Source organism: Gobio gobio, assembly GCF_949357685.1.
Source record: "Gobio gobio genome assembly, chromosome: 4".
NCBI lineage: Eukaryota > Metazoa > Chordata > Actinopteri > Cypriniformes > Gobionidae > Gobio > Gobio gobio.
Window position 1 is genome coordinate 37,100,369 of NC_137100.1, and position 61,872 is coordinate 37,162,240.

At 38.2% G+C, this 61,872-nt stretch overlaps 2 protein-coding genes across 2 annotated transcripts in view; one reads left to right on the top strand and one right to left on the bottom strand.

Annotated features, from left to right (window-relative positions):
• Positions 1-4,809: 4,809 nt before the first annotated feature.
• eda2r (ectodysplasin A2 receptor) lies at positions 4,810-27,862 on the top strand. Its single transcript, XM_079814896.1, has 7 exons — positions 4,810-5,218; positions 6,916-7,006; positions 7,599-7,777; positions 7,906-7,994; positions 23,946-24,113; positions 24,220-24,324; positions 26,361-27,862. Exons 2-7 carry the CDS (start codon positions 6,923-6,925, stop codon positions 26,831-26,833), a joined length of 1,098 nt encoding a protein of 365 aa, XP_079671022.1. The 5' UTR covers positions 4,810-5,218; positions 6,916-6,922; the 3' UTR covers positions 26,834-27,862.
• Positions 27,863-61,574: 33,712 nt separating this feature from the next.
• The window catches only part of ch25hl3 (cholesterol 25-hydroxylase like 3), a gene marked incomplete at its 5' end in the record, with an annotated part of 2,849 nt that continues 2,551 nt past the window's right edge, over positions 61,575-61,872 (bottom strand). The window contains 1 exon segment of the mRNA XM_079815260.1: positions 61,575-61,872. This exon segment is cut by the window's right edge and continues 567 nt beyond it.

The following is a 61,872-nucleotide window of genomic DNA, read 5'->3' on the forward strand; positions in this document are numbered from 1 at the left end:
GGACTCAGTCGCTTGTTGTAATGCTTCCTAAAAAGGGCAATCTTCAGCAATGTCAAAATTATCGTACTATTAGTCTCATTAGCCAGCCCAGTAAAGTCCTACTGAAGATAATACTGAATAGGATGAAATCTCAAGCTGAACATATAATCGCAGAAGAACAGGTTGGATTCAGAACAGGACGTGGTACCACCGAACAGATTTTTAAGAATCGTCTGCGAGGTACTTGCAACATCAGCAACATCTTTATCATGTGTTCGTGGACTTTAAGAAAGCCTTTGACTGGGTATGGCACACAGCTTTGTGGGGAACCATGAGGAAGTATAACATCATCCCCAACCTTATTAGAGTCATCAAGCACCTGTATGAAAGGGCCACCAGTGCAGTCCTCCATAATGTGGCCATTGGTAGTTGGTTCAAGGCGACAGTCGGTGTACGTCAAGGATGCCTACTTACTCTCTTCAACATTATAGCGCATTATAGCGGACGCCCTGGAAAACCATGAGGGAACCGGTAGCATAGGTGGTAGAACAGCACAAACCTCCGTTTGGCATTGACGGGCTAGCTGGAGAAGAAAAAGAACTGGCCACCTTGGTAGACAGACCTGACACAACCACCCATGCCTATGGAATGGAAATCAGTGTAGAGAAAACGAAAATGATGACCAACAACATTAATTGCATCAATATACACATTAAAGTCAATGGGCAAGTACTTGAGTTACAGAGTTTGAGACTGTACAGAGTTTCAAGTACCTAGGAGCGATAGCCTCTGACAAAGGGTCCAGGCAAGAAGTTCTTGCCAGGATAGCTCAAACAACTGCTGCATTGATGCACTGTAAGCCCATCTGGAGAGACAAAAGCATCAGTTTTGGATTAAAGTGAGATTACTGCGTTCACTGGTCATCTCAATTTTTCTCTATGCTTGTGAATCATGGACACTTACGGTAGAATTACAGCAAATAATTCAAAGCATGGAAGCATAAGGGTGCTACAGAAGACTCCTGGGCATATCCTATACGCAGCAAGTCACAAACAACGAAATCCGGCAAATGATCAATCAATATGATGATATATGATGGACCATATGATGATTTACTCATAAACTGTCAAGAAGAGAAAGCTGAGATGGTATGGTCATATCACCAGATCGTCAGGCCTATCAAATACCATCCTTCAAAGTAGTAGGGAGAGGGAGACAGAAAAACAGATGGGAAGATAGTATCCGAGAGTGGACTGAATTGAAGCTAAGCCAAGCTATGAGAACCGCAGAAGACAGAGAGAAGTGGAGAGAGCTGGTCAATAGAATGTCTGTGGTGTCCCAACGACCTCTTATGGGGGGTTATGGGACATGATGATGATGATGATGATGATGATAATCGCTGCGTCCAAAATCGAATACTTCCCTACTATATAGTTTGCCAACAGAGTAGTATGTCCGAATTCATATTCAAAAAATACAAGGCGAAAGGTACCCAGATGACCTACTACTTCCAGCAAGATTCTGAAGTTCGCATTCAATGGACACTTTACTTTCCCATGAGGCCATGGGAGAGGACTTATGAATGAAGGTGAAGGGACGCAACTGGCACTGGTAGGTCACATAATAACGACAACATGATGGATGTAGTATGTCCAGATTACCTTCATACTATAGAACATACTTTTTTAACGGTCACAAAGTAAGTTCAAATTCAAATGTAGTACTTACTCACATAGTACGCGATTTCGGACGCAGCTAATGTGTTTTGATCAGAAGATACTCTTTCACAAGATGTGTCATAGTGTCCTCTGACGTATAACAGTGAAAACACGGAAAGCCGGGAAAATTCCGTCAATGAACAGAATTTGAAATCTGGGACTTTGTAACAAAGCACAACGCTTATTGTGATATATTGGATAGGAGGTGTGCTACAATGTTCTATTCATTCATCAACTATTGAATTTCTTCATAAAATAAGAATCGATTAAAAATTAGAAATATATATTTTTTACCTAGCCCTAGTTTAAATCATTTACATTTACATTTATGCACTTGGCAGACGCTTTTATCCAAAGCGACTTACAGTAACCTTATTACAGTGGCCTTATTACAGGGACAATCCCCCTGGAGCAACATGGAGTAAAGTGCCTTGCTCTAGGACACACTGGTGGTGACCGCTGGGATCGAACCAGCAACCTTCTGCGTATCAGTTCCATGGTTTAACCCACTGGACCACCATCTCACAGACAAATCTCACCATCTCACAAACGAAAATCAATACTGGATTGCACAAAACGAAAACACGGAATGGATCAATTAGGCCTGTTTACTATACACTCTAAAAAAAAAAAAAGGTTCTATATGGCACCAAAAATGGTTCTTGGCTCATAAGCATAGGGGAACCTTTTTTAGTGCTATATAGCACCAATTTTGGTGCATCAGTGGTTCTTCAGAGGTTCTTCACCGGTTCTTTGACTAAGGTGCTATATAGCACCTCTGAAGAACCGCTGAAGAACCACTGAAGCACCAAAATTGGTGCTATATAGCACTAAAAAAGGTTCCCCTATGATTACGAGCCAAGAACCATTTTTGGTGCCATATAGAACCTTTTTTTTTGAGAGTAGTCAACAGAGATTTTATTCATTTTATCAATGATGCTTTATCTGCGGTAGGAGAACAAGTACAAGAAAGAAAAAAACAAGTAGAATGACATGGCAAAATAGGCAAGCCCTTAATTGATTATTAAGACCACAAGCCAGGCGTCTTTGCAAGGTTGAGTTGAAGGTGGTGGTGCTTCATCAGCAAGAAATGTCTGTCAGGTAGGCCGTGATGCAAGTAGCTACCGTCGGATCATCTAGCTGGAATGTACTGTATATCCTCGGACAGGCATACATGACTTCATTTAGGCATGGTCTTAAAATTCAAGCACTTCAGTGTGATATTTAAAGAATTAAAAGATTCTTTATGTTAATCAGTCAACTTGTACTTTTTGCTATCCTGTTGTCTGAAGTTTGTCATTTTGGCACCTTCATAGAACAACATCTGTCTTAGACTTAAATATCGGGTTAGACGTCAATGCGCATTTTAGAGGTCAGAGCAAATCTACGCTTCTGATAAGAATGTGTGTGAAGTTGAAGAGGACAGGAACAGGATGAGATAAGATTCAGGGATGAGGTGATCACACATCTTTGTCCACGACAGCATCCACGACAACAATGACCAAACTACTAGTCTCCTTTTGACCAGTGAGACGCTTCTGTTAATATAACATCCTGTTGTTCTATTTGAGTTGCTTAAGATCGGTTAAGGGACAAAACAACCCATGCAAAACACTGTCTCTGACCTGATACAGTTCAGACACAATAACCCTGACAAAATTTAAAACTACTCTGTCATGCACTCTCTCCCACTTTCTCTATCTGCTTTTTTCTTCTTCCTTTGCCAAAACCACTACAACTACTAGTATGCAAGGCTAAGGTGCCCTCCTACTCCCTCACTCCCTCACACACACCAGTTTCTGCAGTTATTTCATTATCACATACCACACAAAATACACACACACCAAACAACTTTTCATTTGGCTTAGCAATTTTTTTTAATGGTTTGTGTACTATAATTGTAGAGAAAATTGATACTTTATATCAGGGGGCTCGAGCACACACACACACACACACACACACACACACACACACACACGGGAAACCACAAGATATTCTCCATTAATTTTATCCAATCAAAAAAATCGATTGAGATTCGGTACTTCTCTGATTGGTGGATCTCACATCTGGTCCTGGCCGGTCGTAATACTTACAAATCTACCGTTATATTTCGCATTACAACATAACTTTCTGTTTTTTTGCACAATGATTGCATTTTACATAATTAACTCCAAAATCGTACCTCAGCGAGAGAGCAACTCACAACAACACTCAAGGAAAGAATATGTTTTTGTTTGGTTGGTATGTCCATGTCCATGCATTTCTATTCGCGAGACACAACTAACTTTTGTGCAATTAATTCATCAAGCGCACCATCACACAGAGAGAAAGACAGTAGGCAAAGCCTACTCTTGAAAAACTAACACCAATTATAATTAATTGTTGAGTTATGAGAATGTTAAAATGTTTTAATGGACATTTGCTGCATATATGTGTGTCATCTTGCATGTCCCATTTTTTATTTTCTCATGAATAAATAGGAGCCTATGCCTTGTATCTTCAATACAAATAAGGCAGGATAAACGTGGCCTGCTGTGGTACTTGCCAAAATGATCACAGAGTAGCTATTATCAATTTAAGGAAATTACAGCAATCTAATAATCGAATGCAATATATTACAATGTAATGTAATGTAACTTACTGCAATGTAATATAATGTGATGAGCTACAACTGAATATGATGTAGGCTACTGTCATATTCTAAAACGAAATTAATTGTTATGCAATGTAAAGTCTTTTCTTCCCTATTGTAACCTGTGAAACGACTTTTTGAACAAGAAACAAAAAGGTAGTCTAAGGTATGACTTGATTTTGCCCATGGGGAATTTATTGGATTGTTGTGGTTTGCTGCGTGATCTCATGTGAATGACAGGTTGTTCCAATGAATGTTGTTGCAAGAGGGAGGGGAAGTTATTTTAATTACGCGGGCACAATGCTAATGTAAAGAATAAAATAAATAAATGTGCACGGGTAAATCATTTATAATAAATAGCCTACTGCAATATTCCATCAAATAAAATGTTGTTTTTATGTAAGGTCATTTGACTCCACATCCACAAAGGTCAATATATAAATTCATTATCGCCACCTTGTGTTCATAAAGGGTTGCTGCACCGAGAGAATCATGAAATTGTGACTTAAACTGAGTTAAGGCTCTTAGACCATAACGACTGTGCCTCGTTACAATTAAACAAGCTATCGTTCAGGTATCATGTTTTGTTTGAGATCCAGTCATTTGTGAGAAATCATTTTGAATCGAAAATTCCATTCAAGAGCATTTCTCACGCGTATCCCAAGCCGCTTCTTCTGCAGAGGATTTCAGTCACAGCAGTTCGAACATGTCGGGACATGCCTGTGTGTCCCCGCGCGCAGCGCACTGTAAGGGCACCAGCCAAATGTGCCAGTCAACAACTTCAACCACAAGCTAAACTGGACCGAATTTACCCAAAGCCGAAGAAGACGGTAACTTTAATGGGACAGAGAATTAAGTGACTGCTGCGCGTTGTTGCCCCTGCTGCAATGTAAGTGTGGATGAAACTGTCCCTAATACGTGACTTTACAGGAGATTCATGATGTAGTAGCTGGTGCGCTGCTCTCTACTTTTGCGCCCTACTTAGTTTGACCACCTTTCTTGTATTTTATGCCTCGGGAAAATTATTCCCAACAGATCATTTAAAGGAGGTATTTTTGTTTTAGATGGCACCTAAATGTGCTCTCTCTCTTGATCTGTTTCTCTGTGTTCTCAGTTTCAGAATGGATGAACGTCAATGGACATAAATCTTTATTATTGAAATGAACGTAAATAGCTTACTATAGTATATTGCATGAAACCAAAGAAACGTTTTACCCTTCAAGTTTTACTCTAAAAATTAGCCTACCCAAATAATAGCCTATGCGTAAAATAAACAATGGACCATAAATTCTAAGCACAATCATTTACAATTTAAATATTTTAAACAGAGTCTGATCTAAAATGCTGTTAGAATGTTTCCCCACTTGTAAATAAGGACTGTGAAATGATCACTCCTAATTAGTGTTGGCAGATTCTGATCAAGCAATTATTTACGTTTACAATGTTCTTTAAAAAAATATATATAATAATCTAATTGTGAATTAGAAATATTAAACAATTTAATTTTCTAGTTAAACCGTAATCCTAGATTTAATATGTAGCCTAGATTTAAATAATAATAATATAAATTAATTCATAGATGGGCCTATGAGATTTAATTCATGGATTAAATGTAACATTGAGCTTGTGGATTTAAATAACATTTTATTCAGGGACTTCATCCTCCAAGGAAAAAAGTTGGAATTAAGTTGGAATTAACTGCCAATCACATTTGTTTTAAAGCAATTCAAAACATGTTACAAAATTGGCAGCTATGGTTGCCAGAAACTGCATTGACAATGCTTCAGGCATTATGGGATGGCATACTATATTGTTGCCTGTATATTTTACAACATATGACCGTATTCTATTAAGTGGGTAATATACCAATCTATTTGATATCAAAATCTGCTTTTACTTTAAAATATACTGAGAACCACCATGATAAATACAGGTGGTCCAATAGAAAACCACATAATGAGTTCATCGTCCAGAAGCCTGTACATAAAATATGGTCAAAATTTGTGAATAGACGGTGCACAGGGTGATGCACACAAAGACATAACGTTAACACACGACATTCATATAAAATGTAATACAAAACACTAAATATACTATTAATTACACTACATTGCATATAAATTACACTAATGTGCATTACTGATAACAAAACAAATTCTTTAAAATATAATCATATGTGATGTGTCAAGCAGGGACTTCTGGGAATGTCCTTTTACTGTTTTTCACTATAAAGGATATGGTCATTTTTACTTCCAAAAACCATTCATTTATTTTGATAGTATTATTATTGACAGTAAAATTATATTTTAATGTTAATATGCTAAACCATTTATAGTTTTTCACTGTATATGTCAAGATAGCATTTTTTGTTTTGTTTTTTTGTCTTATTCTGTAAAAAAAAAAAAAAAAAAAAAAAAAAAGAGAGAGAGAGAGTGAGTGAGTGAGAGAGAGATAAATTAACTGGCAGGATGTAGTATTTTACATTCAGGCCTCAAAGTTTTGAAATTAAAATTGATGAGTACTGTAAGCCCATGTTTGCAACTTTGCATGCTATATAATTTAACTCTTTCTCCCTCCTTCTCTTAGATATGGAATGGATTGCTCAATAGATGAGTATTATCACAGCGGACAATGTCACAAGTGCCCACAGTGTCCACCTGGCCAAGAACTGAAAGAGGTATCTGAAAATTTTTGGATTATTGTAAAGCAAATGTTTGAAGTAATTAATTAAAAAAAATATATAATAATTGAGAAGCCCAGAGGCACTATGAAGAAAGTAACACCCATAATTAACTGTCACTTATTTTTAAACGCTTGAAGATTAACTGACATGTTTAAACCTCTGCAGTCAACATCACCAATCCCCTTTGATTGACTTTGTGAACTTGTAGATAAGCAGATGTTTTTATATTTAGAAACGTTTGATTATGCAGTTGATTTATTTCCTGTGTTAGGGGTGTGTGTTAGGGATTGGCATTTATAATGTTACATATCAAATTAATATGAATTGCAAAAAGTTTGAAGGTGTCTTTTTGGTATATTGGACATTTAGGTATATGTATAAAGATAAAATGTATAAAAAAGGTGCTCCAATTTGTGGAGTAAATATGCTGTAATGACACATCCCTGCCACCAGAGGCTTACACATGACCTTAAATGACTTACAAACAGGGCTAGGTTACAAACGTTGTGTCCTCAGAAAATGTTTGACATATCTAATGCACTTATCATGTTACTAAGTACGTTTGTGTGCGTGTGTGGGCTGTTAGGACTGTGGTTATGGTGTAGGTGTGTCGGCAGTATGTGGCGTGTGTGACGTTCGATGGTTTAAGGAAGACTCGGGATCTCACCCTTGTGCACTGTGCCAGAACTGCCGCAGACTCAACAGACACCAAATCAAGCACTGCACATACACAGGCAACACGGTCTGTGGAAACTGCCTCCCTGGGTGAGACGCACACACAAAACACAAAAAAATCGTAATGAAATGACACGCAACTTCACACCAAAATCTGTATAGACACACGCACACTTGTACCTTGGTTTCATACAAATTCCTTTTTTTTTCTATTTAAGTTTCTACAGCAAAATGCGACTGGATGGATTAGAAGATTTGGAATGCCTTCCATGTGGCCCCACCCCTTTCAGAAACATACAGTGTAGCCGTGAGTACCATACTGAAAAGTACAACTTACACCAGCATGACTTTTCAGACTGAGCTCTGTGTCAAGTTAAAGCATGTCTCTGGACCCCTGCGTTCTGTTCAGTTCTGTTACGCTTCATCCAACGTTTTTGAACAAAATGCATTGCCCCACAAGCAGCACTTCAGAATTGGACTGTGCTGGATATGACACTAATTCAAATGAATTGCCTTAAAGCAATAGGTTACTGACAATGGAAATTCTGTCATCATTTATTCACCCTCATGATGTTCCAAACCACATGAGTTCTTCACATCACAAAAGTTGATCATTATATTGTAGGCCTATATCCTTTTGGGTGAATTCAATAAAATGGCATCGCAGTACCTAAGAGTGTCAGTAAAGAAAGCAAATGTGGTTTGAGGATAATTTTCTATGTGCACTGATCAGTTTAAGTGATACACAACCGGAAATGTAAGCGATCCACCTTATTTTTAACACAATAGTAGGTGTGGTCGTTTGTAACTTAAATGTGCTTCCATTTATTTTGGCTGTACAACAAAAGTCTGTTAAGCTGCTTGATAATGCAATCTGGTATTTGTTATCATATTGTTTTATTTATTATCGTAATCATGAACATACTGATGTTTGATAGCACAAATTGATTCACTGTTTACTGCACTTTGGTACTGTGATATCCGAAGGCTATCATTAGCTTTTACTAATGTTTGTTTAGCTTTTACTGAAACATGGCACAGGAACAATTGGAGAAAAAAAAAAACGTTTTATTACAGAACGGCAACCGGCAACACACCTTTACTCAAAGACATTGATTGCATCAGCTCCCGTTGACATGGTTAACATAGTATTCTTGTAATCTAAACAGCAAAAACACTTTCTTGATAAATAAACACCAGTTACTCTGCTAGTTATTTACCTATAGTGGTTAATGACTCGGAAGTGTCGCACATTCACAGGAAATAGCTTATTTCTGCAATGAAAAATAAGGTTGATCGTAATTTTGTTTTCCTTCTTTACACTCTTCCTGTATTTTGGCAAATCAACGTATAAGGTACATTTCTGCCACCTACTGGACTGGAGTGTGTGGTGATGGCTTAAAGCTGATTTATACTTCTGCGTCGGGTTTCATTTAAACAGATCTGCCATTCGTGGGTCTTTCATGCAGAGACTCTCCTCATGTGTTTGCCATTTAAATATAATGATGCATTTAAAAGTTAATGGCCAAACATATCATTACAAAAGTTCACAATGCTGTTGCAGATTAAATATAATCTGGATAATATTGAATAAATATATTTTTGTCAAGTTAGATACTGATAATTATTCACTCAAACCCCTTCTAAACCCTATCTAAACCTCTCTACTTAACCGTTGTCTTTGTAGTTTTTTAACACGTTTTATCCGAGTTTGTCGTTCGAATCCTCGTCCAATACGCAATGGGTTGTGGGCAATATTAGCCGTTAGAGTGCGCATCAATCAGCACTTCGAATTCTGACCAGGAATAGTAGACCATCCGGGTATCTTGGAATACTCTTTTCAACATACTACGATTTGAGACGTACTAATTCTATTTTCGAATACTATTTAGGACATTTACCCCCGGTTTCACAGACAATGCTTAAGCTAATCCTAGACTAAAATGCATGTTTGAGCTGTTTCAACTGAAAGAATCTTGCACTGACAAATCTTAAAATATGTCAGTGGCATTGTTTTATCTCAAGATGCACACCAGTAATGTTTTTTTCTTGGGCACGTTTATAAAAGTTACTTAAATGTCCTAATTGAACTAAGGCCTAATCCTGGCTTAGTCTAAGCCCTGTCTGTGAAACCGGGCCATAGTATGCAAATTGGGACGCACCAAAAGCTTTTCAAAACTTTAAATCAATTAAACCAGTTGCTTTGCAAAATTATTTATTGAATTGGAGTGCTCAAAACACCACATGCTGGTCAAAACATGTAAATGCAATGTTAAAGGTGAACTATGTAAGATTTTTGCAGTAAAATATCCAAAAACCACTAGGACAGTGTTATATATTTTGTTCATTTGAGTACTTAGAATATCCCAAATGTTTCCAACTATTTGTAAATTGTGAGAAATTGTGATGTGATGATGTTCGTCTGTTATAGGACAACTCAGTTTGAATAAACGAGCAGACACTGATTAGCTACTTGCTATAAGTTTATTTATATACACAAAGTAAACAAATCCTTAACAAAAAAAAACTTAAATAGTACTACTTAAAATTCTACTTAAATTCCATAAGAGCTGCATAAAAATGAATGAGTAGCCTAGGCCTAAATTACTAATGATAAAATCTACATACCTTTATCAAAGAAAAAGAAAAAAGTCGAACAACGACTGTTGTGATAATACCTTTAATTAAACTAACTAAATACAGGAAACAAAAAAAGTGCAATGACATTTTAAATTCCTAATCTTTTTCGACTTCCAAGTTCCGTGACAGGAACACCAACATGTTCGCCAATTTTGCTAAGAGCGGATAGCGTGTTTCATTGTCTAATCCACCATGCTAGTGGATTAGCCGTAGAGTCAATTGGTTGTTCTTGGAGATAGCGGGTTAACTCCGTGTCAGCGCGCGCTCTGATCGGTAAAGGGGCAGAGATTTCAGACCTCCGTTTATTAAGGAGATCGCCAAGATTTCTCTTCTTGGTAGGGGGTGGTGCACAGACCTAGGGCTGTGCAATTAATCGAATTTCGATTTCGATTTTGCCTCCCAACGATCACCAAAACAGTACAATCGAGAAAAAAACGATTATTTTGCCATGTTCAGTTTTGCAAGAACACTCTTATTTTGTCTTGCGTTCTGAATGAAACGCGCACGCGCACATCCGCCCCTCCCGAAGCCACAATCTCTCTCAGGTTGTGAGTCTCGTGACTCGTGCGCATATCATCCGCTGGAATTTAAAAACTTGGCGCGAGTAAAGATGGCAGAAGGAGGGCAGTTAGAGCAGCGTTTGGTGAGCAAAAAAGGCAAAACCAACTCCGTTGTCTGGGAACAGTTTGGCTTTGAGGAATCAGATGACGAGCAGAAACATGCTACGTGCAAGATTTGCTACATGGTAGTGGCTGCAAGGCAAGGGAACACCACAAATTTGTTTAACCACTTGAAAATTAAACACAGAGTGACCTATGACAATCTAATAAAGAAACAAAAACTGACGAGAGCAGGGATGCCGTATAAACGTCCTTTTTTTCCTACATATTTTTCAAATAATTCTCTCTTTGTAAACTTTGTTCAATGCATGCGAGTGCTGCCGTATGTTTGAATATGACCAGTCATTTTCGCCGTCATCACCCGGGTTTAGTGCCAGAAGACGCGAATGAGAAGTAGCGCGCGCTGTGAGAAAATGTGCGTCTCACACGTCTCACAGCGCGCAAATATTGAGTTCTCTTTCAAGTCTTGCTCTTGAACGGACAAACTCACACAAAACGTATGTCAACATGTCCATCTTGATGAGTATCCTAGCAGACATAGTCTGTATATGCCTTAAGTGAACTTTATACAGTCGAGAAAGACGACGCATATCCGAGCTTTAGGTCTTAAAGGGGCAGTATCATTAGGTCTTAAAGGGGCAGTAGCCTTTACTGCCGTCTGTTTAATGTCAAACAACAAAAGACAAGGACATCACTCACCGCTCTTGATTGAATAGCTTTTGTAAGTTTAATAGGATTAATCTTTAATTTATGCACTTAAATATGCAATGTTATTTTACATTTGATACATTTCTGTACCTGAAAACTAATGTTAGACATACCTGAAAAGCATATCTAGCCGAACCATATTGTTGATCTTATTTATTTGTGGTTATCATTTTTACGTGAATACTTTTATACTTTGATTTGAATATATGTTATATTATTTATTTTAATAGTTCAAAAAGTACAACAAATGTTACAATTTCAATTGAATTGTTGAAAGGTGTATTTTTAATAAATGCAACACATTCCCAAAGTCATGTGAAATAATCGTGTTACATAACCGTGATTTCAATATTGACTAAAATAATCGTGATTATGATTTTTTCCATAATCGAGCAGCCCTACACAGACCTCTCCCGAATCATCTCCAGCAGTAGCAGCCTCCGAAGCACCACTAACTCCGCCTCCGTTTCCCTCGTCAGCTGAGGGAACCTATCTAAAAAAAAAAAAAAAATTTTTTTCATGTTTGTAAAAAATATTTTAATAACACGGTTTTGGCGGTTATAGAGTTCTAATGACGGTGTTTAACTATAACCGTCGGTCTCACGGTTATATACTAACCGTCACACCCCTAAATGTGGCGTCATCAAACTACGCATTTGTTTTGAACAGGCGACCTCTAGTGGACGGAAAAGTTACATAGTGTAGCTTTAACAGCCAAAAAAGCAGAAAGTCACCTTTTATTAGGGTTCGATACCGAACTCCGTACTTTTAAGGGCACCGACCGAATTACGTCGGTACTACCTAGTACCGATTCACATTAAATCAGTCGGTACCAAATTTCGGTTCCTGAGATCACATCTGGTGATATAGACTAGTGTCTGTGAATATTAAACCGCAAAAAGACTACTTAAATACGAATCCTGCGTGTCTCTGTGCAAATGAATGCCGTAGAAGCGCTGTTTACCACACACACACACACACACACTCACTCACTATCGCGCTCACTATCACTATGACGGTCGCATGTTTCCATCTCTGTCGTCTCATCGTCTCATGAGGACATGAACGCACGAACGTCATCTCCAGAGCCACTGTGAGTCACTTTATGAGCATTTTACCGTTTCATTTGAGAAAAACTACCGTCATATCATAAACACAGAAACTCAAAGGAACAGCAACCCGTCAAAATAAAAGTCCGCTTTATCTTGACAAATACATCACTGTTGTACAGTAGAATTTACTTAGATACGTCTCAATGTAATAATAATACTAACACTAATGTAATAATAATAATAATCAAAACTTTATTTTACCTCTTAACCTGCGCCCCATTTTTTGACAATTCTTTGAAAACGACATACCCAAATGAAAATGTCTGCAGCTCTTAAACCCTATGGTCTATATTCATAAATCTGGTCTTATTTTAAACTAGACACTTGAAATGTTGCTACCCAAGAGTCATAATAACTCAAAGTAATATGGGAACAGAGTAATATACATGTAAATATACATGTAAGTGACTCACGTTTTTTTTTTTTTTTTTACTTAGGGAAAAAAATATTATAATTTAATGTTAAGAGCCTGAAAATAACTTAAATATAAAACTGAATGTCTAATCATGTCATGATTCACATATGAGGATGATTCTCTCAGTAATGTAGCTTCTGTGAGCTTTTATGTCAAGAAAAGTCTAGGCGAATTTCAAAAAGGCCATTTATTTCAGAACATTTGCTATTGTAAAGAGTAGTTTTTCATTCAAATAAATCTGCAATAAACTGCTAATTATAATGGATAAACAGTTACTGAAAAACTAAAGCAACTATTTACAGAGATTACAAAGTGTAAAAAACTCATTTATCTGATAAAAAGTGTCAGTCAGAGTCTGCGCGCTCCACTGCAGTTGCGCCATGGAGAACGCGCAGCCAGCGCACAAACAGTATTCACCAAAGCCTACTTACGTAAACTGCGCAAGATAATGCCTTTTGATTTGTTACTAAGTCCATCAATCAAACCTTTGTTGGAAAGGCATTGGCTGGGCACCGAGTGCCTTTATCCAACGAAAACCATGGGCGCAATGATTGACAGCTCACCAAGCCTGTAAGGCGCTTCCTCTATATGATGCATCCCAGGAGAGTCTCTGATTGAAGGAGAGAGACTAGAGGTGTGCGATACCGCTAGATTTGGTATCGATCCGATACCAAGTAAATACAGGGCCAGTATCGCCGATACCGATACCAATATCGATACTTTTTAATAATTAAGGTGGATGCGTCTTCAACCTAAATCTAAATGAATTTTCATGATTTTTAATTTGTTTTTGTGATTTGCATTTTGGGTTATTAATCAGTACTACAAAAGCTTTTGTTCAGAAACAACTTTTGGTTACTTCTGTTTTATTTAAATAAACAAAGTTACAAAATGATTACTTCACAAATAAAAAAATGTAAAAACAAATTCTCTTTTCAAGTAGCATGTTAACAGTGCACTTCAAGAAGTTAGTGCACTTCTTTTCAGGATTTTTTTCTTAAATAAACAAAGTCACAAAGTTTTACATACAACGCTCCTCTTTCTCTCTGCTGCCATTCTCCGCCTCTGACTGACTGCTGTTAGAAATGCGTGGCTGAGCGGCGCGCGCGCCTGACTGCTGGTGGTAGCGCTAGTGGTGAGTCACGTGACGGTACAACACAGGAGAGGGGGAGGAGAGCAGTGTCGAGCACGAGCAGCACTCTTGAGAGCTTGCTCTGCTCTGTGACAGCAGCAGCATTTTGACAAACACGGCCAGGTCGCAAAACGAGAGAAACTGAAACTTAAGTATCGATATTTTCACGTTGGTATCAATCAATACCGATACCAACGTTGGATATTAGTATCGATCTGCCCACCTCTAAGAGAGACGAGGGTTGAACCATTTCATGTGGGAGAGACTATTCTAGCATGGGGAGTTTGCCAGAAAAGGATTAGAATCGATATTTCATTGAAAATGGACATGATTGATTACGCTAACTCAAAACTCCCTTGCAAACAACGAAGGATTTAGTTTTTTCCCTATTTTTTCGTTGTTTTGGATTAAAAAGTGGGATGCATTTTGAAGAGTGGACTCTTACACAGAGATGTATGCGGGTGTTTATTGGATTCGTCCGATCTGATCTGAACGACAGGAGATGAAAGATGAGTATCGCTAATATTATGCTAATGTTTACATGGCCGATCCTTTAGCGTTTCATTTAAGCCTTTCCTCTCTGGTGTATTTATTGCAAAAACAAGTTCAGAACATAAATCTTGAGTGTTTTAGCTTTCAAATGATGCATAGTTTGTGATAGTTGATTGAATATTTTGTATAAAACAACAGTAAATAAAAGTACACACACGCCCACTCACGTCAACCGCCCACGATACGATGCGGGTTAACAAGTTTAAGTAATAAATAATTTTTTTTTCTGTTTTAATGTTTTAATTTTAACCGTATAAAAGCTCAGTTGTGCAGCACTTTGTCTGACAAAAAGGTTTAATTAAATTAAAAGATAAATTAAATTAATGTCTTATGTCTTCATTTAATTACCAGAAAATACACAGCACATAATTTGTGGGAAATCTTTTCATAGAAATGAAATTAAAAAAATAATAATAATATAGTTGTTTTTATTAATTAAATTTAAGTATCCAGTAGCCTACTATCTAGTAAATATTACAGTATACAAACATCACAAACAATGGCAGAGAGAGACCAGGGCAGCTCTGGCATAATGTCAATAACACTTCTATAAATGACTTACAGTTATTTATAGTTATTGATGTAAATCCCTAAAGTACCGAAAAAAGGTACCGTTGGGTACCGGTACCGAATTTCGGGTACCGGTACCGGTTAAAATGTGAACGGTACCCAACCCTACCTTTTATACAAACCAATTACAACGTTTTTTTAATGTAATCTATTAAATGCAATCTAATAACCATTAAATACCCTTAAATGTGACGTTTCTGTATAATTTGTGTTCTTTTAATAATTTATAGTGTTTGTTTTATGTGTTTTAGGCAGGACTTGGCTAAATAAATTAAAAACAATCACTCTCCCTTTTTTATTATAAATTAACTAAAACTCAACCTACATTATAAAACTGACCCGAGACCAGCTAAAACCATATTAGACACTGGTTCATGAGTTCACCAGATCAATGTGAAAAATCTAAATTTCAAAACCAAAGTTCAAAGCAGTATGATGAAGTAACAAAGTCTCATTTGCTGAAAGCATGTATCTTGGCAAGTTTAATACGCAATCCTTACCCTGATTAAAAACAAAAGATTCACAGAGGTTTAGAATTTGACTGATTGGAAGCAATCAGGTTATTTTTCTCCAAAACCGATCAGAACACTTTAAAATTATTAGTAGTGCACTGGTGCTAAAGAGTTACAAATTCACTGTCATTATATATAACTGAATTCATCCCCCTATATATTTATAAAATTGTCTATGTTCTACAGAAGAAAGAAAGAATGTCATACAGGTTTTGAATGACATGAGAGTAAATGATGACAATTTTAATTTACTGTTTATTACGAAAGATTTCCACATGCTGAAACACAAACCCATGATGTACAGTTAAGATGTACATACACATTTACCTTTTAATTTGAAATCAGCCTGCCTGTTGAAATCAGCGTTTTTTAATGCTCGCTCTGTCAACAACAAAGCTGTGACTTTATCTGACATCATTGTGGAAGAAAATCTTGACCTCTTACGTCTAGTCGAAACATGGCACAAACAGTCGGATGGTCTTCTTTTTAATGAACTCACTCCTTCTGTCTTCGGGTTATTTGATCTCCCACAACCCTCTGGTAGAGGTGGGGACATCATTGTATTATACAATCAAAAATACAGTTTAAGTCCCGTAGCTGTTCCTCTGTTCAGTTCATTTGAATTTCTCGTCCTGACTGTCTCTGAGCCCCATTCTACTGCCGTAGTTACAGTCTACCGGCCTCCTAAGGCGAATAAAGACTTTCTATATGAATTTGCAGATCTGTTGTCTCATCATACCTGTCAAGTTTTGCATTTGAAAATAAGGGAAATTTGTCGGCGCCCACCGCAAGCAGTCCCACCACCCCAACCAAGCTCCATATCCCTTACATTTTAAGACAGGTGTTATAGCCCAAATGAAAACACAAAAGGGTATATATGATGAGCATTTATTTAAAAGGCTTATTTGCATATTTTCTGTTCATTTAACATTGCTTGTCTTTACATTTTATTTTCATTCCACACATTCTTTTCATTTCATATTGCTTTTCTTTTACAGTTTTTCTTTTAATTTCACATAACTTTTCTTTACTCTTTTAGTGAGCTATTGTACAAATCTGTTGCAGACTTTGCATTCTTTAAGACTGTTTTGGAAGGAGTGTATTTGTGGGCTGGGCCAGAGTGGTTCATTTTACATGAGAGTAGAGCACAAACAGTTCTGTTGTCTAATGTCATCCTATTCTCTGTAACAATCTTTTGTACCATGCTAAATACCCTTTCTGAACTTGCATTGCTATGGGCAGGGCTCGACATGAACGCTTGTTGAGTGAAAAATAATTTTATTTGCCCAACGGACAAGTATCCTGAGTAAAATGTCAAAACAAAAAATAACTAGGGAATCACCAAAGTGCAATAATGATTCTGCATTCAGTTAGTGTAAGTGGCGATCGATAGTTGATAATAATATAAAACGAACTGATGTTAACAATGTTCAGGGGCCCGTTCTTCGTACGTCGCTAACTCAGTTAGCTGGATTTGATTGTTGACGATTTAACATGATCTTGGATTATTTGGTTCTTCGACGCTCATCCTGGACTTGCTGTCATAGCAACAGGTCCGTAAGCTTAAACCTGCTCATGAGCAGGCTTATTTCATGTAAACAGGATTAGATTGCATCTTGAGGTAATACTTAAAATCTGTCCCAGCCACTGCTACTTTATTACAAGAGTTCATTACTGAACCAGGGGCAGTAATAATAATCATTTTAAATAATAATAATATACAAATTTTAAATTGTATATGTATATGAGAATGTATATAATATTATAATGTTGTGTATAATACTATAGACACAGCCACTTGATTAAGCGATTAATTTGTGATGGAATAATTACTTTATAATTTTATTGGAAGTTTGCACACATGTTGTACAGTTAATCTGAGCCGTACATTAATTTAAGTGACGGATATTATGGGATGGCTTGATGCAGCGCAGGAGATGCAGAGAATTTGATCTTGACCCTTAAGAAACTTTAATACTGTCACGTTACAAATCTGCTTCAAATTGAATTAAAAATTGAATTACAACATTGAAATAAAAATGTAAAGGGTGTACAAATACTGTATAAAATCGAAAATATAAATAATTGGTAATCATGTAAAAAAAACATTTATCATTATTATAACTTTTATGTTGGTTTGGTCGTTTAGCTGTTTCCTTATAAAGGTCCAGATATTCGTGGTTTTTTTTGTGTAATTTGCCAAGTTTTTTGCCAGGTGGCTTTTTTAATTATATGATGTCATTACGTTGCTGTCTTGACGCCAGCCAATCGCTGCATTGCTGATCATGGTTTCGAGTATCGATGCATCTGCCCTCTTCAGGGAACACAAGAACGCGCAGTGATCTTAGATCATTTAATCCAGATATTTTAATCCAATCCGCAAATTCGTTTGAAGAACCAAATTAGCCAGAGATCAGTTATCACGATTAAAAGATCTGGGATCTGTCAAATCATCTCAGATGTAATAAGCGAGGTACGAAGAACGGGCCCCTGCTGTTGAGGCTTGCGCAGCCTCTCGAGGAGAAAATCGAAAACAAATGAGCGCCGACAGAAACTCAGTTAACATACATGGTTAAAATGGTGTAGTTATTATATTTATAACATATGATACAGTTAAGCAACATTACACTAACAAGAGTGTTGTTTTCCTGAATACCATCACGACTGGAAATGACACTGATTTCATACGCCAGTTCCATAAACAATTAATTAACATTAAGTCACTTACATTTTATAATTAAATTCGCTGTCCCATTGATCACGGTGTTTACACAAGGTTTTTTTTTTTTTTTGGCAGGAGTGCCTCGTACTCGGCGTCTCTATCGTTACGTCCATCATCCGTCTCTGTTTTGTTTTTTTCCCACGTCACTCGTCATCTGACCTCACACACTAACCTCGCGACAACTGACACCTATACTGTAGGCTACTGCAGATGCCAGTTATCGCGAGGCTAGTTACAGAGCTCAGATCGGAAATGTTTTTGTTTTTTTACTCCGGTATTATTGTTTTTTAATAACGCAGGTTAAAATACGGGAGATTTACAGGAAAATACTAATACGGGAGGACGGCGGGAAAGAAGGGTAAAATACGGGACTTTCCCGGCCAAAACGGGATACTTGACAGGTATGTGTCTCATCTATGCCTCAAATTTGAAAAAAAAAAAAAAATGTAACATCCATATGGACAAAAAAGATTCTGCTTTAACAAAATACTTTTTGTCTTTATTGGAGTGCTTTGATTTAATTCAGTTTGTTGACAGTTCCACTCATAACAAAGGACATATTTTAGATCTTGTGATATCAAATGGATCGCTTGTGTCTCAGTTGACTACTATTGGCTTAGGGTTATCTGATCATCTGGCAATTTTCTTTGATATGCATATACCTGCTGCCAACATTGCCTCTTCACATACTTTGACATACCGGAAATGGAGATAAGTTGAACCTTCTAATTTTTCTGTTTTTATTGATTCTTCATTAAGTAATTTCTCCTCATCCAATCCTCTGGAGACAAAGGTGTCCATGTTAAACTCTGTTCTCCTGTCTGGCCTGGACTTATTTGCTCCTCAGAAGTCACGCACCGCTTCATTTGTACTTCCTGCTCCTTGGTAAAGTGATGATCTGCGTGCGATGAAGACCTTTTGCCGGAAAAAAGGAGCGCAAGTGGCGTTTTTCATGTCTGACTGTGCACCATCAAACATGGAAAGATCGCTTACAAGAATATAGGGCTAAAATGTTTCTGTTAGGTCTGAGTATTTTTATAAGATGATTAATGACAACCAAAGTAATACGAGGCAACTATTTAAATCCATTAACAAATTGCTGAATTGTGATAGTTCCTCGCATGTTATTGCTTCAACTCATCTTTGTAATACATTTCTTGATTTTTTTGTTGTTCGTGGAGGTATTTGTACTTTTACTACAGTCTTCTTCTTCAGTAAATATTCCTTTTTCATCAGTTATTACTTTTTCAAAATTTTGCACTCTTGATTTTTCTCTCTGCAAGAGGAGGTTTCTCTAATGAAGTCAGCCACTTCTTTACTTGATCCCATACCTACCAGTCTGTTTCAGTCATGTTTTGCTTCCCTGAGTCCTGTTGTCTTGAGCATTATAAATTACTCTTTGTGTACGGAGTTGTGCCAACAGCTTTTAAAACCGCTGCGGTTACCCCGGTACCTAAAAAGACTAATGTTGACTATGATAATCTTTCAGATTTTCGCCCCATATCCAATCTCCCTTTTCTTGCTAAAATTCTGGAGCGGGTTGTTGCTTCTCAGTTAATTTCTCATTTAACTGAAAACAATCTGTTTGAAACGCTGCAATCTGGCTTCCGCAAATTCCATAGTACTGAAACAGCTCTGGTTAAGGTCACTAATGATTTGTTAATTGCTTCAGATTCTGGCTGTCTTTCAATTTTGATCCTTCTAGATCTCTGTGCCGCCTTTGACACTGTAGATAATTCGGTTTTAATTACTCGTCTAGAAACTGTCTTTGGGGTTTGGATACTGCACTTAAGTGGTTTACGTCCTACCTTGTTGATCGTAAACAGTTTGTTTCCATGGGTGGATTTAGGTCTGAGTTCGCTGTTGTGCAATCTGGAGTTCCTCGGGGATCAATTTTGGGCCCTTTGCTTTTTTAATATTTATAATGTTCCACTTGGTCAGCTTTTGAGATCTCTTGGTCTAAAATTTGACTTTTATGCAGATGATACTCAGATCTACATACACTTAAAACCTATAATGAAATTGTGCCTGTTGATTTTCTTTCTAAATGTATTTCTAAGATAAACGAATGGATGTCTCAAAATTTCCTATGTCTTAACCGAGAGAAGACTGAGATTATGCTCATTGGTTCACCCCACCAACTACGTAATGCTGGGTCGGTTACCCTAGCTGCTGATGGTTCAATTATGGAGTCCCAATCAAAATGGAAGAATTTGGGGGTGATCTTTGATGCATCTTCTGAGCCACATGTAAAAAAAAAATACAGTTAAAACATCTTTTTTCATCTTAGAAATATTCTCTCTCTCTCCAAGAGGAGATTTCTCTAATGAAATCAGCCACTTCATTACTTGATCCCATACCTACTAGTCTGTTTCAGTCATGTTTTGCTTCCTTGAGTCCTGTTGTCTTGAGCATTATAAATTACTCTTTGTGTATTTCCAGATTATGTCCTATGCTTTCTTTTTCTGTTGCTGAGAGGTTGATTAACACTTTTGTTTTTACCCGTATTGATTATTGTAATGCCTTGTTGGCTGGGGTGTCAAAAGCTACCCTAAACAAATTGCAGCTAGTTTAAAATTCAGCTGCTAGAAGCCTTACTAGAACTAGGATGAGAGATCACATCACTCCTATTTTCGAGTCTTCGCATTGGCTCCCGGTTAAGTTTAAGGTTGATTTTAAAATCTTGATGCTTACTTACAAGGCTTTACATGGGTTGGCACCGCAAAATTTGTCTGAGCTTTTAATCCCCTATACTCCGACGGGTAATCTGCATTCATCTGAAACTGGTCTTTTAGTTGTTCCAAAAACTCGTCTAAGACTGATGGGTGATAGGGCTTTTTCCTCATTAGCTCCAAAATTATGGAATTCTTTACCGAATGAGATAAGGCAAGCTCAATCTCTTTGCATTTTTAAATCTTGCCTTAAAACTATTTTTTAGGGTTGCTTTTAATTGAACGTTTGTATCAATTTTATATAGTTTTTGAACTGTTTTTGATTTTACAATCTTTTTCTTTTTTATTAATTTTTATTTTATGTTTATGGTTTATTTTTATTTTTGTGTACTCTCTTTTATTTGTTTCTGTAAAGCGCTTTGAGATGTACATTTAAAGGCGCTATAGAAAATAAAGATTTATTATTATTATTATTAATTGAATGCTCAAAGACACACTTCTTTGATGTTTTCATCCTCTTAATGCTTGTGGTACTCTCTTTAACCCTGCATGCTCTCACTCTTTCCATGCTGTCTCTCCTGATCTTATCTGTGCTTCAGTATCTTTACTCTCTCTTTTCTCACTGTATTATCTCTATTCTCTTTATTCTCTCAATGTGATTACGGGTGAAGTAAGAGGGGAGATTTTTATCCAACGCGGATCAGTCAATGCCCTGTGAAAGTCTTCAGCATGGACTGAGGGTCGATCCTCTATGAACCCACTCCATCATGCATTGACAGAGGTCTTTTAGCATTCTGCTGATCAGATACACTGCCAGCAACAGGAAGAGGGATATGTTAAGAAAGAGGAAAGGGAAGGCAAGAGAATAAAGCAGCTGCGGTTGTTGAGTGTGTGTGTGTGTGTGTGTGTGTGTGTGTGTGTGTGTGTGTGTGTGTGTGTGTGTGTGTGTGTGTGTGTGTGTGTGTGTGTGTGTGTGTGTGTGTGTGTGTGTGTGTGTGTGTGTGTGTTTTTAATGTGAGAATCATTGAGCTATTTACTGAGCTATTGATTCAAGACCATTTACTTGTTGATGTTTGCAGGTTCTAAAATCTCTGGAATCTGTTAATTGTGTTTTAAAAGAATAGTTTACATGCAGTACAATCTTAAAAATAAAAACTCTTGGATGGCTCCATGAAGAACATTTGACATCCATGGAATCTTTTTATTGCATAAAAAGGTTCTTCATTGTAGAAAAAAGATCTTTAGATAATTAAAATGTTCTTCACACTAAGAAAAAAAGGTTCTTTTAAGAACTGTTCAGTGAAAGGTTCTTTGGAGAACCATTCGATGGCATTGCTGCCAAAAAAACCCCTTTCAGAACCTTTATTTTTAAGAGTGTAGACAAGAAAATATATAATTTATTCATTCTCATGTCGTTGCAAACCTGTATGCTGTTGATGTTTTGTAGAACACAAAGTATTTTTTGAAGAATCAAAATAAATTGTGACAATGTTTGGTAAGGACCGGGTATGCTCACCGTCTGCACGGTCACGAAAATTACATCATGCGGCCGGTCCATGGTAAACCCTCATTTGGCGTTAAAAAACTACTGTCACGATCTACTAAAGACACACAGTGATAAATCAGCGCTGAAAAGGTGTGGACAGGGTTATTTTTGCGGCTGAGTTTCCCTTTCAGGCACAAAATTGGTGATTTACAAAGGTTTATGCTTGTCAATTTACTGGTTTTTGCGCCATGATTTACCGCCCAAAAAAAGTGTGTCTTAAACCAGACGCTAACGGGTAGATTGTGTTGGTCATTATGGAAATGTTTCGGCTGCATCTGTGTTCATTAATTTGCGCGTCGTCTGTAGATCACGCGCAGAACTGTCCACTTCCATCTGCGCTTTTATGGAATAAAATTTGGCCACGCTAATTTGGCCTGTTTAGTAGGCTTGCTGCGATAGTCCGTTTGCCGGTGTTACCGGATTTTAGGCGAATTTAGTTCAGTTAGAGAACAGACACTACAATTAAAAACTGAACGTGTCTGCTTAATACAGTGTGAGTCGAACGAGAGTCGCGGCACAAACACAGCAGTCAGATTTCATGTTGATTGACAAGAGGACGGTGGAAGATTTGGTTTCAAAGCGAAATGTAAAAGCACCTATTTAAGTGAGTTTGTCATTGTACTGTTTTGTTGTCGTGTTTTTCATTAAAAATAATAGACTAATGGACCCACCGAAAGTAAAATGCACACAGCCGCACTGTCATTCACGGTGCGTGTCCACTAGCTTGTTTTCAATTTACTTCCATAGGAATTCATTGAAAACATTCACTTTGCTCTGCTGCACTCCGTTATGAATGAATAAAATGAATTTTACTTTTGGTTTAGAATTAGTGATTTAAAAGCACCCCGCCGGTGATACCGGTATTACCGGTGTTGTCAGATGTTGTTTAACCGGTGGGAAATTTTCCTCACTGTCACATCCCTACTGTTTAGTAAATCTGGCCCACAACCTCCAAAATATTGAATTGGCTGTTCCACACAAAAAAAAGAATACATAAATGAATGAAGTTTGGTAGTCTTGGTAGTTTGTGTTCTCTAACTGATTCTTCTGTTTTTAGGAGGAGAAAGGATTAATGAGGCAAAAGTCCAGATCTCAGCGCCTCCTATCCAAAATGCTTCTAGCATAGTGACCGCTTGTGCAGCAACAGCTGTATTAACAACCGTCCTGTTTGCCATTGTGTGTGTCACCTATCAAACACGGTCTTCACTCAGGAAAACATGCAAACGTATGAATATACATACTCAATGAGAATAAAAGAATCTGAAAAGAATCTGCTAATCCATGTCTTAAAACATAAATGTAACTACCATTTCATTCAACTCTATTTTCAGGTTGTTTATCACCGGCCAGCAACGGTCACCACAACAGTGATGCAGCCTCGGTTCCCATGCCAATCCTACACACGGTGATGCAGAACACAGAAGTGGACAGATCAAGTGAGTGTGTATGACAGGCTGTGAAGAACAGCTTTTTACAGACACAATATGATGTGCTGTCTGCAACTTATTATTATACACCACATGGCAAAACATCACCTTCAGAAAAAGATCCAGGGTCTATTTAAAACAATCCTCTCAGCATGACAATATGGTGTTTCTAATAGGGGCCCAATGCAGACTGATTAGCAGTTTTATCCCATTATCTGTTACCGTAGATATAAAAAAGAAACTATAGCCTCCGTGTTTTTGTGCATTGAAATTACCCTTAATATGGAATGAATAATAGGGTCAAAATCAGTTTACAATAGAAGGTCATTTCCTAAATAAATAAAAAGGAAACTTGTTTGTTGCAAGTGTGACTTCACAAATGCAATTTTAGTTTTCAAGTGTGACTTTAAATCTCAAAATGGCAGCTTTTTTCTTTATAATTGCACATGTATTTCTCACAATTGTGACTTTATTTCTTGTAATTGTGGTTTCATATTTGCGGGGTGGAGACCATTTTTTTTCATGACAACTTTTAACATAAACAACCCTAAATTTAGATTTATTTAAATAATTTACTAGGGCTGCCCCAGACTAAAGATTTTTCTAGTCTACTAGTAGTCATTCATTTAATCCATTAGTCGACTAGTCACATGCTTATGATGTTAATTTAATTACTTAAATATATACTAGGGTTGAGACGGTATTGAAAAATGGTTTCAGTTTCAGAGCTGAGAAAGAAATAAGTTTTATTTTTTCACAAATTCCGTTTAAAAAAATCCACATTATGTTTTTTTTCCATAATTAATTTTTTCTGGATTCTGTTTTTTTAAAGGTTAAATCACATTTTTGTGATCAAAAATCATGTCTAATTAATCGAAATCATGAAACATTATACAATTTAAAAGTTTTATTTATTTATTATTATTACATGTTTAGGGCCCTATGAAGTTCTTTTTTCCCCTCAAATTCTATTAATTTTTTCTTACCAAATTCTGTGTTTTCTGTTTTAAGTTTGGATTCCGTTTAAATGGTTTAATTACATTTTAATAATCAATGATTTAACAATCAATTCTATGAAAAAAAAAAATCTTCAGAAATTCTGTGTTCTGTATTTGAACATTTCTGACAATCAAATGAAGGCAAAGAGATTCATTTAATTTGTATTTTAAAAATAGGAAATTAAACTCTTTGTCAAGCAAAGTACTGCACAACAGAGCTTTACTGTTAAAATTAAAAATTTTGATTATTCCTTAAAAAATAAAGGTTTAATAAAAATAATAATTTGTATTATTAGTGCTAGTATTTTTATTACATTGAGATGTAGCTAAATTCTACTGTACAACAGTAATATATTTCTGTCATAATTTCTTCACAAACTTTTATTTTGGTGGGTTGCTGTGAAGACATTTGGGTTTCTGTGCGTGTATGATATGATATGATAGTTTTTCTCAAGTGAAACAGTAAAATGCTCTTGAAATGGCTCTGGAGATGAAGTACTCATATGCGAGGCTGAAAACACTGCGAGCATCACGCATGCTTCAATGTGTGTGTGGTAAATGAATCCGCGCGTCTTCACGCTGCACCATTCATTTACACAGAGACATGTAGTACATGCAGGATTCGACACTAGTCTATATCGCAATTTGATTTAAGTGCACTGACCAACTCTTCATATATTCTTCCAAGAATTCCTGTTATACAGTAAATTGCTCCCCCATTCATTTTCAATTACCAATATAAACTCAAAAAAACTGAGATCATTCAGTCAGTTTCAAAAATAAATACAAAACCTGTCATAATTGAAAGAAGTTGACAAAAAAGATTGAATCCAATATTTGGTGACATACAGCATGACGAGAGATTTAAAAGCTTTTTTTGTAGGCTGGTCAAAAAGTAAAAAAATTATCCCCAAAATTTTGGGAAGTAGTTATAGGGGGTGTGAGCTAAGTTAGTAAGTCTCTCTGGGTCAAAAGATAGAAATATAAGATGGAAAGATAGCGATTCAATGATTATGTGCCTGACTTGTGTGGTCTGTATCCTGTAAGATCCTTGCCTGCCATTGAAGGACCCCTGCATGCTTGAAGACATCACCATCACGATGACCTCTGATCTTGGGCTGCGTGGGTGTGAGGTTTTTCCTCTGGTGCAAAGCTCGGCCTGCACTGATCCTGCAACGGGAGTCATCACGCAAGCGACAGAAACACCTGATGTTTCTTCTTCAGACTCTGCCCTCTCCAGCCAGCATGTCATTCTCACTCTGGCAGGAGGACAGTCTACAGTAAGGTCCTGCTGTGCCGTAGAGCAGCGGACAGCCTGGGGGCTTCATGCTCCAGTAGAGTGTACTGAACTGGACCTTCAGCACCTCTTCATCGCCCCAGAGATCCAGACATTTAGAACTTCAGACATCATAGCCAGAAATATCCCACAATGTATGGGCTCAGACTCCACTCTGCCCTCAGGCCTGATGCTGCGAGACCTGGAGAGAGAAAGAAGAGCAGGGGGAAAAGGAGACTGTTAATGTGAAGAGAGATCACTGCTGAAAATGTATGATCACGGTAATGCAACACTTAAAGACGCAACATACACACTCAATACAAACGTATGTAAAAAAAAAAAAACCTATATGACTCAACTAATGACAGTAATTTAGATATCTGATGTTTCTGTGATGTGAGAAACAGATGCTTAGGCAATAGGCACAAAAAAGCATTAGCAGGAGACAAAAAAACGTGTCTTCATTTATTTACCTATTGTTTTTCTTCAGTTATCGTAAGTCACACATTTGATGGAGTACATTGATTCAGTATATTCTGTAAGTCAAAGGTTGAAGATGCAGTGTAACGGAAATATTATAACATACATTTGAGTGAAATTCAGTATCGGGGCAAAATGTAGAACGAGGCTTGGTTTTATCCAATGAAAATTTAATAGATGGAACAACTTAAGGGCGAGTAAAAAAAAATTGAATATCTGGGTGAATTACACTACCGTTTGGGGTCAGTAAGATTTTACTTTTATTAAGCTAGGACATTAAAGACTTTTTATTGTTACAAAAATTCTATTCATCAAAGAATCCCGGAAAAAATTATTCCACGTTGATAATAATAATAAATGTTTCTTGAGCACCAAATCAGCATATTAGAATGTTTCTGAAGGATCATGTGACACTGAGGACTGAATGCAGTAATGGCTGCTCAAAATTCAGCTTTGCCATCACAGGAATAAGTTACATTTTGAAATATATTAAAATAGAAACAGTTATTTTAAATTGTAATATTTTCACACAATATTACTGCGTTGACTATATTTTCCAATTCAGTCTTGGTGAGAATAAGATACTTCTTTTTTTTTTTAAAAAGATTTTACCTTTAAAAATAACTCTGTTCAATATGAGCAAACTCCTGCTGTCTTTGGTAAAAGTCCAGGAAATGGATCACTGGCAGCTGTCAGTAGTTTTCAGCTTCAGAAAGCAATGCACCTCAATGATGCGGATCATGTTCTGCATTGGTCTTAACATGTTTACTGCTATAAAAGTCTTTATAAACGCAAGAGACTGGACTTTTTGCTAATCACTGGATTTATAACACTACAATATTACTGATGACAGCCTCATAATACCTGGTTTACTGTTTATTTGCTAAAACGTTTTCCAGTTTTGGACTAAAGGGTGCGCTGCCAAAGCAAACCAACTGACTTATGCCTAAACAGTGCCACAGTATGCCTTGGCGCTGCATAACTACTAAAAACCAGCGAAACCTTCATTTTTTAAAAATGTATTATACATTACAGTTCATTGACAAGCCTGTGCAAAAACTATGCATGGCAGAGGCATCCTGGTCATCACAAGTTGTTGCGTGACCCTTCCTTGAGCTCTATGCCTCAAAGCTTCAGGTTTTAAATATGGCTGAATGGATTAGCAAAATGAACTAGCAAATTAAATGGATCATGTCACAACATGCAAAGATATGGCTTGAAATAAAGCTTGACCTCAACGTTTGCGCCCCTCGCATTCGGTAATGTGTTTCAGCTTGATCAGCAAGTTGTTTTCAGTAGTATTGAATTAAGAATAACGTTATTTTTAAATCACTTTGTTCAGACTGTCAAATGGATCTCTTCAGCACTGTCATACCATCTCTAACCTGGTATCGCTGCAGGGAAAGTCAGCACACGTCAATCAATTTCCCACTTGTATTTTATTTTACAGCGGTGCAAAAGTGCAGCTAAATTCTTTTGTCGGTGTGATACACACAGAGAAAATTCCAAGATTCAGTATTTAGACAGTTTAACAATAGTTATCCAATAACTCAGTTACAGAAATTCGTCCCTAACAAGTACACAACAACCAACATAGAAGAGATCTTTTTGATACTCCTTAAAACATAATTTGGTCACACTTTAGAATACTGTTCCTTCATTAATGAGTAACTACACAGGAATAAATGAGTAACGCAATATTAACATTAAAATAACTACTATAAACTAACAAGAAACTGATTAACGAACTAGTAAGTAATAGCACTTAGGTAGTTCACTATTAGCTAATCATGAACTACTATTTTTCATACTTCCCAGAGGATACAGATTCATAATTAATGAGAGTAATGCACAATGAGTAATTCATTATAAAGTAAAGATCATGGCAACCAACTAGTAATTACACAAGTATTACCAAATCCTTCAGAAAGATTGACTAATTATTTGAAACCATATTCTAAAGTGAAAAGCACAATAACTCCATAGTAACGACTGAAGTCATTGTAAGCTTTTGAAAGGTTCTGGATAGTAATGACTCAAGTGTTACTACATCCTTCTGAAGGAAATACTGGCCATTTGGAACAGTATTCTAAAGTAAACATCATTGTAACCCACTAGTAATGACTCAAGTGTCACCAAATCCATCGGAAGGAATGACTAATTATTTGGATCTATTCTAAAGTGAAGATCATTGTAACCCACTAGTAATGACTCAAGTATTACCAAATCCGTCAGAAGCAATTAATATCTAAAACCTTGCAAAAATCTCAAAAGCTTACAGTGACTTTATCACTAATTACTAGAGAGTTATCATGCGTTTCACTTTAGAATATTATTCTAAATAATTAGTCATTACTAGTGGGTTACCATGATCTTCACTTTAGAATGAATTATACATTATGCATTATTCATATTAATAATGAACTTGAAGCTCCTAGTCCTCTGGGATGTATGAAAAAATAGTAGTTATTGATTAGCTAATAGTGAACTACCTCATTCAACTGAGCATTATTACTTAGTAATTACTAGTTAATCAGAGTTTCTTGATAGTAAATAGCAGTTACTGGAGTGTTAATATTGCGTTACTCATTTGTTCCTGTGTAGTTACTCATTAATGACGGAACAGTAACATAACAACCAGCTTGTGCAAACCTGTCTTAAAACACATGTATTACAGTTCTTTGAAGAAGAAGACTGCGTTTAGTCACCTGAGGACTGAGATGTATTGAGAAACAAATGGGAATTAACACATCATGTGTTGTCGTGTGGGCTGACGCCAGCATAAATGTCAACAGGTGTGCCGATGAATGCACAAAGATGTGTTTGAAGTGGTGTGGTGGACAAATGCAGGTGAGATGCCACAAAAGTATTATATTGCAATGAATATTTGAAGCTAAATGGGTTTTTTTTTTTACACCATATGCACAACCCTCTGATTGGCAATGGCATCAAGCATCATTAGTAGGTGTTAGGTTCATTACATTGAGAGCTCACACCAGATCATTCCGAACTGACTTCCAGAAAGACTATTAAAAAGTGCACATGCACAACACTTTCCAGAAGACATTCCCATTATTCACTTCATAGGCTTTGAGCACAAAAGTAAAATAAAATCAATTCTATTAAATAATGTAACAAAAAATATAATCTCCGAAATTAACATTGTGATACATTCTTCTCATTTTATTCTAGTGAAGTTGAAGTGAACTCGCAGTTTATTAGACCTATTTCCTGAGTAGTTTCAGAGTTGGCATTTTAAGTTGCTGGGAATGAGGCATAGCGATGACCTCTTCAAAATGGACCGTACCCAAAAAGGCATTTAAAGCAATTGTTCCTCTTTTTGCACCTTAGATAAATATTGCTTTTCATTTCTAAAGCTAATTTAAAAGCTTGAAGATTTTAGCATTAATATGTTTTTTTTGTACTGTAAAATGGTGCTAGTTCCTTTTCTGTCTATTTTGCATATTTGTAGCCAAATTCTTCTATAAGTTTGACTGCATTTTGTTCTAATCATTTAGTGATTCTTGTGTAAAAAAATTACACGTTTAGCTCCGCACATCACATTAAGAATTTGTTCCTACGACTTAATTAATTCCCTCGTTTTAGTAAATCATAGCCACCTAATTCGTTCCTTCATTTTGATTTAACTAAAACAAAGGAACAAATGATTACAGCGTGGCAACGGTTTACTTAAAACAAGAGATCAAATTAGTAAAATGTTCGACGGATTTAAGTCGTGGGAATGGATTGTTAATTTGTGGCAACAATATAAAAAAAAATTTCCTTGCATGTCGTGCAGGGCTCCATATTATATCAGAGTTTTATTTTTGTACATTTTTTTTCCAAAGAGTCTCATGAGTGTTAAGTGTGGCATACTGTGTTATATTGTAACAATAAGGAAATTCATGTTGTTGTTGTTTTTTTTTTACTAATTTGTTCAATTGAATGTAGTGTTGTTATTCAGTGAATCAGGAACAGTATTTCAGGGGAGGAATGCAATGATTTTGTTGTCAGTATTGTGTTGTTTTAGTATATTTTAAATAAATAGTTTTTCTACTGTTTTCCATTGTTTTAATGTCACATTTTATTTAGTTTGCATCACTACACGCAGGAGGAAATGTGTCACTAATCCATTTGAATGTTGTATAAAGCATTCATTAAAACAATTATTTGGGTGATGACACATTTTTTCTGAAATAAAAGGTTGACCTTAACCATTCTATATATCAAACTGACAAATGTACAAGCTTCAATGGAAGAAAAACTCATGTTGAGATGTGACTGCCATCTACTGTTTATTTGTGAACACTGAATGTTCGTATTAGCAGCATGTGGCTTCAGTGTCTGTTAGCTAATCCTTCAGGTCATTTGAGCTGTCTCTTTTCTCCTCAGATATTTGCAAGTCTATTTACATTTTAAAATAAAACTAAAAAAACTACATTCGGGTGCCATGCCTAGTTAATATAATCCAGCATTGTCAAATGGTTATGTGTGGTTTACCTGATTTCTCACGTAATTTTCAGATTTGTTGAACTAATGGTTTACTGTGAATCTTACAGAAGTAGAATCAACAGTACTAATGTGTCTGTTCCAAAAGGAAATCTATAAGCAGAAAAATAAAACCCACACAGGAGAGGTGCAGATGACCTGTATAAAAAAGGGTGTGTAGAGCCCCCTACTGGCTCAATTGCAAATCATTCCTGCAAAAACCACTGCTGACAAAGACGATGAGACACTGGTGCAGAAAAGCTATTTCCCATTCTATTAAATGATACTCAGCTGCGCCATACACGTTTAGAAGAAAACGTTCAATATAGAACGAGTTCTCAGGTGCTTTATATACAGTAGAACCTTTTAGGGGTTCCCATCATTGGATCATTTTATGGATTTAGTTTTAATTAATTGATCATTTTTTATTTAAATTAGATTTTATGAATTATAAGCAGCTCGTAAACACTTCATCACTAGACAAAAATTAAATAACCTGTTAAACATAAAAGTATGCAATAATTTAAGACATGTATTCTTATATAGAACTTTTTTGGCATAAAGGGTTCTTTAAAATTGGAAATACAGAAAAAGTGTAGTGCCTCCCGCGGTTCAAAATGCTTATCCTACATCTGACGAGTGTAACTGGTGTGCAATGTCAGACGTAAGCATTTTGAACTGAGGCACTACACTTTTTCTGCAAGTTGAATACAGAAGAAGGTCCGCCGGAAACTAGAATTGTCACTTTATAAAGTTTTAAATATTGATATTTTTCTTACACAAACACACGCTTTGCTTCAGAAGGCCTTTATTAACCCCCCGGAGCCGTGTGGAGCAGTTATATGATGGATAGATGCACTTTTATGGACTTCAAAAACGAAGCAACAAGTCACTGCCATTATAAAGCTTGGAAGAGCCAGTATAACTCTGATTGTATTTGTCTGAAAGAAGAATGTCATATACACCTAGGATGGCTTGATGGGTGAGTAAATCATGGGCTAATTTTTTATCATTTTTGGGTGAACTAACCCTTTAAAATAGGGTTCCTCAAACTCCGTCCTGGATGGTACAAGGATGTTACAAACTCCGCCCAGTGGTACAACTCCGAAAACGGCAGATCAAAATTTCAAATAGGCGCTCTCTTTATAAATAAACCACAGATTTGAGCTTTAAACAAGTACATTCTTGCCTGAAAAAGTCTTAAAACTACATTTTGTGACACAATAACAGTAGTATTATTAAAAAATTATGTGGGTTTTCTCATGCTCTACTGACGCTTGTTGGTTTGTGTGAGATGCATTCTGGGATTCCGGTGTGTCTGAAGTCCACACAAGTCTCCTCTCGATGCATCCTAGATAAAAGGGGCGGATCAAGGACACATCCGGGGATTTGAACAGTACTTGGCTAGATGTGAACTTTGAATTGGAACAGTACTTGGGCAGTGACTGATGACGATTCACAGGTCCATGAGAATATAAGTACAGACAAGAATGCATATTGAGAAACGGCCAAGGTCTTCAGGATAACTAGAAAATCACAGGGAGGTGTGTTTAATTAGGGTTGGAGCTAAACTCTGCAGGACAGTGGCCCTCCAGGACCGAGTTTGAGGAACCCTGCTTTAAATACATGGGGAGTAATTAGCGTGAAACAGAACAGGTGTAATAGAACTAATTAACAACCAGGGAAACTAGCGAGGACACAGAACGCAGGCAAAACAGGAACATAGCACAGAAAAAAATTAAACCAAAACTGATCATACACATTACATCTAGAGTCTCAAACTGTGCTCAGATTTGACAGGATAACAAAGTCTGCAATCACACATCTGAGATTTTAATATGATATAAAACATTTCTCATCAAATTTTTCCAAGACCTGAGCTATGCTATCCACTTAAATGCTTTAAAGGCGTAGTTTACCCAAAAATGACAATTAGCCCATGATTTACCATCCTAGGTGTATATGACATTCTTCTTCATTCAGAGTTATATTAAAAAAAGTCCCTTCCAAGCTTTATAATGGCAGTGACTTGTCGGTTAGTTTTTGTCCATAAAAGTGCATCTATCCATCATATAACTGCTCCACAGGCCTTCTGAAGCGAAGTGGCGCGTTTGTGTAAGAAAAATATCCATATTTAAAACTTTATAGACTAAAATAACTAACTTCCGGCGGTCAGCGGTACGCAAGTCGACTTGCGGTGAAAACCCCCAGTGCTGTGTGTTATTAACCCCCCGGAGCTGTGTGGTGCAGTTATATGATGGATAGATGCACTTTTATGGACTTCAAAAACGAACCAACAAGTCACTGCCATTATAAAGCTTGGAAGAGCCAGGACTTTTTTAATATAACTATTCGTCTGAAAGAAGGTCATATACACCTAGGATGACTTAAATCATGGGCTAATTTTCATTTTTGGGTGAACTATCCTTTTTTAACTCAACTTTACATTGGTTATCTCATTGCGGTTGTTATCACTTCTCTTAATATTTTTTGGGGAAATCTCTTGAGACAGTGCTGATGGTGAAATGATACGGAGAGATTTAATAATTATAATAATAAACTTTATTTTATAAAGCGCCTTCAAATGCTACATCTCAACGCGCTTTACAAAAAGGACACAATGTAAAAGTAAAAAGAGATGCACAAAAATAGAGAAAAAAAATCTAAACAATATACTAAACATACTACAAACAAATAAAAGATATACAAAATATACAACAATTATGAAATCACATATAAGCAAGTCTAAAAAATGTAGAATTTAAAAACACTAATGGATTTTGCATGTCTAATCTCATACTGAAGAGAGTTCCAGAGTTTTGGAGCAAGAGAAGAAAAAGCCTCCTCATTACCTCTGCCTATATATACCATGTTCACTCTGTCATTCACTGCGAAGTCTTGTTTGTTATATACTGCATTTCTGAGCATTCTCCCCGGTTTCAAGTCTCTGGTTTCGGATTTCTTGCCTGTTCCGTGGATTACCCGTTTGCCTGTCTCTCCTGCTTTGTTCGCCTGTTTGGACTGATTACCTGTTATGACCTCTTGCCTGTTTGTTGACTACGAGTGTGGATTACCCCTTACAAATAAAACTGCATTTGGATCCTCTACCTTCTGTCTCAGAGCAGTATGTTACACACGCCTTGGAGTGTAAATAGTTAAAAGTTCAGATAAATAATTTGCCGCCAGACCATGCAAGGTCTTATAAGTAAGCATTAAAATGTTTTAATTTATACGAAACCTAACAGGGAGCCAGTGTAGAGATTCCAAAATAGGAGTGATGTGCTCTCTCAACCTGGTCCCTGTCAAGTGGCTGAATTTTGGACATATTGGACAATTTATTTAGGGTAGTTTTCGAGACCCCTGCAAGCAAAGCATTGCAGTAATCAATACGAGAGAAGACAAATGTATTGGTAAAACGTTCTGCCACAGAAAATGACAACATGGGGGCCTGGGCGCAATCTTGCAATATTTCTGAGATGAAAAAATACATTTTAACAGCGTTCTGGACATGAAGGTCAAACGTTAATGTTAAGCATCAAAAATCACCCCCAAGTTTTTTTATTTTGTTTGGAACTCCAAGACAGAGCATTCTACATTAAGTGCTAAAGATCCAGCTTTACGCACCTGATGGGTTGAACCAATAAGCATAACCTCTGTCTTATCACTGTTAAGGCAAAGAAAATTGTGAGACATCCATGTTTTTATCTCAGAAACGCAGTGTTCCAAAAAAGCAACGGCCGCATGGTCACCGGGTTTTGTGTGAATATAAATCTGGGTGTTGTCTGCATACAAATGAAACTTGATGCCAAGAGTTCTAAGGAGTTGACCAAGAGGGAAAATATAAGAGTAAAGGACTCAGAGTAGATCCCTGGGGAACACCAAATCTGACTGAGACAATTTTGGAATTGTGTCCACCCATGGCAACAAACTGTCTATGGTCTGATAAGTAAGACTTAAACCAGTTTAATGCAGTCTCCGTGATGCCAAACACAGATTCCATATGAGAAAGTAAAAGGGAATGATCGACGGTGTCAAAGGTCGCACGGAGGTCGAGAAGAATCAAAATTGACAGGCAGCCAGAGTCCGCAGCAATTAACAGATCATTAGTAACCTTCACTAATGCTGTTTCTGTGCTGTGATATTTGCGAAAGCCAGATTGAAGGGGCTCAAACTGATTGTTTAATGTAAAATGAGTAACCAATTGCGATGCCACAATTCACTAAAGAATTTTAGCTTAGAAGGGGAGATTAGAATTCCAGTGGTAATTATTGAAATTGTCCATATCAACATTAGTCTTTTTAGGTACAAGTGTAACAGCAGCAATTTGAGCACAGCGAAAGCACAGCGAGTAATTTAAAATATTCAAAACAGCAGAGCTAACAGAGGCAAAGCATGCTTTAAACAAACTAGTTGTGTCGGATCAACTATGGAGGTGGCAGCCTTCTTTAGTGAAACTTCTTTGCCCATAGAGATCAAATCAAGTGTGGAGAAATTAGAAAAAAAATATTGCCAGAAAAATTAGAGGTACTGTGAGCAAAATGAGCTGGGATGATAAATGATACAACTACCGTAAATCCTCTAATATAGGCCCGGGCCTTTATTTTACTCAAGCGCATCGCGGTCCAGGCCTTTATTGGAAGGAGGCCAGAATTAGAGGCAGGCCTCAATTTCTATTTGAGCAAATCAAACTACCAGTAGAATGACTAAAAATGAGATTTTGCGTCTATTTCAACCTATAAAATACTAGGTTCATTTATTGAAAACGTAAAGTTACCATAACATTATGGTATGCATACAGAACATTAACAACAAATACCGGTAATTCAGGCTAAATTCCAGTGTAGAAATATGGTAACAAAAACGTAGCAAACATAGGCCACCGGTAGTGCATTGTAAACACTTAACCATACACGGTGATAATTAGGTTATTGATTCATAACAAAAGGCAACAGACACCTTACCGCTCCAAAGTTTAACCATTCCTGTCTCGTTTGGTTTGAAGTTATAAAAAAAAAAATCCTCCAATTATGTTTAATCCTCGTCCTCCTCAGTTTCCTCCTCCTTTTCATCTCTCCCTGTAAACTCCTCATCACTCGCGCCAGCCTCTACAACAAGTTAATTATTGTACAGATCCTCTTCGTCGTCCTCATGTTCCGCTGACCGCTGCGCGTCTGTTCTCATCCTCGCGCCGTAAACGTTAGCCAACCGAACCCGGTGACTGAAGTCTCACGTGCGAGTCAAGAGAGGTGATCAGACATCCCAACCTGAAAAAAGTCATTTCAGGGAGGTATCTCTCCTAAAATTATGTAGATCACTTTTACTATTTACATAAGCTGCTTATACTACTATTTATGTAAACTGCTTTTATTTATATTTCATTGCAACTTTAAACAGGTCTAAGGAGTTTGTTGTTTTCATGTAGCCTTGGCAACAAGCCGACCTGAAAAATATGCACATGAAATGAAACTTGTTTAACTCAACCATAACATTTTAGTTACAAACTGTAGAGCGTGCAAGATTGTCATTATGTTTATACTTTATACTTTCGTTTTTGGGGGCGAGAGATAAAAGCCCGAAGAGATAAAAGCCCGCCCACACTGACAATTGATTGGTTGACTTACCGAAACAAGCCAATCAGGACGCTCTCCGTCTTACATGCGCTTCATTAGGTGCACACTAGCACACACACGTAAGGTTTCTCGCTCTCTCTCCCTCTCTGCCGTGCGCGCGTGCACAGTTTGTGTCTCGCATGCGCGCTCTTGCTCGCTCGCTCTAGATTGCGGGAGAATTTTACTAATTTGCGGGCATCAGGGAGCTGCTATAAATATGCGGGAGACTTGGGATGTCTGGGTGATTGACATGACCAGTACCCTGTGGTACTTGCATGTTACTATCACATGCAAGCATAATGTTGAGGCCTGCCCAGAAAAACGTTGGTTCTAATAATAGCCCCGGCCGCTATTAGAGACCGGCCTTTATTTACCTTCGGTGACAGCGAGACCGGCCAATGTTGGAGACCCGGCCGCTAATGGAATACAGGCCAATATTAGAGGATTTACGGTATGCGCCTTATCTACGGAAGACCTGAACCGCAAAGTAAAAAAAAAAAAAAAACTAGAATTTCGAGATTAAAGTCAAAAGACGAGAGATGGCTTGAAAAACACAAACATATATGATCACGTGTTAATTGTCCACGTGTTTCATCAGTTAAAAGGTTTCTGCTTTTTATTGAACTTAGCTGGATGATTTTTTCCATTTTTCCTACTGGAACTTCATAAATTATTACTTCTACGAGACTGTTTTTGGCATTCTGTGTGAGAGCGCCCTGCGGCTTCAACCCTCGAAGTTACACTATACATCAGGCTCACATGATCACCTCATTTTGGATAGGAATAATCAAAATCCGTCAGGTCACGCGCTGGTCTCTCTGAATTTAAATCTAGATTTATCCACATTGACCCATAGAAATCTTTACTTGAACACACATTCAAAAAAAAGTGCGGGGATTTTTTATTAAGTTTTGCTCTCAGAGCACTGTAGGCCTATATGATATTAGTGATAAAAGATAAAAGTTTGAAAACTCCTAGGCCTATCTGTTTCATGAACGTTAAGATAACCTGAACACTTTGTTTTATATTTAAATTTTATCTCTTGTTTATTGATATTTAGTGTACCTTAAGGGCAATCAGGCTACCTGATGGATGATAAAAGTGTTCAGTCCCCTGTTCAAATACACTAGCGGCTGCAGCGCTATAGTGTGTGTGTTACGTCAATGAGGCTGCGTTTGTAATTTTGACTTTAATATCGAAATATTTTGACTTTATTCACAAAATATTTCGACATATTCTCGAAATATTGTAGACTTTAATCACAATTTTTTTTTTACTACTTTGTGGTTCAGGGCTTCCGTATTTATCAATCTTAGAGCTGAAAAAAAAAATCAAGAAACCCACGTGTTTTCACACTTGGTCCTTTTCAGGGGTCTGAGTGCGGCTCGCGGCCCATATGTGAACAATCCACACGATCTCAGACCCCTTTAAAGCGAACCGAAGTGGTCTGGGTACGGTTCGATGTCATCATATGGTACGGTTCGCTAAAAACACGCAATCTGAACACAAACCGCTCTGGGCTTACTTGATTTTTCTGATCGCAAATTCCAAAGTAGTTTTGTCATCAGATGCCTCCGTACAAATCGGCTGTTCATCATGGCCGCTGCTTCTGGCAAATCTCACACATTATTCGTTCACAACTTACACTTTTTTATTGCAATTTCAACTGCTCCCGAACTGTGTAAGAGAGACGCGGCTTCTTCTTCTTCTTCTTCTTCTTCTTCTTCTTCTTCTGTTGTTTATATGGCGGTTGGCAAAGAGAGACGCGGCTGCGCGCCTTGCCAGTTTAAAATGGTGTTACGAGCGCACACACCTAAAGCGCGTGCACAGAAGTCAGCTGTCACAGCGCGTGTACTAAACTGAATCTTTAGCGTCTAATTATATTTATTTTTAAGTGTCAAAAACACACAAGTTTCGCATAAACAGGTGGTTTTGTCTTAAGTGAATGTAAACATCTGCATTACTAGCCTAATTTAAGAACCAGCCGAGGACATCACACAGTGAAGAATAGCCAATGCAGTTTTATTTTTTCATGTGACTATTCAGTTTCTTACTTGATTGCTGTTTTTAGGCATACCTACTTCACCAGGAAATTTTAAAGCAGTTTATTTAATTTGCATTTTTTATTTTATTTTATTGTATTGTTTATTTTTTGTATGCTGATGTTATCGTTGCCTTCTGCAATAAAATAAACATGATTCAAGGAAACCAAATCCAAACAAATGTTATTTACAAAGGTTGATGTGTGATACAACTAGTGCAAGAATATGTAGTATTGCAAAAACAACTTTTTTCCAAAAGATAAAACAACTTAATTCAACAGCATTTGTAGCAATGTCATTTACAAAGAGAAAACTTCACAATCCAATATCTTGGTTACTGAGGCATAAACAATGTAAGTGAATGTGATCAAATGTTGAAGGCCATAGGGTCAGGTATCAAACACTGAACTGGACTAGATCCAAAAAGCAACAGTATGAATACAAAGGGGTCTGAGACCACATTCCTACTAAAGTCTACCAAAAAAGGATCTGAGTCCTCTTTCAGGTACAGGGACAGTGTGAACGTGAAGAGAACTGGGTCCTTTTTTCACTTGGTTCACCTCTTGGTCCACTTAAAAGAGTCTGAGTTCGGTTCTTTTAAAGTGGACCCAAGTGTGAAAACACCCAGAGATTAGCTGCAATGGGTTTAATGGAGGAACTGTTACCTTTAAGAAGTCTGTTAATGACTTGAAACAACTGTCTGGGACAACTTTGATTATAAACAATTATCTGCGAAATGTACTGGGACCTAACAGATGCAATCTCTGCCTTATATTCTATTAAGTGGTCCTTCCAAGCTTGGTGATGTACATTCAGACCAGAAAGACGCCACCTTCGCTCCAACTGATGACCAGCTGCCTTCTTAGTGCACAGCTCATTGTTATACCACGCAGCAGAGCATTCATAGGACAGATTTAATTGCCGCAAACTAGTCCAAACCAGACAGGAGAAGAGAATTGAACAAAGAAACTCTGTCGCCCAGAGGGACAGAGGGAGAAAAACAACCTAAAGTGGTCTCAATAAAGGCAGAGAAATCCGGGGATCAACTGACTTCCATTTCCGATAATATATCGTACGAGCAAATTAGCCTTTTTGAAGTGACAATTCCATATTAAAAAAGACAGCTAAATAGTCAGACAACCCTAGGTCTGCAGAGGAGGGCTGTGTCATGAATGAGCCACTGGCAATAACTAGATCTAAAGTGTGACCCTTGTTATGAGTAGGGAAGTCCACAAGCTGTTTCAGATCAAAACAGTCCAATAAAGACAGGAAGTCCTTTGTCATTACAGAGTCTTTTTTTGTCAACATGGATGTTAAAGTATCCAAGAATAAGAGTTCTCCCAAATTTAATGCACAACATGGACAGCAAATCAGCAAATTCAAATAAAAAGACATTGTTTGTCTTAGGAGGCCTGTAGACTGTAGCAATGACAGTAGTGACGGGTGCAGTGACACTCAGAACCAGACATTCAAAAGAATAAAACTGGGGGGTAGCCACAGGGCTTATTTTTAAACGTTGATTAAACAACACATTGATACCCCCACCCCTTCCCAGAGGGCTGTGGGGAATCGAATAATCCATAGCCAGTGGGGGGTAAGTTCATTAAACAGAAGTCCATCAGACTGACTGTGCCGTGTTTCCGTGAGGAACACCAGGTTGAGTTCTTTTTCGATGATAATATCCGATTAGATCAGGGACTTATTGCTTACCGAGCGTGCATTTAACAGCGCCGATTTCAGTAGACGTGGGTCTGTAGAATCTAGTGACGACTGCTCTACACATCGAATCGCTGACAAGTTATTTAAATCGGCGCCAGCACACACCAATCAATGAGCTGTTCGTTGAAATGATGGCACCAGGATGTTATCTGAAGAGGAGTTTGTAAGCCCAAGTCTTGATGCACGATGTATGTGTAGCATGGAGGACGCAGAATTCCGAGATTACGGCAAAATTCATATAATAATTCCTTTTAAAATTCAGCAGATAAGAAGCAGTGTACCTTAGAGCCACGAAGAGACAATCTCCGGTGGCAGAAATCTAAATCTGGATTTATTAAATTATAAACCTGTGAACAATTTTTTTTTAATCAAATTAACTTTATGCACAAGCTGTATATTTTATATTATATTAGAATAGCCTAAAGATTAAATGTCAGATATGTAGATTACCTATTTGTAATAATGTTGTTTTAAGGGAATTAAAGTTGTGCTTATTTCCCCTGGGACTTCTGAATTAAAATGAACTAATGTAGAGATTAAAACTGAAAATGGAGTTGGGGTGGAGGAGGAATAAATTGTAACAGGAGTGAGGCTACTGACATGATATTGTGATTGACAGGACTAGATGAACAAGCTCCTCCTAAACTTTCATTTAGGAAACTCTTTTAGTAAAGTATACAGTGGGAAATCTTAAGGCTCCATCAGATTTCTGGGGAGTAAGAGATTAAAAACTGATGATGAATGACAAAAGTGAGTTTGCCAAGGTTAAAATAATGTTAATGGGACATTGTTTTAACTCAAATGGGGGCAGATGACTATTCTGAAAATCCCAGATCATAACTCTCTCTTGCAGACCTTGTCAAATTACTTGAGGAAGTCAGACAAAACTGCAGAGAGACAGGGTGCAGTGTGTAATGCTATTACTAGGCCTGTCACGATAACAAATTTTGCTGGACGATAAATTGGCCAAGAAATTATTGCGATAAACGATAATACTGTCGTTCTGAGACCATTTTCATCTAAAATAATGATAATGGCATAATAATACAGGTACACCTTTTCAAAGATCAATAAACGTTTATTTCTAAGGACTATTTAACACTGAAAACGGAAAGCCTTTTAAATATCCACAATAAATGAACAAAACAACCAAAACAAAAAAAGCAATTGACTCTCAGTCTGTTAACAAAAAAATGCACTTGAATAAACAGCTGGGAAAACTCCAACACAGACAGGACATTGACATACAGCGCATTTTCTTGAGTCTTGTCGCGCTTAGAAGCATTTACATGTATAAGAGCGTGATCATATAATGTAACGCTTGGCAAAAATGGATATAAAAACGAACGCTGGAAATTATCACGGCCGGAAGAATTATCGAGCTAATTTTTTTATTGTGCGATTAATTGATTTATTGACTATCGCGACAGGCCTAGCTATTACTTAGAGCAAAATGCATTAGCTGGTAATAGACTATTACAGTTCTGCTCATACGTTTGCATACCCCTTGCATGATACTGTATGCATTAAGAGGGTGTAAACTTTTTTAACTGGATGATTGGGGTAATTTGTAATAATTTTGTCTTTGGCCCTTGCCAAACCCCCGGTTTTCCCACTGGTTAATCGACGTGGGATTTTGCACTTCCCCTCAGGAAGTGCAAGCGGCCCAGAGATGGGTGACCCAGAGGTGGAAGTAACTGCTCTCCGGGAGATGGTGACCACACCTGGTGGAGAATCCTGTTTTGTTTTCTTTCTGTTCCGCAGCAGTACCCACATTTTCAAAGAAAAAGCAGTTTCCAATATCTCTGGGTCCCAGGACGCTATGCCTCGTCACTTTCGTCCCCCTCTCCTCAAGAAGGTGAGGATAATAGGGTGCGATGCTACGCCTCACGACTCTCATCCCCTTCTTCAGTCACCAGGAGACAGCAGTGTGTGGTTCAGAATGCAACCAGGCCTTCTCTGTCCAACCGTGGAGACAGGTAAGTGTTGCACCACACACTCAGACCCCACTTCGGGACACTATGCCTCTCGAGTCAGGTACCTGCCCTCGCTGCCTCTCCGGGGGTACATCTGTGGTTCCATTGGTCCCACTAATACGGTCTCTGGGAGCCTGACTAGCACTCCCCAGACCATCCCGCTGGCTCCTCTGGACTATCAGACTCGGCTTTGCGATTCAGTTCACCTGGCATCCACCCAAGTTCAGGGGCATCCACTTCACTTCTGTGTGGAGCAGCAATGCCTCCAGCCTATATGAAGACAGGTTTTACAGCCCCTTCTTCATTGTACTCAAGAAAGGCTGTGGGTAACGGCCAATATTGGAATTACAAACCTTGAATTGGGCCCTTTACAAGCTCCTGTTCAAGATGTTAACTCAGAAACGCATTTCCGAATGCATCCGCCCCCGAGATGAAGGACCTGAAGGATGTGTACTTCCATGTCTCGATTCTTCCTCGACACAGGCCGTTTCTGCGCTTTGCATTTGTTGATCGGCATATCAGCACAGAGTCCTGCCCTTCGGGCTGGCCCTGTCACCTTGCATCTTTATGAAGGTCGTGGAGGCTGCCATTGTTCCTATGAGAGAACATGGCATTCACATCCTCAACTACCTTGACTACTGGCTCTTTCTAGCCCACTTGCGAGAGCAGTTGTGCGAAGACAAGGGCTGAATCCAAAATCGCCCCTAAACCCTCATTCACTATTCCCTACGTTAGTCCACTAATATAGTTCACTTGAAGGAGTGAATGAAAACGAGTGCATGAAGTCGGACAGCTGTTGAGTGTACATGCGGTGCAATGTGGGATTGAATGAGTGCACTCAATAACGTCCACTATGGTTTCGGACAACACTACAAATTGCTGTCCCCTCAAATAATGCCCTATTTGAGGGTATAGGGGGAGATTTCGGATTCAGCCAGGGACATACTAGTGCTCAGGCACCTCAGTTTGTTGGGTCTTCAGGTCAACCAGGACAAGAGCAAACTCTCCCCTGTGCAGAGGATCTCTTATCTCGGTATGGATCTGGACTCGGTCAACAAGACAGCGCGCCTCACTGAGGAGCTTGTCCAGTCAGTGTTGAACTGCTTGAATTCGTTCAATGGCAGGACAGCAAGCCCACTGAAACTTTTTCAGAGGCTCCTGGGACATAACGCCGCTGGGGTGGCTTCATATGAGGTTGCTTCAACATTGGCTTCACGGCCGGTTCCCGAGATGGGCGTGGCGGAGCGGCACTTACTGGGTTTCAATCACCCCACACTATCGCTAAACCTTCGGCCCGTGGTCGGATCCTTCATTTCTAGAACAGGTGTCCAGGCATGCTGTGGTCTCCACAGATGCCTCTGCCACCAGCTGGGGGGCCACGTAAAATGGGCATGCAGTATTGGGCATTTAGACCGGTCCCTAATTGCATTGGCACATCAACTGCCTCGAGTTGCTAGCAGTACGTCTTGCGCTGAGTAGGGATGTGACGGTGAGGAAATTTTCCCACCGGTTAATTGACGTGGGATTTTGAATCGCTAATTCTAAACCGAAAGTAAAATGCGCACGGCTGCTCTGGCATTCATAACAGTGCGGAGCAAAGCGAGTGCTTTCAATAAGTGAACTGAAAATGTGCCAGTGGACATGCACCGTGAATTTTACTTTCGGTTTACCAATTCGGGGGCGAGATGCTTGAATGGTGGGTTCATTAGTCTTTAATTCTTAATGAAAAACACAACAACAAAACAGTACAATGAAAAACTCACTTAAATAGGTGCTTTTACATTTCGGTTTGTAACCAAATCTTCCGCGATCATCTTGTCAGCTCATGATGAATGAAATCTGATTCCTGCTGCTAGTTTGTGCAGCGGTTCTCGTTTGGCTGACGTTGTATTAAGCAGACACATTCAGTTTTAATTGTACTGTCTGTTCTCTAACTTAACTAAATGATTTGATTACTATTAAAAAAAATCTAAACGACAGTGGGGGTGGTGCCGCGGTGGGCAAGTGATGTAACCAGTGTTGTGCCTGAACACCGGTAGCACTGTCAACACAGACTATCGCAGCAAGCCTCTGAGGATGCTTCATGCCATTCACATCCCAGGCCTGCTCAATTGTGCAGCCGTTGAGCTCTCACAACAGCCTGCGCTTCCGGAAGAGTGGCGACTCCATCCCCAGGCGGTCTAGCTGATTTGGAGGAGCTTTGGAAACGTACAGATATATCTTTTTGCCTCTCCGGACATGTGATATGTGCCTAAGATTCCCACCATTCCCTTCAGGGACCAGGTGGTGAACCTGCCAGCACTGTCCTTGGAGGAGGCAGAACCAGCCCTGGCTTTTCTCTGTCCCGTCCTCGTTCTGCATTATATGTGGACAGAACACAAAGCTTAAGGACCTCAGACCAGCTCTTTGTCTGTTATGGAGGCCAGCAGAAGGAAAAGGCTGTCTCCAATCAGAGGTTAGCCCACTGGATAGTGGATGCTATTGTCTTGGCATACCAAAGCCTTGTCCGTCCGGGTTGAGAGCACACTCTACTAGGAGTGTTGCTTCCTCCTGGGCACTGGCTCAAGGTGCTTCGCTGACAATATCCTCCCATATACTCGCTACAAGTGGCCAGTACCGTGGGGAACCCGCTCAAGTGTCGGCTTGCTACGCCATTCTCGCTAGAGGGACAGATACGTGCGTTTATTGCTCCAGTAAGTTACCCAGAAACGGCAAACCTCCATCACCCCCGGCAGTCAGACATGGCGGAGCGTCTGGCGTCAGGCCTAACACTCGTATGCATTGAAGAACCTGTGCTAGGCTGGGTGTCCATATGTAGCACATATGACCCCATATGTGTATTCTTCCACGGTACGGCTACCCTGTCTGCTAGCTAGTCTTTCCCTCGACAGAGTCTGCTCTGTCGTCTCTGCCAGTGTCCACTTCCGTATTTATACCTGTGCTGCAGGGGCAGAACACGTGATGCAAAATTTCACTCGAAGTGGATTGGGCCCGCAAGGGAGATCCCATTTTGTCGGATCATCTCTGACGTACGTCTCCTTCAGGGAACGAGGGTTACCATGCGCAACCGAGACATTTTTCATATTCAAATAAGTAGAGTGATCACAGTTAAGGCCCTGATATACTTCAAACGAAATCAAAGAACAAACTGCTGTGACATAATTTCTAACTTAATCAGTCCAAAACAAAGTTTGTTTGGAGTTCAAAAACAGCTTGCGGAAAAGTTTGCTCCAGCTGATAAACACCTTTGTACTGCCAGTGATCTGTGGCGATTACATAATAGGCTTTTCCGGTTAATTTCTTCTGTTCAGTCCATCAAGAACATACGTCAGCGAGTAAAAACATGAAGACACTGGAGAGCTACTTTAAAGTAAAAAAATTAAGCTGTACTTCTGATGAAACGAGACACTGACACTGTTTTTCATGTTTAATACGGTAAAGCTGCCTGATTTTATGCAATCTATTGTGTATAGTGCTATATATTAATAAACATGATGTGACTTTACTAGAAAGCTGATTTGCAGAGCTTGTGCAAACATATGCATCAATCTTATGCTTTATTTAAAAACTACTTGCTGTTTTCTCAATTTTTGTGTGTGTGTGTGTGTGTGTGTGTGTGTGCGCGTGTGTGTTTTTAAGAGGAAAGCGCAAAGCACATATTTACATATTCATCTAAATGCCGCTCTCAGCAGTGTGGATAGCGTCGGATGAACTTCGTTTTACCTCTAAGTGAAGAATGAAAAATAACTTTGCCCGTGAGTATATCTGGGCCTTTAAAATTGACAAAGGATGACTTATGGTGTTTTGTGTAAATGGCATTATGAAGTATTTCCTTGTATATATCTTTTGACATTTGTTATGACATCCGCTTCAAACATTACAACGTTCATGATAACTTTCGTTAATTCTACAATAAGTAAATCCACTTTGACAGCGATATAAAAGAAATAAACAAAGCTACCGTGAAAACCGAAATTCAAAGGCAAAATTCTAAAGTTGGCTGCACACTTGTTTCTCTGGAATATTAGGTCTATTCAGCTTGACTGCAGGTCAGCACTACAGTATAAACTCTCAATACATATCAAACGATCTGTATCAGACAATGCAATAATGACACTGTTACTCACACTTGTGTGTTGCGACATTACTGTCAGATCCAATGTAGTTGGACTGCATGTAACGACTGAGACGAATCAGACTTTTTTTATGGCTTGAAAAAATGTAAAAAACAAGGGACCCATAGCCCTTAAACAGACTTTCCTGCATTCATTTATAGAAAAACTGTTCTATAAATGAACATGCATCCCCAGGAGTCAGGACATTGTGTGTATGGTTACAACTGTCTTGTAAAAGTCTATCTTGTATGGCATTTAATTTTATGCATATCTTATGAACAAACTAGTTAATGTAACCTCACCTTGTTTGGTATCTACAAAGTAATTTAAAGATCTGAATGATTGTGTATATGATATGTCGATACCTGTGCAACATATTAGTATTACAAGAATCTTTAATAGTTCCTTCATCAGCAACCAATCCAGTTACATATACAAATGATCTGCTTGAGACAAAGGATCATAAAACTTTCCCTCGAAAGCCTAAGTATGATTGGCTCACTGACCACTCAAAGGAGAGGTTAAAAGGCCCACGCACAGAGCCGATGACCAACGTTGCTGGAGTAACCCTGTGTTTGCCTCTCTCTCATATTTACTACATCATATGGGCGAATTGGTGGGCGGAGCTAAAGAGGCAACGATGTAGAAGTAGGCATTGATCTTCTTCCGCAGATGCGGTCATTCTTTGCACTATTATGTCATACTGTGACAAAATCCAAAACAAGTCGTTTTGCCAGCTTGGTTTCAATAAAAGCTGTTTTTGGACTAATGAGGAAGTTTTGAGTTCTGAAACATACAGGATATTTTTATAGTACAATGACATCTTGTATATATATATTTCTGCCTCATGTGATAAGAAGCCACATAAGTTCAGAAAATTAAGTTTTTTTCAAACTGGTTGCCATTAAAGGGTCACTTCAGTGATTTAGCATTAAGCTTTGTATCAGTAGAAACCCGGTAGTATATTTGAATTATGGTACTTTCCCCCCTCGTATCCCCCTGAGATGAGAGAATTATGAGGATTTTTTGGCCAGAGGCTAAAGACTACAGCAAGTAGAGGGAGCTGTTCCGCATGTTTTCAAACCGCCCACAGGGGAGAGATCTCACACACAGAACTTAAATGCGCTCGGCTCGGCCTCGGGCATTCATAACCGGAGCGCTGCAGAGCAAAGTGAGTGTTTCAACTTTTCAACAAATTCCTATGAAAGTTTAGCTTTCCAAATGCGATCAGAAAACGCGCCAGACTGGACAGGCGCTGAGAATGACTTTTGCGCTTATCTCAGCTCTAGGGCTGCCACTAACGGCTATTTTTATATTGATTAATCTATCGACTAGTTTATCAATTAATCGATTAATCTATCGACTAATTTATCGCAATAATTTTCAACAATTTATTTAAAAACATTTAATTTAACTTGCAACGTTGGCATTCAGTAGTGTACTATAAAAAAAGTATAAATGTAAACAAGTCCTTCTATTTATATAGAATAGTGTTGTCACGATACCAAAATTATGACTTCCATACGATACCAGCCTAAAATACCTCAATACCGATACTGAATCGATACCATGGCAAAAAACTGTAAAAGTAATTGAATAATATGACAGAACTTACTATTCATTGTTTTATCATTGTTTTAGGGTTAAAAAAAACTAAAAATCACTTGGCCGGCATGTTCCTGCCCTGCCTCACACAGAATATTAGGTCCGGCCCTTTAAGAGCTGCACGGACCAAATTCATTGTAACACCCGATTTCTCATTCAACTCTGTATACGTTCACTAAAGACATATCCGACTGCGTTTACCCGAATACTTGCCAGGACGTGCATTTTAACATATTTTTTACCATTCAAACCCAATAATCTGCGAAACTGGCGTCGCGATCTGTCTGAGTGAAAGGCGGCTGCGCGCGCTTCAGGTCAGAGTCCGGCAGCGCGCGCGAGGACATCCCGGTCGCGCCGCATTTTTCTGTTGCGTTCTTTTTCCTGAGCTGCGCGTATATATTTGACTGTTCTGCTTCCATTGTTTAGTGAACGGTGGAAGCAGAGCTCACACACACGTCCAAAACTCCTGCTGTCACATCGACGCAGATTAAGAAATACTGCTCTGTCTTATTATGTGCTGTCATTTTTAAAGTACCGGTACTAATACAATTTCATATCGTATCCAACTTACCTAATAAAATTATTGACGTCGACTAATTAATAGCGTCGACACAGTCGATTGTATCGACCAATCGCGACAGGCCACAATACTCGTATAGTGAATGAGACCCAGAGCCTTGTTTCATTCCTGTATAAATCAGTGGTTTGAATGAATTGACTGACTGAGTGATTCAATAACTCACAAACTTCTCACCAACTAGTGGGAATAACAATGTCATCCACAGAAAGAGTCACTAAAATGGCAAAATATCTTTAGACATATAGAGAGCATAGAAAACACTGTTTGAATTTTCAATAAATCAATTAAATTGGGCTAGAAACTGAGGCCTGAAGCTCTTCCACTGCTGGGTTAGGGTTATCTTTTTTATCTTTTCAGTCTTTTAAAATTATATTTTTAATGAAGGTCACAGAAAGAATGGTTGATTTTGGCAAAGAGGGGCCTGGAGGGAGATGAAGAATATTGCAGCTTGTGGACCAACTGCGCAGTCAAAGAAAAAAGCATAACAGTCAGCATTTTTGGCAGTCAATATGGAAAATATTTGTGATAGCTCCTGTTATATCAGTGATTTATCCCAGGGGATATACAGTAAATCACTAAATGGGACTTTCTTGAAATAAAGTATTCCTGACATGGTAATTGGAATTACAGCATCCTAAATCTGTCTGTTATGAAAACTGTGAGCAAGAAATTTCCTTTGCTCTTTATGATGTCCTCTAATAACAATAGAAGAGGAAAGTAAGTCATAGCCTACAGGTTTGAAACAACTTGAGGGTGAGAAAATGATAACAGTGTTCATTTTTGGGGTGAACGATCACTTTAAGGTTTGCAGCCACCAGAATGGTATTTAAATAAATAGTGAAACTGTCCTATTCCTCTCCAATAGGTACTCTCAAATAAGTTATAACTGACCACAAGTGTTTCTTGTTAAGGTACATCAACTTCCCCATAAAGGTCAGTTATGCACAATGCATATGCAGAAGACATTGATAGGAATGAGGAAACAGACAAATAGATAAACAATACTAATGAACAGTGCATAAGACACAAGAAGTGGTGCAGGTAGACTTGAAGTTAATTACATAAGGAATACATGCCAAAGTGGTGGAGATAAATTAAAAGAAAGGTGCGCCATGACTCCTTATTCAACAACACCTAACAACTTCTTACTGTGGGCTCATATAAAAACCCTTGTTATGCCGTAACGTCACCTAGTGGGTATTTTGCCATTGACAATATGCAGTATTCCACTTTCTGTAAAACTCAAGCTAACACTTTAGCAGGAATAAATCCTGCTCTTTGGTTTGATCTGTGGATGTAGCACTGGAATTCCAATTGAATTTATGTGTCAAAATAGAGGACATATATAGCGGAATACGTTAGTGAAATACATATATCAAGGACTTTTTGAAACTTCTGAAATGTATTAACAAGTTACCACGTAACAAACTTGTTTTCATTACTGTAAATGTATACTATAGGCTTGTGTTCCCTGAACAAGCAAAAAGAGTGAATAATCCTTTATAATTCACCAAAGTGCTATGTGGGGAGCAATACTGAAAATGGAACGGTGATAGATGTTCCCATGAAGGCTATACCCTTAATTAAAAAATGTCAGTTTAAGGAGAAGGCTTTTTGGCACCGTGAAGGTGAATGATGCTGTGCATCCAGACTTGTTTCAGTATAACTTACAGATGTAATGTGGCCTTCACAGATAATGTTTAGCAAGATTCAGTGGAGTGCTATTTGTGATTGAGTTTCTCAAACCACCAGGCATAGTTTGGTGGCTGCTTTAACTCTGCTGACTGAAATTACTGTCCTTGTTGGACAAACAAATTACATGATCAGCTCTGCCAAAGCTTTTAAGTGCAAATTACAACTGATCCGTATCCAGCTTAAAAAGCCATGGCTTGCTTTACTCGCCAAGCATGAACTCAAGAGCCAAGTCAAACCATTAAAGCAATTAGGCCTATGTTAGCTTGATGAGCACTTGACATATTTTGAATAAGCTGTGCCTGTGCTATTGTCATGTTTTTCCATTTTAGTACAGAAATAGAATTGGATTTGACTTCAATCTGACCACACTAGCAGAGTTTTGTTACTTTGACTGTCATTTAGTAATTACTTATTATTATAAAACATACTGTTATAAAACATATTTTATAAAACGCTTAGGCCTAGTCCTTGATTCTGATCAATAGCTGAGTTTTATTCAAGGTTATGACCACCACTACACCCAACAACGGTTCTTGTATCGCTGCACAACACCCTTAGCAACCACTCTTAGCAACGTAAACATATGTTTGTTCTCATTGATGTTGTTCATTGAAGCTTGTATTATTGAGAGAGAGAGAGAGAGAGAGAGAGAGAGAGAGAGAGAGAGAGAGAGAGAGAGAGAGAGAGAGAGAGAGAGAGAGAGAGAGAGAGAGAGAGAGAGAGAGAGAGAGAGAGAGAGAGAGAGAGAGAGAGAGAGTGTATTACCTTCATTCAGATTTAGCATACCGGTATTCCTTAAGATCAGTCCTAAGTTCATAATAAAAAATCAGTTGAATGTCCGCTGTGATATATTGTCCGTATAGTGTCCTGACAGTGACAATGCTCATTTGTCAGTTGCGTTTTGTTCCCGCAAGTTTTAGTCCTTTCAATATAAAAGTCTCACTCATTAAGACAGTCTTTGTCGCCGTCTAATAGCGTAATAATGTAACGTATGATGCTGTTACTGATCTACGTTAGAACATTTATAATGGTTGCTGTTCACGGTTAGACAGGGACTGTTTTTCCGGCGGAAGCTAAGGATTTTAGTGATTTTACTTCATGAAAGTTGTAAATTGCGTTGATAATATTTTGGCTTTAATATTTATATTGTGTGGAAGCCATTTTATAAAACCAATAAGCTGCGTGAAGCCGCAGTTTACAGTGAATTTACACCTCTGCTCGAGTCGTGCCTAACGCTCCTTCGCTGTTATTCGCCGTAAACCACGGATTCTTGTGGCTTATGTTGCCTTCACGTGCTATCGGAACTATCGTAAATACGAGTTTCCTAGGTAAAAATTGCACATGAACGCCCTCTGATGTCGTGTTTACCACTGGGAAGTTCGGAAATAATTTTGATACCCCAATTTCCGAGATGGGCGTGTCATAAGCTTTAAACATGGTGGCGGGGAGAACTAATGCCGCGTTCCAGGCAACCCGTAACCCGTGTTTTTCCAACCTTCTACCCGTGAAAGTGGACTGGAACGGCAGCCAAACCCGTGACTTCCCACCCGTGAACTTGTACTAGATCGATGTACTCCCAGTTACGAGTTTTGACGTCACATAGCCCGCAAAGCAACAATGGCAGCCCCCTACGGATGCAGTGTTTATGAAACAAATATACAAATAACGTAAAATAAAAGGTATAACAGCTTTTCTTGCCGTCTGCGCTGTTTTTCTCCTCCGTTTCCCTCAAATAAGCAAGGAGTAAGCACCTTTGGCGATAGAAATGATTGTAAATGAGCATACACCCCGTATGGTCCGCCATGCTTTGTTTACATCTAACGACCACACAATTCCTTGCGCTCAGGCAGTTTGGCATGACTTTGCCTGGAACACTACAAAGTCGTGAGTCGTGGTTTGAAGTTGTAATTTACGGGCTCAAAAACCTGCCTGGAACGCAGCATAAGCTGTGTCCCAAAGTGTGGGGCACGCACTTCGAAGGCCGCATTTGAAGTGCGATTGCATCATAGCGGCACTACGAAGGGTGTCCCAATGTGAAGGCTGCACCCTCTGAAGGCCGCATTTGAAGTGTGATTTCGTCACAGCGGCACTACGAAGGGTGTCCCAATGTGAAAGCTGCACCTCTGAAGGCCGCATTTGAAGTGCGATTGCATCACAGCGGCGCGATGAAGGCTGCCGCAAGTCGAAAGCGACTTCAAAATGCGCCCTCCGTTTCTCAGGCAAAGGAAGGGTACAGCAGATGGAACCTTCCCACAACTTTGCAGCCTACCCTATCCCAGAATTCATAGCACACTGGTGACTACAGGATTTGATTGGTCCGCATTCCCGCGGCACTCGATCAGATTTCTTGCGGCGCGGGATTAAATTTCCCAGTGAAAGACGGTAACGTTAGCGGTCGGCAAGTCTAGCCTGGATACTATTGAACACAACAGCGCAACCGCTTGAAATTGAAGTAAACAAAACATTTAGTGCATTCGCACAGTCCCCAATTCCCTGCCCTGAGCAACCTGGCAAAACTTTAATTTCCCAATTTTAACTTGCATAAATGTTATTTATTTCTCAACCATTCTCTCAAGAAGAGGAATCAGTAAATGTTCTCCCTTTTTCGCACTTTCTTTAAATAGCTTACAAATTAGATCTGCGCAGGGCTGTTTTATCGTCCCCCTCCCGCTCGCGCTTCAAATTCACTCCGTGCTCACGCGCTATAAATTATTTTATTCCCGACCCGACCGATCCAGCTAAATTTAGATTTTGTTTCCAGGATCTCTCTTTTAAATTTCCCCTACAGAGAGAGAGAGAGACTGGGGATAACAAAAGTAATAGGCTATGTTGGCCATGCAATCATTTCTTTATTTTTCTTATCATGCTGTCAACACCGTAGCTAAAAAATGTCACTGACAAAAATAGGCTAAATCAAATGCGACATCTGTCACTCAAAACTATAAGTCAAAATGCAAATAAACGAAAACTGCTGACTTTACTAGCTGTAGCTGCTGCAAAATAAAGTATTTTATATGAATGAATAAATGTCGCTCACTGACGACGGTCCATTAGGCTACCGAAAGTTTCCTCCAAAGGCTGAATGGATAGTCGTGGCCGGGATGCACAGAACAATTTCTCTATATTATTATGATTATTCTTTTTTTATGCAAGTTATTTGTAAATGAAACAAAGTAATTGCTGTCTATTGTTCATTTTCGTTAACTTGAAATGTGTATAGGCTAAATAAGAGAGAAGTGGTTGATTGTACATTGTTTATTTTTGTAATGCAAGTTATAATTTGTACATTAAACAAATTCATATATGTTCATATATATATTTTCTTGTCATGTAAATTAAAATGTGTAAATGAAAATAAATTGGTCTATACATTACTTAAAGAAGACTACTTTTTACAACTATTCGGCCTACAATATAACTTAAGTTTAACATCAGAAACAACAGAAATTTAAACTAACAGCTAAAACAGAAGAAAAAAAATTGTATGTACACTTTAATTGAGCTGAGCAGGAGACGCTGGTGGAGCTGGACCGGGATGGGGAATAATGCACAATAGAGACCAGGCCTGTGCCAGTGGGACATCATCTTCATCTGGGATGAGTGCATATTTCCACTGTCCGCAGGTTTGCAGGCCTGTATCGGTCGACGGCTGCCATGTCATAACAAGTACAATGCATCTGAGATGATGTAAGTTGAATAAAAATAAGTACTTAAAGCAGCACTAGGTAACTTTTCAACCTTTATAATATATTTTCAAGACTCTTGTGATGATACATCGACTTACAATAGGTTGAATGACACGTCTGCCATAGCCTGACGGGGTCTGTATCGTTTTTAATCGTACTTTTAAACTTCGGGTTTCGGGTAGTAACCCGAGAAAAAAAAGAACTACAAAATTCGACCGCTTTACGGCATATACGTCACTTCCACCACCACCCCCACTTCCTTAAATTCGGACGTGCAAGCCCAACTATCATTTCTTTGCCGAATGTTATAGTCATGGCCGAAGCAGCACAGAAAAATAAGAAAGCAAAGGTTTTGTCGGAGGAAAGCAAAAAGAGGAAACGAGAAAGTGATCGGATTAAAGGCAGGACGAGAATCAACATTGGGCCAGCGTTTGCTCGTTGGTGTGCGATGAAGGAGGAGGGGCTACATTCTTGCAAGTAAATACATAAGACGTACAAAATCATATTTTAGGATACCTAACATGTCTGTGATATTTGTTTATTTGTCTTGCCTCAAACTATAATGCAAATCGATTTTTCAAATTTGCAGATTCATCTATGGTAGCTTGATATTATATTATTGACGATATGGTTATTACCTACCACTCAAACATTGAATTGAAGTATCATATAGATTCTGTAAAACGGGAACCAATAGACTAGGCTACTATAATGACGCTGGGTTGTAAACGTGAGCATCGCGATCATTTGGCGAAAAAAAATAAAACCCTTGAAATTATATTCATATGACATGCTGAAACATATACTACTGTACCTGGGATGAAGACATTTCACACGCGACGCAAGCAGAACACCTGCATGTGAACTCCTCCTGCAGTGTTCAGGGCTATCATAGTTGTCATGTCAACAAATGCACCTGCGATGCATCCCCTGATGTAGAATGACAGAGTTTACGACAGTAGTAGAGGACAATACTGTTTCCCAACTGTAGGGGGACCCCGAGAGCAAAACCTACCTAGTGCTGCTTTAAATAAAGACTTGGACGTAAATGTATAAATGTTTAAAATATATTGTAACAGTTACATTTAACCAGTGGCGTAGGCAGAAAGTTGATGATGGGTGGGCCTCTACAGTGTGGGTGGGCCAGAGTAATTCGCAACCCCTTAATTTGGAAGAAAAATAAAAAAATCTGACTGAAACATAGCTAAAAGCATGGGCGTCGGAACCATTGTATGTGGGTGGGACAAGACCCACCCACTTTTTACGATCAATGATATTGGACCCACTCACTTTTATCATCTCTAACATTCAGCATGTCTGTTTACCTACCCCTAACCGATAAACACTTATTATTAAACACGTTAGACACTTTATTTCCACTTTTTTAATATTTTCTTCATTTTTATTGAAAATAAATGCCTTTCCGATCTGATATGTGATGGGAAAAGGGAGAAGATTGAGCTCGGCGAAAGGCAGACTCGAACCGCGGGTCGATTTGTGTCAAAAGTAGATGCCTTGCGTCTTAAGCCTTGTTTATACTCGCCGCGGCCGCAAGAGCGCGAGGGTGCGCGCGGCAAAAATGACGTCAACGCGGAGGGGGCGGTCTCGCGCGTTGGCTCCGCAAGACCCCATTTCGCCTGGCGGTGCGCAGCGCATTTTTTGTAACTCCGCGCGCACCTCCGCATCCGAAGATGTACGATTTTGAGGCGACTTTGTCCGAGCTGGTGCGTCAGTACCGGCACATTTATGACCATTCCATGAGGGATCATCGCGACAGCCAGATGGCACAGAATTCATGGAAAGTTTGCATTGATGGCCATCCATCCGTCCAACCATCCATTCCTTTTGTGAATAGGACTTTAGAATACATTTGCATTAAGCACCCAGTTTGCACTTGTCTTAAGTAACTGCTTACATTTTCAAAATGAGCCTACACTAACTGAAATAGAACCTTTGATAAAATAAGGCATGTTTTATAAAAAGTAACTGTACAAAGAGGCTTCATTTAGTACATTAGTTTACAAGACACTTTCTGCAGCATTTATTGTGCTTGTTTAGTGTTAATTTCAGAATGTACAAACAAAATCAGAAATTAGTTGTCATCTTCAGTTAATGCACTGTGAACTAATATAGTTAAAATATAGTGTGTGTGTATATATATATATATATATATATATATATATAGTATAAAAATATCAATATAGTGTATGCATGTTTTCACATCCATCTATTTTGTTCTAATGTCGACCAATGCCACGCTTTCAGTTTTATGGTTTTATTACAAACACTGTGATAACTTATACATGAAAGTGAAAAATATATTTTAAAGCACAAAGCAAACACACAAGATTTAACACTTTTTTTTATTTTTTACTTTGATTGGTAACATTACTGTATACATCCCCTTCTGATGACAGCCCTGTACTTGTACTGCGATCAACGAAACTGTGGTCGAGCCCAACTTGTAACTGTAGGCAACACATTTTTGGTTACTGCCAGACGCAAGAACACGTAGTGTGACGGCCAGTCTCTCTTGTAAAGTTACGGGGCTCATGTGGATTCGTTTATGTTCCACGAACGGCTTGCGGGACGCCCTGTTCACCTGTTCCGGTAAAATACTTCTTCGCTCCTGCTTTCGACGGATTTAAGAACAATTACTCCAAGTCGCCCCCTGTCGTTTCACAGAATACTACAACGGCGCGCGCGTCGACTATAAACGCCTCGTCCGTTTGGGGGAGGAGCGCGCGCAGTTTGCGGAGCTCGCGCTGCGGAGCCAGGCGCGAGTATAACAGGGCCTTAACAGGGCCTTTACCCCTACACTACTGCCGCTCTCATTGATATGGCGATTTCCGTAATTTTGTCTTTTCGAACTATACGTTTAGCAAGCAAAGCGGTATATTTGTACTTAATGTAATTGACATCTACTCCAGTAAAAAAATTCTGAGGACCCACCCACATTTGTTTTGCTTCCGACGCCCATGGCTAAAAGTATTCCATAGCCTATATGTTGGACCTTTTATTATCTATTGTCTTTTAATATAGTCAACTTCTACATGTTGATGCTTTCTCAAGCCCCCGTACGAGCTGTGTTTGTAATGTTTGAGCATGACGTGTGGATGGACCGTTTGCAAGGTTTGCTTTAAAACCTTTTAAAAGGTTTTAAGCTTTTAAGCCTTTTAACCTTTTAAGCTTTGCTTTAAAATTCCGCTATTGCTACTAGTGTCGCAGAAACTAAATACTTTAAGCACTAAGCTCCGTGCGATCAATCAAAGTGTTGGCGGCTGTAACGTGTAAAGCTGTAACCTGATAACTATCACGAAGAGAAATCACAATGTCCTGTATCGACAACCTGCCATTAATAAACGTACTCACAAATATTACATGCAAATATATGATTGCCATGCCACGGCGGGCCAGACTAAGAACCTAAGTTACCCATAGCTTACCTTGTATGGCTGATGTCTGCTCTAAACAAGTCGGAGTTGGCTGGGTTTTGAATTGAAGATGTTGATGTTTATCACTTATCAGTTAGTTCACTTTCAAAGGACAAAAGTGTTATGGTGTCCTGTCATCTTTGTCAAGACGTGTTTCTTTCTTAAACTTTCATAACTGATAGTTTAGCCATCTTTTTAATGACAAAAAAGGCGCTGCTATTTGGATTCGAATCCGCTTATTGCCGCGAACATAACATTACTACTGGCGTGACGTAACTGAAAGACGAATTAGCATATTTGTATTAATATAATAATAGAGTTCTAATGCATGACAAAATAAATCACATTTAAAATATTTACTGAAGAATTGTTAAACGTTAGAAAATAGTATTATTTTAAAAAATGTATTTCCCTGGATCTGACAGGGCAAGCTGTCAATGTGGGTGGGCCCAGGACCACCCAGGCAGGGGCGTCGCACCCGTGGGGGAAACACCCACACTTTTCCCGGTGAGAGGGTTCAACACCCACACTTTTTCCGCAGTTTTACACAAACGCTTTCGGAATGCCACAATTCTCATTATAATATTAAACCGTTCGGTACGGCATTCACGGGTCAATTCGCGCGTGTGAATTGCGTATTGTTTTTGTTTTTTTGCTGTGTGCATAGACTACGTGCTGATATGAGCAAATATCCAATCACTATACACAGTGCTAGACATGCTTGCAATGCTGGTGTCAGAGAGTTATACTCACAGAACACTAGGCCTATAGTTATTCACAATCACGAAAGTTCATTATTTGCATGCGTTTTAAAGCCTTGCCGGTTCGCGTGCATATGCACCATTTTAACGTGCAGAGCGCGCGCACTAAACTTGATTACTGGACTAAGTAGTCTTACTGCGCTAATACTATCAAATACACACAAGGTTAACATAAACACAGTCGATAATGTGTAAAGTGAAAGTAAATTCGCGTGTGTCTGTATATTAGATGCACGTCTTACATTGACAGCAGCGCCTTTAGAGAACGCGCTGTCCTTAAAGGGACAGTTCACCTCTAAAATTATGTCATTATTTACTCACTCTAATGTTGTTCCAAACCTGTATTCATTTCTTCTGTTGAACACAGACAGTTGAATACCAGACAGTTGATGGTAGCCATTGACTTCATATTATTTCCTACTATGGGGATGTTAATGTTAATGTTGCCTCTGGCTTGGCGTGCTCAGTTGGGGACACTACATTTTTCAACTAAACATTGAAATAAATCTAATTAATAAACTAAATTAACCATTTAAACTAAATTACTGATCGAATTATTGATCTAATGCCCAAACTGTCACTGTATGATAATTGAAATGAACTGATGACATCAGCGTTTTTTCCAGAATGGCTATACAGCTGAATAAAATTATGCTGCATTATTTTCCTGTTTAACACTGTAAAGCTGCTTTGAAACAATCTACATTGTTAAAAGCGCTATATAAATAAAGTTGACTTGACTTAATAAAACTACAAAAGACATAGAAAATCGCTCTGTTCTTGACTGAAAAACATTAATACAGTAGCTTTAATAAGAATCAATGTATATTTTATAGTGAAGTCTATGTAGTGTTTTATTTTTACATTTATTCATTCAATTTCATACTTAAATGCTGCTGTACAGCTTTGAGCTGCCAGTGTAAATCTTTATGTAGGCTATATTTATTATATATTATACTATTCACTAGGAATGTGTACACGTTTTTTTAAAGTAAAGTTTTAAGTTTAAGTAAGGTTTTCAAGTCTTTTAATTAAAATAAAAAATTAGCATTTTTTTTCTCCTTAACCTCTTTCTGTCCCCGTCACCTAAGAATAGAATAGCAAAAAACTGATGTGACCAGCCATCAGAACCCAACCGAACACCGTGGTTAAAAAAAAACGAGGTATGTATAATATATATATATATATTATATTTTGTATGTTATACCTTTTGTACCCTTCTGTCATTGTATTCATCGTTTTTATTGTTAACAAACAAACCACATCCATCCCCCACACTTTTGAAAAGCTTGCTACGCCTCTGCACCCAGGCCCACCCGTAGCTACGCTAGTGCAATAGTTGCAACTTAACGATTAGTAAATATTTAACCGCTACCGATTTACATGTTTATGGGCCGGTCTCCCATCGTCGCAGGCTTTGAAGCATGTCAAAATCCAATAAAACTCATAAAAAGAAAAAATATATATATATACTTTTCTGCTCCATTTCTCTTTTTAAAATCTCCTCGCGAACGTCCGCTGTCAGTTGTCACACACCTGCTAGCCCATTCAACAACGCTCGGTTCAGTGTTGCCAAGTCTGGAATTGAGCTGCATTTACTCTTGCTGTGGGTTGTTTGTAGCCCATAGTCTACAGGTTTAAGTTGTCTTTACTTTAGCAATATTTCTACCGGGCGCCCCCCGCGTTTTGGCATATTTTGCCACATTTTGGCCGTGATTCCGCTACTTTTGAATCGCAATTGGAGGGGTTTTGTTGTGTATACCTGGCAAACCTGTCCCTCAGTTCGCCCTTCGTGCACTTTGTAGGCGTGGCCTGGCCTGGCCTTCGAAGTGCACGGCCTTCGAAGTGCGCACCCTTCACTTTGGGACACAGCTCTAGACTGCTGTGGCAGGTGTGGTTTTATTGTTTTTTTTTTTTTCAAAAACAGCTAGGTCGTCTTGTCTTGACATTAATGTAGTACATATTTACATGTAAAAGTAATCTTATGAAGCGTATTGTATGTTTGGTACACAGCGAAAATAGCCTGCATTTGACTGAAATTACAGAATCAGCAGAATGCGGATCTGGAATGTTTATATGGTTGTCGATGCATGGGAGACTACATATGATGTTGGTTTTTAATAAGATTTTCCCAATAAATATGCAAGAATAACCTGGTGTCCACCATGATTCCTGTTCACACCGACAACAAAGCACTTGAATGCAACAAGCTCGTAATCACGACTTCTAAAGTGGGAATTAGGAAATTTCCGATAGCACGTGAAGGCAGCATTATTGCTTCAAATTATCCTCAAAGGGATAGTTTAACTTGAAATGTAATTTTGTCATTAATTACTCACCCTCATGTTGTTTCAAACTCGAGACTTTCGTTCATCTTCGGAACACAAATGAAGATCTTTTTGATAAAATCTGAGAGCTTTCTGTCCCTCCTGACAGCTACGCAAATATCACTTTGACGTTTCAAAAAGTTCTTAAAAATATCGTAAAACTAATCCATATACATATAACTAATCCAAATATATATAAAAAATAATTTTAAATTGCTCTTTTTTTTTGTTCAAGTAGCCTAAATGCAGCCTTGGTGAGCATAAGAGATAAGAAACTAAAAAAAAAAAATTATATATATATATATATATATATATATATATATATATATATATATATATATATATATATATATATATATATATATATATATATATATATATATATATATATATTCTTACCAGCCTTAAACTTTTGAATGCTACTGTATATATGAAATATATAATTACTTCAACATAACATTATAGTTTTGCTATATTTTTATTCAACTGTTTGACAATTTTCCATTGGAAATACTTCAAAATGCACTCAATGCAGTGTTTTATGTTCTGTCACTTTAAAATAAAACATTTTAAAAGTAAAAAAAACAAACATTTTTTTTGTTTAAAAATAAAGTTTAAAAGTAAAATGGGAATTTACCATCTGTAATAATTATATTTGTATAGAATTTTTTTTAATAATAATGAATGTTAAATGTGTTTTACTAACCCTTACCAAAATAATTAAAAAACACTTGATAAATATACAACATTATAAGTCATAATGCAA

Bases quoted from the DNA above. Each gene is read 5' to 3' on its own strand.
- eda2r (XM_079814896.1), top strand. From the start codon at position 6,923: ATGGATTGCTCAATAGATGAGTATTATCACAGCGGACAATGTCACAAG. The intron at 7,007-7,598 runs GTATCTGAAAAT...GTGGGCTGTTAG, and splicing joins CTGGCCAAGAACTGAAAGAG to GACTGTGGTTATGGTGTAGG. The intron at 7,995-23,945 runs GTGAGTACCATA...TTCTGTTTTTAG, and splicing joins CAGAAACATACAGTGTAGCC to GAGGAGAAAGGATTAATGAG.